At 40.3% G+C, this 60,948-nt stretch overlaps 1 protein-coding gene across 1 annotated transcript; it reads left to right on the forward strand.

Moving 5' to 3' along the window:
• Positions 1-24,050: 24,050 nt before the first annotated feature.
• Positions 24,051-60,322, forward strand: ZNF507 (zinc finger protein 507; the record flags this gene model as incomplete). The annotated part of the gene is made up of 5 exons (XM_079724383.1): positions 24,051-26,185; positions 27,619-27,736; positions 31,346-31,460; positions 59,685-59,819; positions 59,956-60,322. Exons 1-5 carry the CDS (start codon positions 24,053-24,055, stop codon positions 60,320-60,322), a joined length of 2,868 nt encoding a protein of 955 aa, XP_079580509.1. The 5' UTR covers positions 24,051-24,052.
• Between the last annotated feature and the right edge of the window lie 626 nt (positions 60,323-60,948).

Here is a 60,948-nt window from a genome sequence, read left to right on the forward strand (position 1 = left end):
GACATTTCATATAAGTTTTATTGACTTAATGCCCTGATAATAAAATTATAACAATCAGTGTTATTCTGATTTATTGCAATTTTTACTTTCACTTTGTAATGGACTTGGTGCCTCACAGAATTGAATGTAATGTTGCTGCCACCTCAAGGTCACTCACTGAAAATGAGACGGCTCACTTCGGTCTAATGCACTAAAGCACGTAAGGAACTGAGGGCTTTATGGATGAAACTATCACATTGTGGTCACATCACAGTAAATCTAAACTTTTATTTGCAATGAAACAATGGGTTTTATATGCAATTTGCAATGAAAACATACTCCAGTAATGCTAGGACGGCATAGTGAGTACCAGGTCTGTGAGAAGAAAGGCTCTTATATCACAGTCCAGGGGAAGAAATGTCAATCCATCAAACTAAAAAGCCATCTGTGCATAACTGGCATATTGACAGGACATAATCCAGATACAGTGGTTTCTTTAGAAAAAGAAATAGTCCCTGAGTTTATTTTTTCTTTCATAAAGCTCACTTGGCTCTTTTCCTCTCCTTCTTAAATCTTTCCCAGTTGGTGACCTCTCTGAACCTGACTCTCTTCCAAATGGATTTATCGAAACTACCCTTAACACGAACGAACAGTTTACAGAGAAGGAAATGCCAAGGAGCCGACGCACTCAAAGAGTTACATGTTTTGCCTAACAGATTGTCAAAGATCAACTTTTGATCTCACTGGTTTGGCAAGGTGGTACTGTAAATTAGAAAAGAGGGAAATGTGGTGATATTTTTCAAATTTTAAAATGCATATACCCTCTGACCAGCAATCTCATATCTAAAGATTTGTTTTTCAGATATATACATACAAGTGCACCAAATGTCTGTACAAGGAAATTTATTACAGCCAAAGATTGGAAACAAACTAAATGTCCATCAACAGAAGACTTGTAAATTACAGTAAGTGTATAAAATGGAATACTGGGCAGCCTTTGAAATCAACAAGGCAGCTTTCTACGAACCAATATGGCACAATCTCCAAGATCATGTGGGGAAGTAGGGGGAAAAAAAGCAATGTGCAAAACAGTGTATATAGTATGCTTTGTATGTATGTATTTGCATAGAATCTCTTTGCAAAAAATACAATAAACCGTTAACAATGGTTCCTTTGTAGAAGAACTGGGGGACTAGCAATCTAGGTGGGGGAGACAGTATTCCCTGTATACCCACTTTTGTCTTGAATTTTATACTGTATGTATGTGTTAACTACTTGAAATGTGTAAATAAAAATAAAACATTAGACTGTAATTCAAGGGGAAAGCCAAAATTATGAAGAAGAGATAAAGAAGTTCCTGAGGGGGGGAAGGGAGGAGGGACAGAGGAGGAAGGGTAGTCAAGGGAAGGTGCTAGAGGCACACTTTCCCCTGGATGCTTCCTCTGCTCTGATCCAGCCTGAACTGGTATTTCTTTTTTTTTTTTTTTTTACATCTTTATTGGAGTATAATTGCTTTACAATGGTGTGTAAGTTTCTGCTTTATAACAAAGTGAATCAGTTATACATAGACATGTTCCCATATCTCTTCCCTCTTGTGTCTCCCTCCCTCCCACCCTCCCTATCCCACCCCTCTAGGTGGTCACAAACCACCGAGCTGATCTCCCTGTGCTATGCGGCTGCTTTCCACTATCTATCTACCTTACGTTTGGTACTGTATATATGTCCATGCCACTCTCTCACTTTGTCACAGCTTACCCTTCCCCCTCCCCATATCCTCAAGTCCATTCTCTAGTAAGTCTGTATCTTTATTCCTGTCTTAACCCTAGGTTCTTCATGACATTTTTTTTTCTTAAATTCCATATATATGTGTTAGCATACGGTATTTGTCTTTCTCTTTCTGACTTACTTCACTCTGTATGACAGACTCTAGGTCCATCCACCTCACTACAAGTATCTCAATTTTGTTCCTTTTTATGGCTGAGTAATATTCCATTGTATATATGTGTCACATCTTCTTTATCCATTCATCCGATGATGGACACTTAGGTTGTTTCCATCTCCTGGCTATTGTAAATAGAGCTGCAATGAACATTTTGGTACATGACTCTTTCTGAATTGTGGTTTTCTCTGGGTATATGCCCAGTAGTGGGATTGGTGGGTCATATGGTAGTTCTATTTGTAGTTTTTTAAGGAACCTCCATACTGTTCTCCATAGTGGTTGTACCAATTCACATTCCCACCAGCAGTGCAAGAGTGTTCCCTTTTCTCCACACTCTCTCCCGAATTTATTGTTTCTAGATTTTTTTTTTTTTTGCGGTACGTGGCCTCTCACTGTTGTGGCCTCTCCCGTTGCGGAGCACAGGCTCCGAATGCACAGGCTCAGTGGCCATGGCTCACGGGCCCAGCCGCTCCACGGCATGTGATATCTTCCCAGACCGGGGCACGAACCCGTGTCCCCTGCATCGGCAGGCGGACTCTCAACAACTGCACCACCAGGGAAGCCCTGTTTCTAGATTTTTTAATGATGGCCATTCTGACTGGTGTGAGATGACATCTCATTGTAGTTTTGATTTGCATTTCTCTAATGATTAATGATGTTGAGCATTCTTTCATGTGTTTGTTGGCACTCTGTATATCTTCTTTGGAGAAATGTCTATTTAGGTCTTCTGCCCATTTTTGGATTGGGTTGTTTGTTTTTTTGATATTGAGCTGCATGAGCTGCTTGTAAATTTTGGAGATTAATCCTTTGTCAGTTGCTTCATTTGCAAATATTTTCTCCCATTCTGAGGGTTGTCTTTGGGTCTCGTTTATGGTTTCCTTTGCTGTGCAAAAGCTTTGAAGTTTCATTAGGTCCCATGTGTTTATTTTTGTTTTTATTTCCATTTCTCTAGGAGGTGGGTCAAAAAGGATCTTGCTGTGATTTATGTCATAGTGTTCTGCCTATGTTTTCCTCTGAGAGTTTGATAGTGTCTGCCCTTACATTTAGGTCTTTAATCCATTGTGAGCTTCCTTTTGTGTGTGGTGTGTTTCTTTTCTGTCTCCACGTTCCTTTCATTCTCCTCTGACTCTTTCCCTTGCTGTCAATTCTCATTTCAATTCCTTCTGCAACTCCTTGTGCTCCCTCTCTCTCTCTAGGGATCCTCACTCCCCATAGTCCCCAATGTGAGGAGGACGAGAGCCAGCCCTCCTCTTCCTGGCACCAGCATGTGGCCAGGCTAGCCAGGGACACGCCGAATGCACTCTGGACATACACAGCATGGCAGTGGACAGTCCCATCGGCCGTCGGCCATCTGCTCTCGACTGGAACTCAAAGTTCAGCAGAGATGGTGTGCATTTCACTTCTTCTCTAAGCCTAGATACCACAAGGATGAACACTAGATCTGCCCACGGAACAGCACTAGCCAGGATGCGGGAAAATGCATTTGGAACAGAATCTAGAAACCTGGAGCTATTCGCAGTTTGGGAGAAGGCGATGGGTGAGGAGTCCTCCCACCATTTCTCAGAAATGGACCAGGGACACCGGGCACTCATTGGATGTCTGTGTGGAATACCTCAGTAGGGGTGGTGAGGGGCACCCAGCAGAGAGAAAAGGGAGGTGAAGAAAGGAAATGGATGCTTCCAGCTGCTCATCTTCATTGGTTTACTGGATTCCATTTGACTTTCCGTTTTCCTTTTTATTAAAACAAATATCTTGCTATTTTTATAGCTCCTTTCAATGACACATCATTAACAGCGAAGCCAAAATTCTGTTTGACATTGCTTAATAATTCAAATTCCATCAAACATCCACCAAAATACTAAGCCACGAATAGGCAGCATTTTAAAAGCACATGCATTTTGAAACTTTTGAAAACTGTAAAGCACTATAGAATTTAAAGAATCTTTCATTCAATAAAAAAATTTTAATAAAAAAATTAAAAATGGGAAATAAAAGCACATGCATTTCCCACTGAACCCACACTTGGGCTGGTTAGTTTCCTCTTGGTTATAAATTTGAAATGTTACAGTTGAAAAGATTGAGTGTCCTTGCACTGACCCAGGGAATTTTACAAACTTTGTCTATTTGGAAAACAGACACCATCATTTTTATTATATTTGGAGGTCACTGAAAAAGTCAGAGGCAAAACCATAAACTGGGACTATGTAGTCTTAGAGGGATACCTTTGTAGATTTCTGACATATGTAAACTCCTCTCCCTTTTTCTCATAGAAAGGCACCAAGGGAAGGTAACGTGCTAAGCCCTGCCTCACCGTGTGAGGGGGACCCCCCAGAAAGGAGGGTGGTGCAGAAATGGGGCACACGGCAGGACTGCTGAGTCCCTGCCTCTGCTCTCCGGGCCCCTTGGTCGCACAACCTCACTGATCTTCCCATTCCCTAAGATCCTTCCAGCCTTAAAATCCTCTGACACTCATTCTGAGATAAACAGTGAAGGAAGAGAAAGAAGGTAAAAATGGGGAGCAATGAAAATGGAATTTGGAAAACTTAAATCAAGCCTTGCACCTAGCCAGAGTCAGGAAAGAAGCTTCCATTGTCTTTCCTCCCCCCACCCAGGGTTTTACACAGATATAAATTAAGATAGACTATTTTACCGAGTACTTCTGCCCCCAGGTCCCTTCTTCTACCTTCTGCGTAATTACCTGCAATCATCTCAAACCTATAAATAGACACATTTAAAAATACCTCCACCTCGTTAGGTGTTCCCACCTTGGTTTTGATATGGCACCCTAGAAATCCAAGATCTCCTGCCTGCCATGAGTTGAGGAGGAAAAGGGCCAGATCGGGTCTCTGAAGTAGTGGCTGGAGCCTCAGAAATCCAAGCCCTTAACCAAACAAGCCAACACGGTGGCTGCAGAATAATGGCCCACAGGAGAAAGGAAAGGTCCCTAAAGACAGAACTTGGGGCTGGGGGAAGGAATTCTCTAGAAGAGAGGCACTGAAGACAAGGACTCCATAGTGAGGTTCTGACCTCGTCAGCAGGGATGCTGAGGTGAGGCTCGCCGTGAATAATACCCATGATCACAGATCTGATGGGTGGTCTCCCGCTAACTACATCCCAGCATTGTACAAAAGTGGGTTGGGCAGGATTAATTACGACAACTGTTGACGTTATAGAGTTTCAAAGATTTTTATTTCACATTTAAAAGATTTACAGGAAATCTCCAAGCAGTTAAGGCAAGGGGGTGAGCTTGTCTCTCAGCTGGCTTGAAGCCAATCATTCAGAGGGTAAGTTTAATTCCTTGGATAGGAGTCATACAGTCAGGAAGCAGCCCTGACCCCTGTAAGGTCAGTGTCATGGCCAACTACCCCGGGCTCAATTTAGAGACATAACTATGGCAACAACTGTGCCCAATCGGTTATTAGAGGAGATTTATTGACGGATATGCTTGAATAGCAGAGCCATTAATTGCAATTACCAGACAAGACACTTTGTTCATCTCAGGGAACTAGATGCCAAAATGCCCTAACAACTTTAAAATCCCATTTGCTCTTGAGCTCCCGGCTGGCGTCACTGCACCTGCCTCAGCTTCCCAGTACTGGGAGGGAGAGGAGAAGGGGTTTAGCTTGACCTGGCACCAGCCGCAGAAAATGGCAAGTGCTGGGCTATGGGGCACAAGCTATAGGAACCTCACAGAGTCCCAACACCCTTCACAACAGTGAGGGAGGAATAAGCAGCACTTCTTCTGCTGGTGCCCCTTCTCTGGGTCCCACCAACAGAATAGAGAAATGCCTTCCTCCTTCACTCCCCTGGTCCATGCCCATCATTTTCTTCAAGACTCTCTGGGTCGCCTCTTGGCCTTCCCACGCCTGGTGTAGCCCAGCCCAGGCTCTGTCCACCTTGTGGTCCCCCAAGCCTGAAACAATCAATTCCCAGATTTCATCCTTCTGGTCTACCTCCAGGCAGCCTCTCCTGAGCACTCCATTTCTCTACAACAGTGACTGACTCTCACCTCCTCCTGTACTTTCTAACCTCTCATTTGCTCTTGTTTCTTCATAGATTGCAGTCATGCTGTTTATTGGTCTGCGTGCTTTCCTGTTTATTTCTATCCCTCACTAGATTCTAAGGTCCACAAGGGCAGAGATTTGGTGTGTTCTTTCCACCGCAGTATTCCTCGTGCCTAGAATAACACCTGGCATACAGTAGGTGCTCAAGAAATATTTGTTGACTGAATAAATGGATTCAGTACATTCTGCAATTGTGCTTAAAGGGCCCTTCTCTCTCCAACTAGGTCATAACTTTCCTGAAAGCAGGGATGCTCCCTATAGCATCTTATTTAGCACTGCACATACCTTAGGTGCTTTAAAACAAAGCAAGTGGATGAGAGAGGTTGCAAACCACAAATTCTATCCGTGCATTGGAATAGGCAAAAGCACATCTCCCTCCACTTCTCACGGAAGAATAATAGCTAAGGCTGAAATATGCTTTCTACAGGGGCATGCTCGAAGCACTCTCTAGAGTATTCAGTCATAAAACCCACATGATACGACTGACTGTGAGATCTGGCATGTTATTCTCTGCATGTTAAAGGCAAGGAATTAGGATACAATGAAGCAAAGTGATGCGCCCAAGATTATACAGCTAGTGAGTGATGGAGCCAGGAAATAAACCCAGGCATGACCCAGAATCTGTGCCCTTAACCTCTATGCTTGGCATTTTTCTTGACTTAGAAATCTAGGATAAATACAAAAACAATTAGAAAATGCCCCCAAGAAAAGCCTTTGGGCGCTAACACTACGTCCCCTTGAGTTTACTCCTATTTTTTTCAAAGTAGATTATAAGCAACAAATCTCTGCTCCAAATTAAGACATAGCCTGATCATCTTTCCCTTATAAATAAAACATCAAGACTATATCTACCTGAGGTTAGTGAGGCAAATGATTTTTAGAAAATTCTTTCCAAGAGAGAGTGGAATGTATTATAGTTCTTCCGTAGAGCTGTGAGAATGCAACTCCCATTCTTGGACTCTGCCTGGGTTTGGATCACAAGAATTCTCAGCTAACATAGATGAACTTCATCAATGCAAAACTGGCCATTCCAGGTGCCTCTTTATTCTACAGCATCTCAGTGTTAGTAAGCAGGAGGACCTTTGATCAATGAGGCTACTCAAGTAATTGGAATTTTCTATACTCAACACTGAGACCCCATGATGTGAAGTATTCATTTAAATCAAATTTTCCTCAGTGGGTCTTAGAAGTCACATAAATTTAACCCATATTGTCTATCATCTAGTTCTCTATTTTGCACAACCAAATGGAGTGCTATAGACTGAATATTATGTTCCCCCAACATTCATATGTTGAAACCTATCCCCAGTGTGATGGTATTTGGAGGTGGGATTCTTAGGAGGTACTTAGATTATGTGGGTGGAACCCTCGTGAATGGAATTAGTGCTCTTATAAAAGAGACCCCAGAGAGCTCCCTTGACCCTTCTGCAGTGTGAAGACACAGCAAGGAGATGGCTGTCTATGAACCAGGAAGTGGGTGCTCACCAGATACCGAATCTGCTGACACCTTGATCTTTGACCTCCCAGCGTCTAGAAGTGTGAGAAATCAATTTCTATTGTTTATAAGTCCCCAGTCTATGGTTTTCTGTGATAATAGCCCGGATGGACTAAATCAGAGAGATTTGATATTGGACTGATGAATCTGAAGCACTACAAGAATCTCAGTCCCTCAAGACAAACTCCACCATATTTATCATTCATTCATTCCTTAATTCAATGTTTGTTTCTTCATCAGCATCTACTAGTGCCAGGCACTAGACTAACACAACATGTTGGTTGACATCACAAAATCCGCCATTTATGAAGGGCAGTTGACATGGATGCAATAACCATACAGATAAACTACAGCGATGACAAGAGCTGTGACCAAAGGGAACAAGGCTCTAAGAAAGGGTAAAGGGATTTAACCTGGTCGTGAAAGTCAGGGAAGGCCTCCCTGAGAAGACAGCACTTTGCTGAGACCTAAGGAAGAGTAAGAGATAATCACGTGAAGAGGAGTGGGAGGAGGGAGGAGGACACCAGGCTCGGTGCAGCTGGGCAACAAAAAAAACACGCCTGAGGATGGGCGGTTGTGATGGGGCCGATGCTGGGGCAGTGGCCAGGGACATCAGGCCAGACATCGAAGGCTGGGTAAAGGTCTGGATCTTTATTAGAAGCGTTGGAGATTTTTAAGCACCACCAGAAAGGGAAAGATTTGAGGATTATTTGGAAGGTGAAACTGACAGCCTGGTGATGCATCAGTTCCATACACTCAGCTTGCTATGGCAGAAAACTGGACAAAGAGAGAAAAGGAAAGGTCAACAGCAAGGATTGGAACAAAAGGATTTCCCGGCCCATCTTAAGATAATCAAAAAGTTAAACGATCAGGGTGTGCATTTCCAGAGTGGTACACTTGGGCCAGGTCTCCCAACACTCAGCTCATTCTGTACAGTTCTGCAAACCAGAAACGAGCCTCACAGCTTGATAACGCTGAGGGTCAACTCATACTCACCAACGGAGATGAGTCCTATTTTGCATTGCTCTCACCAGAACATTAAAAAAAAAATTCTATAATTCTTGTGCTGCTACCAACATCTTTATGCATCAGTATAGTAGAGTACTAATTTTAATCTGCACAAAAATCAGAGAATTTTCATGCTGTGAGGAATCTTAAACATTATCTGAATATTTGTGAATTTTTCCAGTATGTTCATAGATGTTTTCATGTATAATTTATTTCCTATTAACATGTATGTTTGGTGTCCTCTAAATAAACTATGTTTTTCATGGACTTAACCCAGGTGTGTTGCCTTTGGGGCCCATATCAATCCCACCTGAACCCCATGGGACACACACACATATACACACACACACACACACACACACACACAAATGCGCACATGCACATGGATAAGACTGTACCCAGAAGATGCTCAGTCACCACTGTTAGTTGACTATCTGACAACAGACCAAAATCTCCCTCTGAGTCTGACAGTCAAAGCCGCAAAGTCAAGAGAATGGTCCATTTAAAAGAATCTGGTAAAATCATAGGGTAGAGAAGAGGTGAACAGTCAGACTCCCTCCACTGGCTCATCAAAGAATGGAAAAACCTGGAAGGAGCTAGAACCTGTGGTCCCAGCCCTTCTCCAGGCAGGGAAGACAGTTCTGTCACCCATAGGAAGAGTGGTCGAGGCTCAAACAGGAGAGCTGAGAAGGATGCCATATCGCTGGTTAAAAAGTCAGGGGGGAAATGAGTATATTCAGAAAACTGAGAAGTGCTGCAATTTTAGAAGGAAAGTCGCTTTCTTAGATGACAGCAGAAGTTACTTCCAGCTTTTTCCTTACTTTGATCCATCAGTGCTGCCTTGGCCACCAACCAAGTTCACATGGTCCAGACATTTTAAGTGGAATCAATGTGTTAGCACCCCTATTTTTCAAAATGTAGAGGACATGTATCTAAGATTAAACCTGTACAAACCAACCCCTAGATGTCATTGTTGCTGCTAAAATATCAAATCTTGAGTCTTTGAAATTCTAAATCTGAAGAGATAGCAGTGTTAATCTGAATAAGCCACTTAAATAATGCAAATTCAATTCACTTTCAATTTTTCAAAGCCAAGTCCAAAGTCTTCTGGACTTCTTAACCAAAATGTAACTAAATCTTAGGGTGTTAGCACGCATTCTGATGCCAAAAAAATCCACGTTTAGGAAAAACAGGCTGGAAACGCACATAGTCGTATGTAACGTGACTAACTGGGCTCACATCAAATTCCACGACTGATGAGCTGATTGTAGCATAGCTGGGTGATCCTGGCCTCTTCTTTTCCGTGTGTCCTCTGACTTCTGTGCTTGCATCTGCCATTGGTGTTGGAGCCCAGAGCTGTCTGTCCTTCCCACCCAGGACGCACTGAAAGAGCACAGGTGCTCATTGGCCCTCCACTGCACACCCTGGTTCCAATTAGTCTCAAATGCTACTTGTTCTCTGATCACAGTCTCACCTCCATCTCTTCCTTTCATTTCATATCATTCCAGTCTGAACCTTTGCAATAATAATACTTGTTGTTTATCGATCTGGCATATCATTGCTTCCTATACATTATGTCCTTTACATTTTTCAGTAGCCCTGCAAGATAGGTATCACTATCCCCATTTTACAGATGAAGTAGCAGAGGCACAGAGAGGTTAAGTACCTTGCCCCAGATCACATAGCCAGTGAGTGCTAATAGGTTTTGAAGCTAAGGGTGAGACCCAGTCCACAGCCTGGATTCTTAGAGCCTCTCTGGAGTCAACTCCCAGGTCCCTAACCGGACACTGTGTTTATTCTCTCTCCCAAGCCCCCAGCTCTCAATCAAATTGCTGTGATTCCCCAAAATGGCTTTCAAGTAGCTCCTCAAATAAAGCCCAGATCTGAGAGCACGTCTGCTGAATGAAATCACTTCTTCATTCAATCAACGAGTGTTTACTGAGTGTAACTGCATTCGGGGTCCTATTCTAGGCCAGGGGGAATATTGATGCACAAAACTGCCAAGCTCCCTGGACTCTTGGAGCTCATTCTCTGCCAGGGTAGACAGTTGCTGAGGCAGGGATTACACACATAATTAATGACTGCAGAGCCAAGTCCACAAAGATGTGTGAAACAAGATAAGCAGAGCCCCTAACACAGGGCCCTACACCACGAGGGCCCCCAGTCGATGCTTGCTGCCTGTCTCTGCTCGGCCAGCCTCAGCCTCAGTGTGCCTTTCAGGGCAAAGCTCTCCCTACTCCCCAGTCCAAACCCTCCATGCCAGGCAGAAGCATCTTCACAATCCAGACAAATGCCTTGTGTTCACTCTTACCGCACACTTCCATTCATGTTGGTCCATATTCTTCCACATACCAAGCTGATTTATTCAAGACCTTAGCTCAGGCTTCTCCCCTCCCATCAGCTGGGCACAGGGTTCTCCCTCCATGGGGCCCAGAGGTGTGAGCTGAGGGAGAGGTGCTAGTGCAAGAGGGGTAGATGACATGGGAGCCTGGCCGCCTGCTCATGAAGCTCACATGTGCCCTGTAGCAGCCCCACACATGCCTGATTCCGGATATACCACTTCCATCTCACAATATACCTCAGCTGGCTCCTCCCAATCTTATGTCTTGCTGGAGCCAGTGAAGACTCATTTCGGCCTCATGGCCAGAAAAGGCATGACAATTACAGTACGGACAAACTCTGGATGCCATATGCATTTTCCCTTCCCTTTCTCACTCATGTCTCTTTCTCAATGAAAGAAACACCCCCAGAAGATCAAACAATGTTCCTCATGCCTGGTCTTCCATAGCATATGAAGAGCTCAGACTGGAGGACCTTAGAAAGTAGTCTGCTTACTGTCTGTGGTTATCCATTTACTGATGTCTTAAGGAAGAGAGAGGTGGAACTCCCAGCCGGCTGATGATGATGCTAGCAGCTTCTCCTAGTCTATCACCTCAAGTGGAGCTGTCAAAATAACAAACGACACATTTGGAGGTCACAGGATTACCCTTTAGCCAGGCCCTCTTGGTTTGATTAGCAGTTACTTTTCCTCTTAGTGTTTTTCTTCATCTTCTCCTTCTTCTTTTCATTTTCTTCCTCTGCCCCTCTCATCAATAAAGGTCACTGCGTTAAGGAAACCGTTTCTGTGAGAAGAATTTAACGGCACCCTATTAGAATCACACTGTCTTGTTCAGAAGCAGGTGGTATTACCTGTCAACAGGATTTTGGACACAGCAAATAGCTGCCACCCAACTCAGCTGAGGCTCCTGGGCAGATAAAGTGGCCCAAGGAGACAGCCCTCTGGCGGCCTCAAAATCTCATTTTCATTCCCCTGGTAGAAAAGAGACTGACTTTATTGACAAAGACGACTGAAAATTGCTTGAGCGCTCCAATAACCAGTCTGCGTTGAAGCAGAGAGACAGTCTGGCGGAGACCAGCTCCCTGCTCCCCCATGCAGCTCTGCCCAGCCCTGAGTCTGTGGCACATGCAGACCAGACTGAAGGGAGCCTGCTGACACCCTCACGAGCAGCCCCACTCCACCTCCACACCCAGCCTTCTGGTGCCTTTCCTGGACCCCAACCATAAATCAACATGAATTCAGGACAGCTCTGCCAGAAAGCAAACTCTTAGACTGATTCAGGGACCCCGGGGTCAGGCCTGGGTTAGCTGGAGAAGGCAAATGTCCTGCTTCCCACTGGAGTGTTCTGTGGCTTGACTGCACATCCCAGGTAGGCCACTAGATGTCACCACCATTGATTCTTGTCCTTACTCCCAGGTGCTGGTATAAGACAGAGTCCAGGGACCAAGGGAACTCTACAGAATTCCATCACCGCCAGGACTGCAGGGCTGCTTTAGGTCCTCTGACAGTCTGAGCTCCTCGTGGGCCTCTCCTAAACCAGCTAGTGGCTCAGACCCAAAACAGCTGAGCTGAAAGTTAAGCAAACCGCAACTCTGAGAATAGACCCCCCCCGCTCTTTCTCCAATTCTTCCTGGTCACTATCAGTTGTGTATCCTTCTAGTTTATTCTGGCCTCAATAAGAAACAAATTAATATGTGTGCCTCGTAGTATCAGAGATGTTAGATGTCAGTGTGCTGCTGAAATGATGTAGGTCTGTGGCTTTTAGCAGAGAATGAATGACAGATGGATAATTTATGATGATTCTTGAGACCTGAACTATAATTATGAAGTATTTCTAGGTGTACATTCAGATGCAAAGTGTAAGGAACCTAGCACTAATATTAATTTATTACTGACAGCAGTATATATAATAATATATCATGTCTTTTAATCTTACATTCCTTCTAACTTACATCAAGCAATCTTTTCATTCATTAATAAAATCAAACCTTTCCATTATTCTTAATGATGAAGTCCCATTTTGAACCCAGAGGACTCCTATAATTAAACTCTGTACTTCCATGTACCAGACATTTGAAGCTAAAAAAAGAGGAAAAATTGAACTTCTTGTCTTACAGGCAGGATGAAAACATCAGAAAGATGCAGACTACCTGCCCACAGTCCCACAGGAGCTAAATAGAAAGTCAGGAAAAATTTTTGTGTTTATCTTCTCCACTCACACCACCACATCCCTTTCTTTTCCCCTTTTAGTCCCCTGCCTTCTCTGACCCTTCCACAATCTTTCCTTTCTTGTGTTTTTTTTTTTAATTGAAGTATAGTTGATTTACAACGTCATGTTAGTCTCAGGTGTACAGCAGAGTGACTCAGTTATACATATATACATACATATATTCTTTTTCAGATTTTTTTCCCTTATAAGTTATTACAAAATATTGGGTATAGTTTGCTGCGTATACAGTAGGTCCTTGATGGTTATCTACTTTATATATATTAGTAAGTATATGTTAATCCCATCCTCCTGATTTATCTCTCCCCTCCCCCACCTTCTTCTTTGGGAATTATAAGTTTGTTTTCTATGTCTGTGGGTGTATTAATCTTTCCTTCTTTGAGGCAGTATATCCAAAGAATATTTTTTAAAGGTCACGATAAAAATTACAACTAAAAGAAATGCAGGCTAACATGTCTCCTCCAATTCTCTGTGCTGTGCCAAAAACGTACATGATTAATCTCTTCAAAAGAAATCTAACTTAATCCTATTACACCAAAGACGAGGTGTCCTTCATGAGTATCATGTCCGGGAACAAGTTGGTCTTCTCCACAAGTTTCAACTGGTTAATGTCTCATTCAGTTTATAACCAGTCACTGCCTTGGCAACTTATTCACTGCACTGTACTGAATGTTCCCCAAATTTAAACAGTGCTCTGGTTTAAGTTGTCAAGCGCACACCATGTATTATCAGGCAACCTGGTCACTTTAGAAGATACAGACCCGTGACACTTGTAGAAGTGAAACCTTTAAGCTCATCAGCTAATTAGTGATCCCAAAGTAGAATAATGAGATGTGTGGAGATAAGGATTCAGTTATCTGGGTCACCTCTCATCTGGAGACAAAATCTGATTCCGATGAGTAGGTACTAGATAGCTGAGTAAGCAAGTTTCCTATCTATAACACTAAATCTTAATATGATTGGTTAATTAAATCATGACAAATGATATTCTGTGGCAAGTGGAAGGTGCTTAAAAGAGATTCAGTGAGATATCCACAAGTTCAGTGGAACTATACCTGAATGTCTTTGTATTCCCCTGACCTAAAAACGTTTACCGCAATTTTCTGGAGACCTTCTGTGTAGGAAAGAGAAATACTGAAGCTTTGCTCCACTGGCTTTTTGAAGTTGCCTAGGTTTTTCTATTGGATTCTGGGTCTTATATCTTCTCTGTCTTCAGGTTTTTGTATTGGATTCTGTGTCTTATACCTTCTCTGTCTTCAGGAATGAAGGTCTTAATTCTTTTATTAACATTCCTATCTGCCTGTAATGGTTTCTTCTTATTGATTCTGTCTCTTCCAGTTACTTCAGTGTAGGGAAGAGGAGTGTCAGTCAGCAGTGGTTATGTCGTGGTGCGGTAACAAACAGCTCCAAAACCTCAGTGAGGTTTATATATATTCATTGTGGGTCAGCTAGGGGCTCAGCTCATCACCACCACTCTAAAATGTGGGTTGACAGGGTGGCCACCATTTCAAACATTGCTGGTTATCAAGCCAGCAGGGAAAGGGCACTCTGGAGGGAGCTGCCCTGGCAAATAACCGTTCCAGGATGGAAGCGGCACCCCTCACTTCTGCACACAATTCATTAGCCAACACCAGTCAGAGGCCACACCTCTAGGCCAGGAAGAGGGCCAGGAAGTTTTGTCTAACCTTGTGCTGGAAGAGGTACATTGCAAAATAGCTGGTGAATATTAGAAAAGACAACCACAGGAAGTTCAGAAAGGGATATACTTAACCTCTCACTTGTTTTGGAATTCCCTTATTTTCCCTAGATTATAGTTTCTCCACTTTGTTTTTGCACTCTGCTCTGGTGAAATAATTCTCTGATTCCTGTTCTGTCAACTTTCATATTCATGGACATTACAGTTAAGACAGTACTAAAGAAAAGCCTCTCTTCAGACAGTTATAAACAAGGATTGTTTGTGTCAGTAGCTCAAGAAGCAAAAAGAAATTTGCACATTAATGGTTTGTTCTCACATTCTTCCTTTTATGTATTTCTGGTTTTCCTCAGTTTTTTTTCCTTCCACCCTTCCATGCTAGTCTCCTGCTCAGTCTCTTTTATTGAAAAAAATTACTCAACCCTTTATTTTTCCTTCTTCTTAGCTATTTGGTCCAAATGGCAAAGAATTCTGTGGAATAGCAGAATTCTAAATTTGCTGGTTTCCCAACCCCCCAAATTCAGGTGAATTTGTATCCTGAGATATTTACTGTATCTCAGGAATTACTGACCTCTCTGAACAATGACAAGGTTTTGTTGGATCTTTCTCCCACTTGATAATTGAGAGTCCAGCCTGCTGCAAAGGTCTCTAAGTACATCTGGAAGTCCCCAAGAGATACAGGCATAACTCATTTTATTGTGCTTCATTTTTTTCTTTTTAATGAGCTTTGCAGATATTGCAATTTCTGCAAATTGAAGGTTTGTGACAACCCTGCTTCAAGCCAGTCTATCAGTGCCATTTTTTTCAACAGCATTTGCTCATTTCATGTCTCTGCATCCCATTTTGGTAGTTCTCAAAATATTTCAAACCTTTTCATTATTATTATGTTTGTTATAGTGACCTATGACCTTTGATGTTATTATTGCAAAAAGATTATGAATGTGAAGGCTCAGATGATGGTTAGCATGTTTTAGCAATGAAGTATTTTTTAATTAAGGCATGTATGTTGTTTTTTAGACATAATGCTATTACACACTTAAGAGATTACAGTAGGGTGTAAACAAAACTTTTATATGCACTGGGCAACCAATTGATGTCAAATTCATGCGACTCGCTTTATGGCAGTGGCCGAGAACCAAATCCACAATCTCTCCCAGGTATGCCTGTATCTCAGTGAACAAGCCCATTACTATGACTGGAATCTTCAGTTTTACTCCCTTCCTACTGTTCACGGCCCACCTGCTCAGTCTGGATCCAAGCACCCTGCTGTGTAGTTCCCAATACACCAAACCTGTCCAGCATTCCTGAAGTTGGGTGGAACGTTTAACTAACATTGCATTTTACTCTGTCAGCAGAGGAATGGAAACAGGGCTGCTTATAAAGCTGGCATGTATGTCATAAAACAGATCCAAATGACCAACACCATGGTGCCCTCAGAGGACTGAGGTTGTGCTACCAGGTGAAGCAAGCTACCAAGTCCGGTCCTCCAACTCTCAGGATGAGTTCTTGCCCTCAAAATCCTCAATCTCTCCAGCAAATAGATTTCCCAGGGCCAGCTCTGCCCCTCACCAGGCACACTTGAAGTCCAGCCATGAACCTAGGTAGCACCTCTACATTTTAGCCAAGAATACCACAAAAAAGTATAGCCCAACCAAAAGCTGTAACAAATTCAGAAGCATAGGGCTGTAAAGAATGTCAACGCCCACTGCTGAGAGCCAATGAGGGAAAGGAAACCTAGCCCACAGCAGGTTTGGGCGACGTGGGGAGACTCCAAAGTGAGCACTCACTGACTTCTAGACCCAACGACCACTCAGAAGGCCACGCTTGGGCCGTGGGAGCCCGACAGCCCGCGCCTTAACCCCACCCAGGAGCCGGGGATTGCAGTGAGAGGACAGGGTATCCTCTTTGCGCCCGCCCAGCCCGGCGCCCCGGGATGCCCATGGGCGGGGCCTGAGCATCGCCCCCGCCCCCTCCGCCCGCCACTCGGGTCACCTGACCTACCCGCGGCTCACGTGATCCGTCCCCAACGCCGCCATTTTGGAGCTCCGGATGAGGAGGGGAAAAGCGAGGGGGAAAGAGGGAAAAGAGCAGGGAGAGAGGTGGGCGAGGACGAGGGCGAGGGCACGGCCGGGCTCCTGGCCGGCCAAAGGAGGCTCGCGGAAGCAGCAGCCGCCGCCCGACCGCAGGTACCGCGCCCCGGGGCCGCCCCTCCGCCCGCTGTTAGCGCCGCCGCCGGCCATGTGCGTCCTCCCCTCAGGCCTCTACCGGCGCCGGCTTCCTCCTCAGCCGGCAGACACCCGCCCGATGCTGGCCACATGCCCCAAGTTCCGTGTCCCTTTTCAGTCCTCTGTGCCGCCCACAGCAAGGCCTGTGGAGACTCCGGGCTTGCCCTGCACCTGGGGGTGGGGGGGAACCTGCCGCTGCCCGCGTACTCTCACCAGCCTGGCCCGCAGGCAGGCCCGCCGGGTATCGCTTCCCTCCCCTTTGCACGTGTGAAACCGCTTAGGCCTGTTGGGATGGAGCGAACAACGGTGTCCTCACCGCGTCTGTTGATTATTTTTCTCAACCCGCATCTCCCAAGCCACTGCTTGGTATAGGAAAAGCTAGTACATAGACGCCGTTCTGGTGTTCTGCATCTATTTCGAACCTTCTCCATGAAGTGGTCTCCCCAGAGATCACTGAGATCATGGGGAAAGCTCCCACCGTGTAAGACCTGGGGGCATCCGTAGTGAATGGCTTGTGTGTGGAAGGCCTGGATGATTAATTAGGCAGAGGCCACCATCCCACCCCGTAGGCGCTCTTTTTAGTACTGCAGTGGGCTGTAATTTGCTGTCAGTCTGCATCTCTCCTATCCGGCAATTACTGGATTTATCAGTAATTGAATTTGTTCTTTGAGTTTGTACTTTCTTCAGTACTCTGCTCTGATTCAGTGTATGGGTTGCATTACTGATTAAAAGAGAAAAGCTGGCCCGTCATTTCTTTACTTCACTAACGTTTAAAATTAATTTCAGGGGAAAGCCAAATACGTGCTTTCTGCCCTGGCAGTAAACTATTTACTTAACCATAATCGATAAAGTTGCATTCTAGGTGAAATGAATACCATTCTTTGATCTTTTAGATTCATTCTAGGTAGTATAAGAAACAGCAAAGAAATGCAGGACCAGGGCAGGAAAGTGCCTTAGAAGGTACATAGGTCAGTCCACTGTGTTTTATCTTTCATGATGCCGTTCAGTTGTAGAACTGCTGGAAGTTTGCAGTCACCCTTTAGATTGTAGTTTTGGTTAAGATTAAAATGGCAATATACAATTTATTGTTTCTTATTTATTAGAAAGTGTTATCAGTAAAACCAATAGTATTTTGAGTTAATTAGATAAATTCTGAGCTAAAACATAAAATACACAATTATTGGAGAAGTTTCCAGAGCTGTTTTTTCTAACTGGTGCAAAATCCTGAAATCTGCTTGTTAGGTAAATTATGTAAATTTGCGTCACGTAATGGGTTGCGTGGACGTTCCTCTGAATTTCTTTTTGACATGCAATATTGGGCAATTTTTCACTGCCAAAAAAAAAAATCATTACTTTGTTTCACCAAGAAAGAGAAATGTTTGATACTATATACTTTGTCGTTCTTGGCCACAGCTGGATTTTGAAGATCGATCCAGGGGACTGTATTAATTTCAGGAATTGATTTGAAAGACACAGGCTCTGCCACTTAACAGCCATGTAACCTTGGGTAAGTCACTTAAACTGCACTGAGTGTTTCCTTATTTGTAGAATTGTGTAACACCCACCTAGCCTGTCGCAAAGACTTAATGAAGCTCAAACATACATGTTTGATACTGCCTAGCTGTAAGGGGCTGTTGCTCTTTTCATTATTTATACTTTATACATTTTTTTGTTCACACTGAGAATTAAGAGGAAAATTGGTGTATTGAGAAAGGATGGATTTAGAATCAGATAGGCCTGGATTCCAGTTCTTAAACTAGCTATTACTTTGCATCTGTGAACCTCAGATTCCTTATCTGCAAATAAAGAGGCCAGTATTACCAGGAATTTCATGAGTAATACACAGAATCTACACTGGCACTACTCTCTGGTCTGTGAGCACCTCAAGGGCAAGGTTTCCCTCTTACTTATTTTGGTAGTCTCCCGCACATTGCTTGGCACATTATAGGTGCTCAGCAAATGTTAAATCTGAATATTGGTTAACATTAGTTAGACCTTATGTCTTAATTGCAGCTGCGAAATTCAAATATTCTCTCAGGCTAGATGCCAGCTAAGAAATTTTATACTATGAAATTCATATACTTTGATATTTGCACTTGGTTTTTTCTTGGTGGGCAATTAATAATTAAGGTAAGTAAATTATAGCTAACGTTAGTAAGGTAAATCTATAACGTGTAAGCAGTTTCAAGGTAACTTTTTATAGACAGTTTATAGGACAGGAACATGAAAGTTCATCCAGCACCACTCTTGTTTTACATCTGTAGGATGTAAAACGCTCAAAAACAGTGACTTGCCTAAGGTCACACAGCTGAGGTTCCTCTAGGAGAGGGACCCATAAGCTATGTCCCCTGCCTTCTTTTGGCTGGAGCAAAATGAATATTTTATATTTTACAATTACGATAATATGGAAGAACGAGGAATTGGCCATTACTTCTATAACACAATGTTTTTCTAATCGGAAAGAACAAATTCTTCGTCTGGAAGAAAAGGTTCTTTGTATCACATACTGAACTGTCTTTGTACGTTCACAGAAAATTACGGCCTTTCTCTAGTTCTACCCAAGCCCCCATGAATTATTCAGCTTGATTTTACGTATGATAACCATACTGCTATAACTGAAAGGAACTGATGAGATGTACAAATAAACCAAATAGCAAACTGTAAGGAAATAAAGACAACTGAAATAATTTGGCTCTATTTTGGGGAAAGACACTAATTATAAGCTTTTGCCTATGGGATTCCGTTGTTTAGGGAAGACTTGAGACTCAGTGGAGAAGGCTGTAGAACTTTTCTGGCTTGGGATACAACTTTTATTTATTTATTTATAACAATTTGATCTATTTGGTCGAATGTTATGTCTAAAGATTCCAAACGAGAAAACCCGTGTTTTGCTAATGCCTATAGTCTTTCCTCATCCTAGTAAACCTTATTGTTCAGCGATACTGATCTTTTCACTATTCCCTAGATAGCGTGCTTACTCTCGCTTCTGAAAATCTAATGTTATGGCCGCTTTCTTGTCAGCAAATTCCAAGAAAACAAAATGGCACACTCAGATTAGGATAATTCAGGGAGGATGTATTTACAAAGATACTTATAAAGGTGTAGGATTTGTGTAGGCAAACCACAGGAATAATTCTGTCATCTGGAGCTGGCAGCATCAGGAGAAGGGAGAGTCCTGTAGAATAGCCTGCCTGGAGAGAATGGCCTTTTGTTGAGGAACACAGCCACTTCAAGGTGACCTAGAGGGAGGAAACCAGGGAAATGAATGTCTTGATCTCTCTTTGTTGCCTTCTTATCTCCTGTCATGGCTCCCCATTGGCATAACTCAACCAGAGGGCATGGGAGCCTAATGATGTAATCCCTCCTGGGACAGAGAGCAGAGTGGAAAAGAGGAGACAGCCCAGAGGGGCAAATGGCTGACGTCCAGCATGCTCTTCTTTTGGAATACAGTGTGCATCTTACCTCTTCAAGAAGCCTTTTCTTCCCTCCCTAGACCAAAATGAGCTCTTCAGTCTCTGTTAGGATTTGGTCATTGGATGTTGCCTTCTGATTATTTCACCTTGTGTACTGCTGGGTTATTTTAAAGCTGTTAATTCTTTTTAACTTCTAAATATATTAGTCTTATCCACTTAACTCAGTTTTAAACTGTGTGAGTACTGTAAATTTTAAATTTTTTCCATTCTTCTTGGTACTTGGCTTGGTGCCTTGTACATAATGTTGTTTTTTTAAATAAATTTATTTGTTTGTTTATTTTTGGCTGCGTTGGTTCTTTACTGATGCACGGGGGCATTCTCTAGTTGCAGCGAGCGGGGGCCACTTTTCATTGCGGTGCACAGACTTCTCATTGCGGTGGCTTCTCTTGTTGTGGAGCGTGGGCTCTAGGCGCGCGGGCTTCAGTAGTTGTGGCATGCAGACTCAGCAGTTGTGGCTCGCGGGCTCTAGAGCACGGGCTCAGTAGCTGTGGTGCACGGGCTTAGTTGCTGAGCAGCGTGTGGGATCTTCCCGGACCAGGGTTCAAACCCATGTCCCCTGCATTGGCAGGCAGATTCTTAACCACTGTGCCACAAAGGAAGTCCTTTAACTTTTTATTTTTTAAAATTTTAAACATTTACACAAGTAGAAAGAATAATATAATGAACTCCTAGATACTCAATGATTCCAGCTAGAAAATTTGCCATTCTTACTTTATATCCTCAACCTCTCCACTCGCCCCCACTCCCCCTTGGTAATTTTTTTTTTTTTTTAAGTTTCATTCACCTTAATTTCTTCTTGGAGGTTATGGATAGTATGCGGATTATCATAATCTAGGTTGTCGGCAATCTTGAGCCACTAGGATTGAATCTGTACTCCTTGTTTTTATCTCTTTTATTATTCAAATTTTACTTCACAACATGTAATCCCATATGTATTCAACACACACACACATATACGCACATTGGTGGCCTAAGTGAAATTTTGGTGAAAATTTTGAGTTGGCCAATATTTAACTTAACTTCCTCTCTGTGTATACTTCATTATGAGCTGTTTATCTAACGTTTTTTTAACAAAGCCTTTTGTTTTAATGAGACTTGTGCATCGACTTTGCCCTGTGGACCCAAAATGGTTTTTCAGGTGTTTTTTGATGTATTTTATGTTGTCATATCTGTTTTATATGTGCCATTTCTGTACTTATTCCCAAATGTGTGCAGCCTCTAAAATGAGATACTTACATAAATGTTCAGGGAAAATTGGAGCATCTGCAAATTTCCATTAGCTCTTAATGCCTGAGCAGACACAGCTTTAAAATCTGAATGTTTTGTCAGATTCTTTTGTATTAGTCTTTTTTCTTGAGATAAGATGAACTCCTCCTCTTCTTCATTTTGCTTTCTTTTTAAGGTACACACTGAAATATCCACAGGGAGGAAGTTGGCACTGCTCCGTCTCCCTCCTATTATGTCATTAAATAGAAGAAGGATAATGAGCCACCTTTGTAACCCTGTGGGTGTGCAAAGTCTGTTGAGCAAATATTCACTGGTTAACCTCCAGGTTATCAGTCAGCCTACGTGGATGATGTCACATTTCATGGGAAGGAGACCTTCCATCTATAGTAGTGCACCAAATCTTATGTAAGAAATTAAATGTTCAAGGATTCCTATTCCTATTATTTAAGAAATTTGCATTTAACAATTGAATTGAAAGAAATAAAGCCTTAAGTGAATGACCCTAGAGGGAAGTCAGTAATCACAAGAAGAGCCAAAGCTTCCCTTGGCCTAAAAATGTGGAATTCTCGGGCAATAAGGTGACTTATGAAGTCACAAAGGGTTTTTCTAAAGAAACAAATTGTTTCCCCCACTGGTCCCTTCTTTAGTGACTTAAGGTTGAGTGTAGAGATTTAAAAACATTTCTGTTCTTCCTATTTGAGAAAGATATAAAGGAGCTAGTCTTTTGAGAGGTAATGTCCTCAGGTTGTTTAGGGGAGACAGTGGCTAAAGGGCCACTGGCCTTGGGGAGCTGGCATAGCTGTCATTGTTGTAATGGCTGTGGAATGCATTCCCTGCTGGGAGTGCAGCTACAAGTGGAAGAGAAAAAAGCTGATCACACAGAGCAGAGTATCAGGACAGAGGGAAGAAGTAGTACTAAAGAAGCTGTGAGTAAAATGTTTACCTTTTTGCATGACATGGATCTGGGTATAGAAAAGTTAATGTGCCACAAAGAGTAGAAAATAAGAGGAAAAACCTTAACTGCTGTCAGTTGATGTGGGAGAACTGGGCCTGCAGCTGGTCAGAGCACTGGTGAGGTCTTGCAGGAGTTTAGATATGATTTTGGCAGTGGCTAAAGGGCCCCTATATGTTGATTAAGCCATTTGAGGGAAGAGGAGCCATGATTCGCCTCCTGAAGAGAATTCAGAGCCTGTGACTGAGGTTTAAGAATAGTATGATCTTTGGTCTATAGCTAGTGCCACTAGAAATTTTGCTGGCATTTATTGAATGTTGTGAGTAAGATTCCAGACTGCACCTAAAATGTGGAAAAACAAAACTTGTTGCTGGAAAAAAGCCTAAACTTAAAAACGTGATCCAAGTCAACAAATTAATCTCACTTTAAGCCAAAGGAAATGTTTGAAATGAAAGTACTGCCAGGAAGTAGAGTATTCAAGATTTAGGCTGAAAGATAAGCCTGTTATGTTAATGACTTCCTCGGCCATAGCACATTACTAGAACCTACAGATAACCTGTAGGAAATGACTTTTTTAAGGCCTCTGTGCTTTTTTTATACATAAACACGACTAGGATATCAATATTTTCCTTCTCCGATGCCTCTTTCCCTTTCAGAAAAAAAAATGTATGTGTATGAGTAATAGTTGACCACTAATATGACCTCCAGAAAAAACCACAGCATAGTTTGTGGTTTATCTTCAGGAAAATAAATGAAAGGAAGTAAAAAAAAAGGAACTGGATCATTGCTTTTATTTAGTTTCATTTGCATAATACTTCTCAAAATACACTGTGCCCTTTACAATAGGTTACATGCCCATATTTTCACAATTCCAAAGATCTAGGGAGAAAAAACAAAAACAAAAACATGCTTTTAGTAATAAAACCACAATTATATTTGGTGTAAGAAGTTGTCTCCCAAGAATTGTATCAATCATGTGTTGGCTTTACAGAATAGTATTTCATAATAACTTGAGGTGGTTCCACACGCCCTGGGAGTGGCTGTATTCCTTTGATAATGGAATAGCAGTCTTTTTTTTTTTTTCTGGCACTGTGCAAAAGAGAAGGAGTACTGATTAGGTCCAGCTAGATGTCTAGGGGAAAGAAAGTGAAGAAAAAAGGAGATGTAGATTGTTAAAGGCATTTCCAAAGAAAGAAATGAAGGATGGAAACATCTCAATCATCAGTCTTGATAGGGGACAGCATTCCAAAGAAAAATTGTAAGCAATTTAAGTCTCTGTTGAGGATAGCCAGGTATATTGATATGGAACTCCCAGGTTAGAAAATACTTAGATTAGCTTAAATCAAAGAGTAGTTTAGATTTCCTGAATTATATGCCTGTAATGATCCTGTAACCTGGTGATTCTTTCTGTCATATATTCTCCTTTTTAGATATGGAAGAAAGCAGCAGTGTCGCCATGTTGGTGCCAGGTATCGGGAAACAGGAAGCTACGTTGACTGCCAAAACTGTCATCAGTTCATCACTGGAAGTTGATGAAAAAAGAAAAGCTAAAACAGATCCATTAATCCATGTTATTCAGAAGTTAAGCAAGATAGTGGAACATGAAAAGTCACAAAAATGTCTTTTAATTGGCAAAAAACGGTCACGTTCAAGTGCTGCAACACACTCTCTTGAAAGTCAAGAATCTTGTGAGGTTCCAGCTAAAGTAACCCAGTCACCTGCTGCTGATAATAGAAGGGCTGAGATGTCACAAATACAATTTACCCCTGACTCTCTTGCCCAGAACGATGGGAAGGCTATGTCTTACCAGTGTAGCCTTTGTAAGTTTCTGTCATCATCTTTTTCTGTGTTAAAAGATCATATCAAGCAGCACGGTCAGCAGAATGAAGTGATACTAATGTGCGCAGAGTGCCATATTACATCTAAAAGCCAAGAGGAGCTTGAAGCTCACGTGGTGAATGACCACGAAAATGATGCCAACAGTCACACTCAATCCAAAGCCCAGCAATGCGTAAGCCCCACCAGCTCTTTGTGTCAGAGGACCTCAGGAAGAATTAATGAAACCATTCCTGACATCCCAGTAAGTGTGGACGGCCCACAGACTCATACCATCCAAACGGCATCTGTGGCAGAAATGGGTAGGAGGAAGTGGTATGCCTATGAACAGTATGGCATGTATCGATGCTTGTTTTGTAGTTACACTTGTGGCCAGCAGAGAATGTTGAAAACACATGCTTGGAAACATGCTGGGGAGGTTGATTGCTCCTATCCAATCTTTGAAAATGAAAATGAGCCCCTGGGTTTGCTGGATTCTTCAGTGGCCGCTGCACCTGGTGGGGTCCACGCAGTAGTCATTGCAATTGGAGACAATGAACTGAGTATCCACAACGGGCCATCAGTACAAGTGCAGATTTGCAGCTCAGAACCATTATCATCTTCGTCTCCTTTAGAACAGAGTGTGGAAGGGGCTGTTCATCTAAGTCAGTCAGTTACCCTTGACCCTAATGAGGAAGAAATGCTGGAGGTGATTTCGGATGCAGAGGAGAACCTGGTTGCTGATAGCCTACTTTCATCAGCACAGAAAATCATTAGCAGTAGCCCAAATAAAAAAGGTCATGTTAATGTGATAGTGGAGCGTCTTCCAAGTGCTGAAGAGACTCTTTCGCAGAAACATTTCCTCATGAATGCTGAAATTGAAGAGGGGAAAAACCTGAGCCAGACAGAAGCCAAGATTGGATGTGAAGGAAGAGATGAAGTCTATCATGCTGATAAATGCACTGTCGATATTGGGGGGCTGATCATAGGCTGGAGCAATGCAGAGAAGAAAGACAGTGAGTTAATAAGTAAAGGACTGGCTACTGATGAGAATGCCCCACCAGGCCGAAGAAGGACAAATTCTGAGTCTCTCAGACTACACTCATTAGCTGCAGAAGCCCTGGTCACCATGCCTATAAGAGCTGCAGAGCTAACACGAGCCAACCTTGGGCACTATGGGAATATAAAGCTTTTAGATCCAGACACTGGACAAAGGCAAGTAGATGGTACATTGGCAGCATATTCTAAAATGATGTCACCACTTAAAAACTCTTCAGAGGGATTGACTGGTTTCAACCAAAGCAGCTCTACCTTAGTAGCACTCCCAGAGGGTAGGCAGGAGTTGTCAGGTGGGCAAGTTAAGACAGGCATCAGCATGTCCTTACTCACCGTGATTGAAAAATTAAGGGAAAGGACAGACCAAAATGCTTCCGATGATGACATTTTGAAAGAATTGCAGGATAATGCCCAGTGCCAACCCAGCAGTGATACAAGTTTGTCAGGAAGCAATGTCGTGGAGTACATCCCAAATGCTGACCGGCCCTACCGCTGCCGCCTGTGTCACTACACCAGCGGTAACAAGGGCTACATCAAGCAGCACTTGCGAGTCCATCGACAGAGACAGCCCTATCAGTGTCCTATCTGTGAGCACATAGCTGACAACAGCAAAGACCTGGAGAGCCACATGATCAACCACTGTAAAACAAGGATATACCAGTGCAAGCAGTGTGAAGAATCCTTCCATTATAAGGTAAGCATTGGTTCATGAAATCATTCAGAGAACCTTAGAATTTTAGAGCATGGAGGGAGCTTTGTAGATACAGTCCACCCACCTCATTTTATAGGTAAGGAAACTGAGCCCCAGAAAATTTGGTAATCTGCCCATGGGATCCCAACTAATTAGTATTAAAGTTGGGACTGAAGTCTGGGTCGTCTGGTGTAGGACTTTTTCCCCCTGCCTGCCACCTCCTTAACAGGCCCTGTGTTTATTGGTTTAATGTTTCCATGTGTATATCTTTAAATTTTAAAGTGTGTTGATTTTAAAGTGCAAGGGAATTACAGTGGAGGAACATTGTACACACATTTGACTTAACACAGGTTTAACCCTATGTGATTGATGCAAAAAAATACCTATTTTTCATCTTACGTGGCCCCAAAGTGCAAGTCATTCACTTCATCTGCTACACAACCAACCGACAGTGATTTATATCCTACCACAAGCAAAAATGGACTGTATGGGACTTAATGAAAGACAGCACAGTGGAAATAGAGCCATGTATGTTATATTTTATGGGAAGTTTACAGTACTTTCAAGGATTACTTTGACCGTGATTTTCATTTTAAGTGCTACCTAAAACCAACGACCAGTATGAAAATACTGTTTTGTAAAGGCAACTTGTGTTCATTGAATCATTGGTTTAGAACTTTTCTTCAATATGCCAGTTGACTGTTTGGGGGGGGGAAAAGTGTATTGTAAAGGGCTAACTGGGATGTCGACTTTTTTCTCAGATTAGCCAGAGTTGGGGTCCAGCTGGTAGTAAACAGTTAAGCAGGAATTAAAAAGCCTTTGAGTGTGAGATTCACCACCTCTTGGATTGCTCTCATGAAATTCTGGAATGGCCTCTGGCCACTGGACAAGTAGCCGTTCACATGGGCTGCAAAGGCAGGTTCCAGGAGCTGCTTTTGCTGCTGCACTCTTGATTCATGGGGGTGGGTGTAAGGAGGGAGATGTCCTTGGAGTCGCAGTTCCAACTAAGTCTCTTTTACAAATTTAGTTGATATTTAATGGCAGAAATCAGCTGAAGTGCAGAAGTTAACTGAATGGATTTATTTTTGTGAAAGTACTGAGTTATTCTGAACACTCTGCTCTTTCCCCTGGGCTCACCAGTGTTTCAGGAGGCATACACATGCCGTGCATAAGCACTCCCTAAGACAGTGGTGGCTTCCTTTCAGAGAATGTGAAAAGAGGAACTGCCTTTTTGATAAGATTGTGTTTTCCTCAGTGTATTTCTTTCCATAAGCTGTCAAATGTTTCAAGTAATCTTAACATGTTTGATTTTTAAATATTGGTAGTGTGTTCTAGGTACTAGGCCACGAAAGCAGTTTAACTCCTTCTACAGCCTCCTAGTAACTGTGTAAGTATGTTTATTGAAAATTACATATTAATTTCTCTCAATTTTTTAGAGTCAACTAAGGAACCATGAGAGAGAGCAACACAGTCTTCCAGATACCTTGTCAATAGCGACTTCTAATGAGTCAAGAATTTCCAGTGATAAAACTGATGGAAAATGTGTTCAGGAAGGTATCTGCATTTTTTTGTATAGACGATATTGATTATCATATGAAGTAAAAAATGCCCTTCATTGTCATGTGGGCTATTTTCAGGACTAAAGCTCCATCTATTCGCCTCTGTTTTTAAACTGTGTGAGTGAATCTTATCTCTGAGTACTAAATGAAGTACTATATTAGTAAGTACTCAGCCTCAACTGTATAGGTAGATACACTCTGCAATGTATGCTGTCCTATAAGAGCCAAGTACAGCAGAAACGCTGAGATGACATGCCAGCAAGCCAGGGAAGCTGCAGCACGGAAAGAAAGCCTCCTTTCCTCTCTCAATACCAGTTGACCCACTGAGAATGTAGCTTTTGCAGATGGTAGGCCCCCACCTCATTCTTTAACTGAGGCTTCCTGCTGTGATCTTATTCTTATCCAAGTGCAACTGCCAGATTTCATCTGCACTGTTTAAAAAAACAACACAGGCTGTTTTTATATACTGGTTAGGTACCAGTCGGCCGAGTTTCTGCTAATAGGAATATTAGAATCAAAAGATTTAATTAGAGTTCCATGAAAAGGTGGATGCCACATCCAGAGAATTAAAGCGTAATAAGCTGTGCTTCCTTGCATCAGCTCACTTAAATTGATATACTTTAAATGTCTCAAGTGTAGTACATAGTGTTTATGGGAAGTAAAATATACTGGACTGACTTTCCTTTTTAGATTTCCTAAGAATTAAAGTTAGGAACAACTGCAGAGTAAAGTGTTTTACCATAATGTTTCAATAAATTATACCCCAGAAAGCAAAACTGATTCTAGAATGTTTCTGAAAGAACTGATTTTGATACCACTGCAGCACCAAAGTTCCCTTGTCAAACAGATGTCATCCCTGTAGAACTATCCAAAACAAAAGGAGTTTATGACATAGCATCTGTTCCTGCCATAGATGGCTGAGTTAAACTGTTTTGTTTCCCTTTTACAAAATAGCCCTAAATGCCTCCTTTTATTTTAATTCATTATGTTTCCATATCCCCTTTAAAGGAGACATTAAAACATTTGATATCTTTGGGCCATAAATCCCTAATGAAGGAATAAAGTAAGTACTACTCACTCAGTGGCACCACCTGTGGTTACTGCCAGCGGTAGAATATGTCTTTTCTAGCACCATCTCTAAAAACAATAATTTAAAACTGGCCAAATGGGTTAACAAATTAAAACGCACACTTTGAATTAAAAATATTGAAATGTCAGCTCAAAATTAAAATAACCAATTTGAGCTTCATGGCATTAGCATCTATCCACCACATTCCATTTTGCAGCCTCTCTTTGTGGCGCATGCTCTGTTTCTTAAGGCTACACGTATGGATTTTAAATTGCTTGCCATGCCTCTCCTCCCCACCCCCACATCCCCACTTGGCTCTATTTGCTGTTCTCTGTCGTGGTAGTGTAACAATTCAGACGGCTGATAACCTCCTGCGTACTTACATCTATACTGATACTTTATTGATTCGGTATTAGATCTCTCAAAATCTAGTTTTCAGGCCAAAGAACAAGTTTTTAGCTCACAAAGAAGAAAAAAATAATTCATGTTTATCAAAACTTTTTTAACCCTTTAATAGACTAATTAAGCAAGAGGGGAGATGCATGCTTCTGTGGCTCCCAGTCTTCATCCATCACAATAGCACAGATAACTTGTGGCACGTTTTTGACTCAGAGATCCAATGTACCTCAGACATTTGTTCTGCCAGAAGGCGTGGAGTGCCCATCTTGAGCTGGATACTGTGCTAGGTGCTTGGAGTGCGGTGGAGGTGTCACTGCCTTCGAGGTACCCAGCCCAGTGAGGAACACAAAACTGTACTGACAGGTATGTCAGCAAACACCACAGGTGCTCTGAGAGCTCTGGGCAAAGCACTTTCATATGATGTTTCTTCATGAAATTTAATTAAATTGTTCTTTATTGTAAATCTATAATTTGCCAAGTCCTGGGGATTCTGTGTAAGCAAAACAGGCAGATCCCTACCCTCAGGGAGTCTCCAGCTAGTGATGGGTCAGACTTGACACAGACATGCAGGTAACATACAGACTGAGGTGAAGGAGGAGTACAGCATGCTCCTGGGCTTACCACACCATGCTGGGAGGTTCCAGTATTTCCATTTTGTAGATGAATAAACTGAGTCCTCAGGAGGTGGAATAATTTGCCCATGATCACATTGGTACTAAGTGGCAGAGCAGAGACTAAACCCAAGTTTTTGAAATTTAAATCCAATATTCTTTCTATTGGAAACAGTTGCTTGAAGTAGCACAGGCTCTCATTCTGTGCTATATTAAGTTTTTCCATCTGTCATTTTTATTAGTTGTCATTGATCTGTAATATTTCTCACACAAAACCATTACCCAATATTTCACACTTCATTTTTTCATAGTTTTTTTTTTAACTGTATCTGGAGCAGTGCCACTTATCAAGTCCAGGTTTTTAACCTACCAATTAAGAGCAATACTTAGATTATAATTATGATTAGTGTGTGTATTAATGTTACAGATTTATACCAGGAAATCAGGACATTTTGTTCTGCCTGGCAAAAGTAGTTATTAGCAAAAGAAATTTTCAATTTTAGAAAGCTTAAATTTAACCTAAGGATTTTCTTTGTTAAAATTTCCATGTGGGTTTTCTTTTGTATCACCAATTTTACTTTTATGCAGTGTGTGCTAGTGTTCTACCTAAGCTTTCTTCCTGTCGTGCCTTGTTCTTCAGCTTCTATGCTTGCTTTGTTTCTGAATATAAAGCAGTCAGGCTATGAATAGGCTGTGGACTTTGTGCTGACAGAAGCGTAAATAAATCACTGAATATCTTCAGGAACAGTTTCCTATGATCAACTCATTCTGCTTGTACTGCCTCAAGCTTACCCTGATTTGAATTCCCCAGCCCTGTTGTTTTAGAGTGAGTTTAGTGACAAGGCCTGTTCCCATGGATCCATGTTTCCTGGATTTCGGAGAGCTGCGTATTCATGTTAGTCCTTGTAAGCTGTCAGTTTACTAGGTATAATTATACTACATTAAATAGCACTTAATACTTTGCCATTGCTTTCCCTTCTGTTGTTGCTTTGATAGCTGACAGTTATAAACAAAGGAAACCTACAGAGTGAAAAAGCTTTGGGCTTTTTATATTGAGTTTGTTAGATATGCTTTGTAGCCATACTTTATAATGTTGTATTGTAGTATTAAATTACAGCTTGTTGGCAAATCAATGTTTCCTTAAGACAATTTATCCAATATTGATTAGACTAACACCTTTCAAATTAACAGTGTATCTCTGGTTAAGTCACCTGCTACACAATCAGCAGGGCAGCTGGCATCAGGTTCATTATATTTTAGAATTTTGTACAAGGTTATGTAGAAGCTAACCCAATGTATCTATGTTTACAGATCAGATGATATTCACTTTATATCCACTGATAGTGCAGATGTAGGAGAACCTGTAAAGCTACATTCAAACTTGTTAACTTTATTAAACAGTGAGAAAGCCTTCATTGAAATGTTAGTACTGTGTGGTATAAATACTCGTTTACAATGGAATGTAAATGCTGTCATTTTAATCTAATCAAAGCACATCACTAAAACTATGAAATACTTTGTCCAGGGAATAAGTCTTCGGTCCAGAAACAGTATAGATGTGATGTATGTGATTATACAAGTACAACGTACGTTGGTGTCAGAAACCACAGACGAATCCATAACTCTGATAAGCCTTATAGGTAAGTGTGATGATCCTAGAGTTTTAATACTTGTGTTACAATACTCTGTAGTAAAGAAAAAAGTAGAAGTAATTCAAAATTCATAGCAGTTGTTTAAACATAGGTTAAGCACAAAGAAACCTTCACTTCCTGGTTTCATGAGTATTGCTTACTTTGTTAAAGAATGTGAATTTTAAGCTTGAGTCTTAGAATGATAGGCTTATTTTTTTTTTTTTTTTTTTTTTTTTTTGCGGTACACGGGCCTCTCACTGTTGTGGCCTCTCCCGTTGCGGAGCGCAGGCTCAGCGGCCATGGCTCACTGGCCCAGTTGCTCCGCGGCATGTGGGATCTTCCCGGACCGGGGCACGAACCCATATCCCCTGCATCGGCAGGCGGACTCTCAACCACTGCGCCACCAGGGAAGCCCCCTAGGTTTATTTTTGACTAGATTTTGTCTAGTTGCAATATAAGAAGATGTCTATATCCGTCAGTTTCATGTGGGTATAAACTATCATAGCAGTTTTCAGTGCTTAGAGCACATTTCAATAATTTGGCAGTTAAGTACTCAATATTCCAGCAAAAGATTCTTAAAACTTAAAAGCAATAAAATTCCCTATGAAAGATTCTGTTTTTGAAAATAAATCTATCGTGTAGAGTAAGGTGATTTAATTTAATTTTGTCACTTGATTTTTTTACAAAAGCCAATTCTAATATGTATTCAGAAAATATAGGCATTCTCAGTTGATCAAGATAGGCTGATAAATAGAAATAATTACTTCTTAAATAAACTTTGCCCCTTGAGAATAAACTGCTTGTTGTTTAAGTATAGTAAAGATGCAGATATTTTTGCATAGTTTGCCCAGCTGTCACAGAGCAATTTGTTCTACTTGCAGCTGTAAGGGAACATCAAGCTTCCACTCAGAGTTAAACCAGTCACCATAACCAATAGTGAGTGCTAGGCAGTGGCATGAGCTCTTTTAACCCCTTAACAAAATTTGATTCGTGTTTTAACACTCTCCCCAGGTTTTACAGGTATGACACAGGTCCCTGTGGGAAAGTTACTGTATTAATATCTAAATGAAAACCTGACAGACTATGCCTTAAAATGCCATTGTCTGATCCCATAGTGTGGCTCTCTCTCTCTCTCTCTATATATATATATGTATATGGTTTTAAATATTTAATACACACTTAATTCGCTAACCAGCAAACTTATATATAATCACTTTGCAGGCAGTGTATCTCTTTGCAAAAAGTTTTATAGCTCCATGGAAGCTGTTTGATGTTGTGTCATTGTCTCTATTTTTATTTCAAATATGTTTAAAACTGGGATTGCTAAGAAAGATTTTTTCCCCTGAATATAATTAAGGCCATTAACCATTATTAACAATAGCTCAATGCCATACATTGTAGATGAAGCGTGCTAGGTAGTATTTAACATGTATCATTTATCATTTACACTAGGAAATATTTAGGAGAGCGTGATGGAAATGGAGGACACTAGTTCATCTGATATGAGGAGAAAGCCTTATCTTTATATTTCAGGTGTCTGTTCTTAAATTTAATGACATACCATGTAATCCAGGCAAGAATATGATAACATTCTCTGGGTCTAGAACTAGACTGTTCGTTGAAATTCACTGAGAAATATTTATTGAGCAAATATTATGTTCCAGGGGCTGTGTTAGACTCTTAGACTGTGGTCACAATAAAAAGGTATCATCCCATCCTGATGGTGGCCCAGATTTCACAGAGGACAAAAAGAAAAAAGAAAAAAGGTATCATCCCTGCCATCTTGAAGCTTTAGACAATGAACAAGTAAACTCTCAAATATACAATTATGATAAATTTTTGAAAGAGGTTAATGATTGATTCTGGTTCTGTAGAAGAGGGTTTCACATCCACCTGAATAGATTAGTCTTAAGCTAAAAGACTCATTTTGATAGCTTCTGCTATTTTAGGGATTATGTTTTCTCATGTCCTTAAAATATTCACACTCATAGGATTGGTTGCAAGTTGTCCTAGGGACTTCCTTCCAGTGGGCAACATCCTGTGAGAATCTTCTTCCTGTTACATCAGAGAAGTCTCAGTATGTTATTTTCCAAATTTATTCACACTGTCTCACTGGGTTTGGCCTGAGTGCCTTAGAAAAAATGTTGTCATACCAACCCCTCCATGTAATTATTACCTTTCACGTAAGACTTATTTTCCAACTTTCGAATCTTGTGACTCTTCTTTTAACCTTCTTTAAGTACCTTAAGTACTTATCCTTCTTTGTCTTCGTGGGATTTGCCGTCTACAGAGCATTATGGATTAACATGTTCTATTCCAGTATGTTTCTGGGACTTTCTCTTCATTGTCACATACTGTTTGCCTTAAGCTTAGTTAGCTAGGAAGCACAGCCTTCTTGATATCTAATTTAATCACAGTCGTTTTTCTGGCTTATTTCATTTGTGCTTCACTCAGTTCTGCTGCTTAGTACACTTATGGTCAGAGTTGAGACTTGTTTTCTCAGGGTGCCTACCCTGCATTTCTGATTCCCTACTTTTTGTAAAGAAACATGCTCACAAGTAGCAGTGATAAATTTCTTATAGAGTGAGAGTGCTTCGCTACACCACATGTAGTCTTTGCATGAGGGCAGAACAGGTTGATTGTGTGTGTTTAATGTGCCTGTTATGTGCCTGTTTCTGCAGTATTGATAACTATTCTTTTCTCTTGCCTTTGCTTTTATGTTGCCATACTGGTCCTTCACTGAGACCATTCGTGTGATCTGGGCAGTATAGCTTCATGTATCAGAGCCCTGGCTCTGGGAGCACATAGTCCTGGGACTGAATCTGAGCTCTCTGACTTATGGCATTTGTGCCCTTGGGCAAACTGTCTCACTTCTCTATGCTTGGCCTTGTCATTTCTAAAATGCGGATAATTAAGACACCTGCTTTACAGGACTGTTGTAAGGACTAAATTAAATACCATATGTAAGATCCTGGCACATAATAAGCACCCCATAAATGGTAGCTGTCTAATAGTTATTGGGCCCAGTTTTTATCCTTATCCCTTCTCACTGATTCATTGTCTAACCATACACACAAAAAGACGTTGACCTCTCATCATTTGGGAAACAGAGTAATTCTGTTCGTGGACAGGAAGCTTATTAGTTTTTTTTGTTTTTTTTTAACAAGAGAGATGCTGTACCCAGGCAGAAATACTGTCACAGCTGAGGTCCCCGTTCTGTGTTGACTGCCTTGGAGGCGACTCAGCGTCTTGGGGAGCACTCGTGCTCTAGTCTCAGGCCTGGACCATACACCACCTCTGCCCAACCGGGTGACCCTGGGGATGTTATCCTAAGCTAACCCTCCTTTCCCATATGAACCTGGTGAGAATACTGCCCAGCTCATAAATTTTGGGGAGGGTTGAATGAGATTATATGTATTAAGCACCGAGCATGTTACTTGGAGCATTGAAGGGCCTGGTTCCTTTCTTCTGCTCATGAAGTCATGAGGTCATCTCAGAAACCCTGTCCTCATTGCAGAAGGAAGAGAGCTGTTTTTCATTCCCATGCTAGGACAGGGAAAGATGAAAAAAGCATCATCCCATCCCAGTCCTACCAAATGCAGCAGACTTTGTTTTTCAGTGCTTTATTAAGGAACATTCTGAGTAAACCACATACCAGTTATTGTTATACTTGATATTTATAACACTGACCCCAAAAGTTGCTAAAGGGTCCATTCAGAATTTTCAGGTATTGGATTGTCTTCGGTTTAGTTTAATATTGCAGTACTAGAGTTCCCCCGGCTTTCCTTCCCCCAATACCACCTTTGTGAATGACTGGCTAGAGATGGAAGATGGGACAACAAAACCTTTTCCTCAGGTTCCCAAGTTTCCTCCTGACTATGTGGCATTGAACCCATTTTCCCTTAGAAACATAATTGTATTGGTACTTAGGTACCAAAACTACATGGCAAAGCGGAGGGTAGGAGGGACAACATGACAGAGGGAAGTACATGGTCTTTGGACTGAAGTACTCAGCAGACTACCTGGCACATAGTAGTTACTCAGTAAATGACTGGTAATTATCTGTATACCTCAGTTTTTTTAATCTATAAAATGGCTCTGGTTCTATAAGTTTATTATATTTTGAAAATAAATATGTAGTAATATTCTTCCTTAAGTAGAAGAGCTACCCAGATATGTATGTTGATTTTTTAATACAAATCCTATTTTAATAGCCAGTCCAGAAATACCCAATATTTCCTTAAATGTTTCAAAAGTATCCTTTTAGAGTTATTTTGTTTATATTAGGAGGTCTAAACATTGCATTTGATTGATAAGTCTCTGTCTCTCTTTAAAATTTTGAAATAGACTTTATAACTTACGGCAGTATATGTCATGAAAATTGCGTAAGTTAAAAGCATACAGCTTGATGAATGGTCACAAAGTAAACCCATCCTTGTAACTCCTCAGACCAAGAAATAAACCATTGCCAGTTCCTCAGCAGCACCCTCTTCTTGGCCCTTCCACTCACTAACTTCCCCCTATTCCCCACCAGGTAATCACCATCTTGACTTCTAACATCATAAATTAGTTTTGCCTGTTTGTGAACTTAATATAAATGAAACCATACAGTACATATTCTTTTATGTCTACCTTCTTTATTTTATGAATTTATTTTATTTTTGGCTACATTGGGTCTTCGTTGGTGCGTGCAGGCTCTCTCTGGTTGTGATGAGCAGGGGCTACTCATTGCGGTGGCTTCTCTCGTGGCAGAGCACGGGCTCTAGGCAAGTGGGCTTCAGTAGTTGCAGCTCACGGGCTTCAGTAGTTGCGGCATGTGGGCTCAGTAGTTGTAGCGCATGGGCTTAGTTGCTCCGTGACATGTGGGATCTTCCCGGACCAGGGATTGAACCCGTGTCCCCTGCATTGGCAGGTGGATTCTTAACCACTGCTCTACCAGGCAAGTCCCTATTTCTAGCTTCTTTCACTCAACATCATCGTGTGTAATTCAGTGTAGAACTAATGCATTCCTTTTTATTACTGTATAGTATTCCATTGTGAGCTTATACCACAATTTATTTTTTTATTGTACTACTGATGGATATTTGGATTATTGCCAGATGTTCCCCCATTGTAAATAACACCATTTGGAATATTCTTTTACATATGTTTTGGTGCATATATGAAATGGTTCCTTTTCCATTGGTTTATACCTAGGAGTGTAATATGTGGGTAATAGGGTGTGCTATGTTCAGGTTTGGTGGATATTGTCAACAGTTATCCAAAATGGTTATACCAGTTTACAGTGGTTGTACCAGTTCATACCCTCATCAACACTTTGTATTATCAGTCTTGAATTTTGATCATTCTGGTAGGTGTGTATGTTGTTGTGGTTCTCATTTGCATTTCCTGATGATTTAAGAGGTTGAGCATCTTTTCATTTGTTAACTGCACATTTCTTTATTGGGTGGTCTGCCTTTTACTGACTGATTTGCAGCAGTTCTTTATGTGTTCTGAATACAAGTATTTTTGTCTATTATGTATATTGCACATATCTTCTAAACTGTGGCTTGCCTTTCTATTCTCAGTGGTGTCTTTTGAAGAACAGAGATTTCTAGTTTTAATGTAATCAAATTTATTAATCTTTTTCTTTGTAGTTAGGGCTTCTATGTCTTTATACTCTGAAGTTGATGCTGATTTTTCTAAATAGCCTTGTGAGTAAGGTAGATGATGAAGGGAGGGGTAAAAATGTGTGCTTATAAAATAATGACCCTGATTTTCAGGGATTCACATCAACTGGGTCAAAAAGCCTGGGTGCTTATGTGTTAATGATCCTGATTTTCTAATATGACACAAAAAGTAAAAGAAAAATCTTAAAAAAAAAAAATCCAGGGACTTCCCTGGTGGCCCAGTGGTTAAGACTTTGCCTTCCAGTGCAGGGGCTGTGGGTTCGAACCCTGGTCGGGGAACTAAGATCCCACATGCCTCGCAGCCAAAGAAACCAAAACATAAAACAGAAGTAATATTGTAACAGATTCAATAAAGACTTTAAAAAATGGTCCACATCAAAAGAAAAAAAAATCCAGAAAGGTTTTAAGCAATGGAAATGACATTTGGAATGACAGTGTTGCCTCCTGTGTGTGATCAGTCATTGTAAAAAGTCTGGTCTTTATATAAATATAAATATATTACAAACAGTAATAATAATAGCTAACATTTTTTTAGAACATTTTTCATGGACCAGGCAATGTGCTAAGTACTCAATATGTCAGCTCACTTAATCCTCATGACAGCCCAGTACTTAGGAATATTACTACCCCAGTGTTGTAGATATGGAAACAGAGGCTGGAAGGACTGAACAATTTTCCATGGTCTCAGAAGTGGCAGAGCCAGGGCTTGAACCCTTGCTCCTGTCAGCTATGCCGTTCTGCCTGTATCTGCTTGGCCAGAGAAAACTCTTCGTGAGCCGTACTGCTGCTGCATGCCAAACCACCTCCAACTTAGTGGTGTGAAACTCTTTTATTTTGCTCAGGGATTCTGTGGGTCAGGAATTCAGAAAGGGCACTATAGGGGTGGCTTGTGTCTGCTCCGTGAGGTCTGGGGCTCGGGAGGGAAGGCTTGAAGGCTGGAGCTGAGACGGCTGGGGTTGCAGGCATCTGAAGGCTCCCTCACCAGTCTGGGGGTTGATGCTGGCTGTCGGCTGGGGCCTCAGCTGGAACACGTACATGATTTCTCCACGTGGACTTTCCAGGTGTGCTAGTTCCAAAAGTGAATGCTTAGGTAAGAAGTAGGCAAAAGCTGTATTACCTTTTATGACCTACCCTTGGAAGTCACATACCATCACTTCCACCATACTTGCAGACTTCTTAAATCTCTTTTAATCTGAAGGCATGTTGAATCGTTAGTCAATTGTGTTGGCTTGGGGAAAATCTCAAGTCTTTGAAAAACTTCAGTTTGTTTTAAGGAAAACAGTTTAGCTCATAGTTTAATTTGGAGGGAAAATATATGTTTTGTTTGGAAGGAATGAACTAAAGGAGTTTGTTTTTCTCAGTGGCATAAAGAGTTCTTGGGTTCATCACAAAATTTGAAGTGGCTACTTCTCTGGGCCTTAGTTATTTATTCCTTTAAAAGCATAGAAAACTAATTGAATGTGGTAAGACAAACCCTATTGCAAAATTTCTACTGCAGTCTTTTCACGTATGTTCAAGTCACACCTCGAATATTGCAGGACATCCACGTTCTGCTTTCCTCTGCCTAACCTCTCAAGACAGTTGTTCCTAATTGAATCAGACCTGGAGTAATGTGCAAGTAAGGCCCCAGGCCAAGGAAATAGGGCAGTTTAACCACATCCTTATCTCTGTGGGGTTCTGGGACTAAAGTAACTGACCCTTTGTCGATGGGAGAAAGCCTGTAGAAAAATTCAGTCCGTTTTTTAGCCAGATTGAGAAACCTTGGGTTTTCCGATGTCAGATGTTTTCCACACCACCAAGCAACTCAATTCTCAGCAGATATTAGCTGAGTGTTCTGCAAATTTAATTCAATGCTGACACTTTTCTACCTGGAGATAGTATCAGATCCCACCAGTTAAGGGCTCAGTCCCACAAGACTGCCTTTACTTCAGATGCCAATCACAAGTCTAGGTTGTTACCTGTGCTTCTGACTGGCTGACTGTAAATCAGGTTTTAAATCAACTGTAAGTGAGGTTCTCGTGACTCCCTCCTCAGGTTTGCTTAATTTGCTAGAGAGGATATTATAAAGGATACAGGTGTACAGCCGGATGAAGATGTACAGAGGGCAAACTCTGGAGAGGTGGAACTTCCATGCCCTCTCTGGACATGCCACTCTGCCAGCCCTTCCATGTGTTCACCAACCCGGAAGCTCTCTGAACCATCCTTTAGGTTTTTATGGAGAGTTCATTACATAAGCACCATTGATTAAATCATTGGCCTTGATGGTTGAACTCAATCTCCAGTCTCTCCTCTGGACTGAAAGTTCCTACCCTCTAATCACATGGTTGGTTCCTCTGGCAGTCAGCCCCAGTCCTTAGTTTACCTAGGAGGTTTCCAAAAGTCACCTCATTGACATAACAAAAGACTTTACTGCTCTCATCACTTAGGCCATTCCATGGGTTATAGGAGCCCTGTGCCAAGAACTGGGACTAAGACCAAATACATATTATTATAAATCACAATATCACAGGTTTCTGCATTGACTTTCTGTTCTTTTTCTGACTCAACAAAACATGTGATCATGGAATTTACACCTTCATGAACGAATACAGATAATAAAAAAGTAAACTATAATTTCAGAAAATAAGTGCAGCAAATAAATAAATTGAATATTTGAATAAACAAGATAGTAGTATAATAGTAGTTTGTTCTAATTTTTTTTAACTAAGAGTATTTGGTTTGCTCCATGGAATTGTATAGGAAAAGTGGAGAAGGAATGAAAATGAGAAAATAATATTTTAGCTAACGGAAATATATTCTTAAAAAGGGAGTAAAAATATATTTTAAGCCACCTTTACATAACTTCGAAGTTGAGGTTCTCTTATAGTATCCCTTCTCTAATCAGTTAAAAATCATTTTAGTAAATGCTTATCCTTATCAGATTGTTCCTACTTTTTCTTTCATACTTAGATCTTTTAATGAATATTCACCATTATAAGTGTCCCTTCAGAATAACCTCTGTACCAGGCTAAGGTAGGTACTCATAGAATTAGGACTTGGTTGTTCAGCACACTGCTCTTGCTTTATCTCTCCTTTCCTCTCCTTAAAAAAAAATTTTAAGGACTTCATATTAAGGGATATTGATTAACAGCAAATTTTACAGAAATAAGTCTTTGTCCAGTAGAATGAGAGAGAGAAACTTGGAAAGTAAAAAGCTTCATCTATATGCATTGTTTACTTAGGAAAGCTAATGAAAGTGGTAGATTCTAGGTTAGCTCATAGATTACATTGAATTGTTAGAAAAGAGCATTTCTGACCATGCATAATATTTCACTGTAAATTTTAGCTTTTCTCAAACTCTAAGGTGTACTTGTCCTCCACACACTATTCTGAAAATAATTTGAGTGTTTACTTCTGGAATATGTGATTCACTACTTCTATAAATATCCATTATTTATTTTTTTATTTTTATTTTTGGCCATGCCACACAGCTTGCGGGATCTTAGTTCCCCAACCAGGATTGAACCCGTGCCCCCTGCAGTGGAAAGCGCGGAGTCCTAACCACTAGACCACCAGGGAATTCCCTCCATTATTAATTTAAATGTGCTTATTTCATCATACCTGGTGTCTCCCTAATGTAGTAAACGCTGACAGGTCAAAAGCCTTAAAAATGGCAATGACCCACAGTTCAGGAACATTCTTACCTCTCAGAAAGTAAGAGGGGCAATCAATGTGGGGCACACAGGGAGTTTCAGAGGTATACTGGTAATATTCTATATCTTAACTATGAATGTTCATTTTTTCTTTATTATTCTTAAAGATTATGGGGGTGGGGGGGATGGACTTTATCCTACAGAATAATCAGCAATACATATAAATATAGAAATATTTGTTACAAGATTGTTTATAATATTTAAAAGATCAAAAACATTCTCTGTACTAATAGTAGAATGATTAAGTGATGACACTTTTATAGGGTGGAACATTAAACCCCATTGAAAATGTATAACTTTTAACTTGAGAAAGTACTATGGAACATTGTCAAAAATAGGATTAAAAATCTGTAGTATGCTTCCACTTTTGCTTCAGATCTATGTATGTACCTTAAAAAGACTGGGAAATTATGCAAGTGATTCTTTAGAATCTGTACTTAACTTGCCTGTATATTGCATTTTTGTATAAGGGATATAGATTATATAATCAGGGAAATGTTTAAATAAAGACCCCATTTGCTGACCAGTTGAGTTAGGACAGAAATTGGCTTAGCAATTTTAACTAAACATCCAAAAGCAGGGGCTCCCATTTTAGACAATATACCAAACTAGATAAAGTGAACAACTCTCCCAATGACAATAACTAAAATGCTAGGTAAATATTTAAAACAACGTTTATATATATAGTTCATCTATCAGGGAAACTGAGAAACTACAGAGGTAAAAATCAAAGTAAAGCAGGTAGCCTGTGAGGTAAATGAGCTATACCTATTAACATGAATGAATCTCAGAAACATTGAGCTAAGACAAAGAAACAAGTCACACAAGAATACATAAAGTGTGATTCTATTTATATGCTCAAAAATATGTGAATAAACAATATGTTAGGGATACATATAGGTAAAACTAAGAAAAAGTAAACAAATCATATAATACAAAATTCAGAGAAGTGATGCCTCTTTTGAGGAGGAACAGGTATGAGATCTTGGAGGAACCCACAAAGAGCTCTTAAGATAGAGGTAATGTTCTCCCTTAAGCAAGTATTATGAACCCAGTGTTTATCATTTTTTTAAATTGCATATACACCTTATACCACTCTTCTACATGTTTCACCAAAAATCATTTTTTCAATCATATATGTAAAGTATTACAAATTCTGTGGGAGAAATGCTGATAAGGAAATGAAGTTAAGTATGTGGATTTTGTGGGTAGTTCAGTTTCTTGTTTGAGGTTTTGATTGGGTAATACATATGTGCACAGATGAACTCTAGAATCAGCTTGTCATAGTTTCCTCTTAAAATCTGTTGCTGTTTGTATTGGGATCATGTTAAGCTTCTAGATTAATTTAGAAAGAATTAACAACTTTATACAAACAAGGTATGGGCCTTTCCATTTTTTCAGGTCATCTATTCTGTCCCTTTAAAGTTTTTTTCATGTATATTATTGTGTACATTTCTTGTTTTACCTGTGTGTATATCCACACACACATATATGTATGTATTAAGTACACAGATAGTCCTCGGTGTGTGCAATAGCATGGGACTTTAAAAATGACTGTGCAAGCTAGAACCATGCAAAGCCATCTTAATTAATGGTGAAAAATACAATTGTTCGATTACCTTTAAACATGTTTCTTAAAACATTAAAAACTCTTTTCTGTCAGTTATATAGGGAAATGAAAAATACTAAAAGTAATATTAACCTAGTACACTGTAACTTAAAACTTAGAAATATTGAGAATTAAAGTGTTTTATTTCTTGTAAGAAACTTCTCAAGAGTAGTTTGCGCGGTGCTTGCCTTCTCATTGTAGGCCTTACAGCACGGGGTGAGCAGCCTTTCCGTGCGTTGGCCAGTTGTCATACTCCTTTCTAAGTATGGATCAACTTTCAAAGACATTTTATCCTTTGCTCTTTAAATATCATGAAACATCTCCGAGAGTTTCTGTAATATGAAATTTTTCACTGGCATAACCTCCCTGGGGAACAACTTAACTTATTTATGTCGTTACATCTTCATGGAGATCCTCTGGCTGCATATCCCGGGTTTCTTCAGTGGTGGCAGTGTCAGCATTCCTGTGCTCAGCTATTTGTTCTCTAACTCCATTTACATTTGAGTCTAATTTTACTTCCAGTGTTACCACTTTTCTGTTTCTTGCTCTATGTACTTCCATTTTGTTGGCCAGTTCTCTCTTTTGGATTATCCATTTTTGTAAAATGTTACATGGGTTTATCACTGGGATACAAGGAGGCAACGTAACTACATACTTTGCTGTCTGTGAGTGAATTAATAGAAGTGAGTGACTAATCACTGACAGACTTTGAAAGAAACGACATAATTAGTCACTGATCATAAAGCACCTTTGTTTTCATAGTGGACCAAAGAGTTCCCGGTGAACTTTGTACTCTACAGTTACTCACAGTTATTGTACTATGAAATTTGAACAGTGTTGTTAGGAGACTCATTTAACTAAGCCATAGTAACCAAAATCCATGCATATCAGAACCATACACAGCAAGGACTGCCCACATACACACAAGCACACACATACACACATACTTATTGCTAGGCTTATTCCTATGTATTTTTTTTTCCATTGCTCTTATAACTTGGATCTTTTTCTTCCTTTCCTAGCTTTCAGTATTGTTACGTGGGAAAGCTGTTGATCTATATAGGATGTTCGCTTTACACGCTTATTGAATTATCTTATTACTTGTAAAAGTTTTTAATTCCTGTTGGATTGCCAGGTATATAATTGTATTATCTGCAAATAATTTTCTCAACCTTTCCTTTATGATATTTGTACCTCTTCTTTTATTACCTAATTGTACTGACTAGTAGCTCCACAACACTAAGTAATAGTGGGGATAGTGACCATCCTTATTCTTGGGCTTAATGGGAATGATTCTGGTGTTTCCTCAGTAAACTTTATACCAGTTTTGGGGTTGAAAGAGAGAGATTTTTGAAGATAGATAGACAGATAGATAGATAGATAGATAGATATTTGTAGAATTATTCACCTACTGTATTTTGGTGAGAAATTTTATTGAGTGTTAACTGGGTTTAAGTGTTGTCGGCCTGATCCAAGTGCCTCCTAAAATGTGGCAGGGAACACAGCTGTACCCAGGAAGTATATTTGCAAAAAAAAATGGAAGTGAAAAAAACTAACCCTGAATCTAATGAAACCTCTACATCAGTAGTTCTCACCAGGTGAGACATTTGGCAGTGTCTGGAGACATCATTGGTTGTCGCAACAGGGAGAGAAGGTGCTAGTAGCCAGTGATGCTGCTAAAAACATCCTACAATGCCCAGAGCAGCCCCCACAATAAAGAATTATCTAGCCCAATGTCAAGTGCTAAGGTTTAGAACCCTTTTCTAGATCTCACTACCAGTTTACAAAAAAATGTGGGGAATACAGGAACATAATAACACTAACAGAAAATAATCAGTGCAGTTCATAATATGAGAAATTCTAGAAGGCAGATGATCTGGTTTCTTCAACATACGAATGGCATGAGGGGGATGGGGGAAAGGAAGAAGAATTATTACAGATTAGAAGAGACTTAAGATATATGCCAACCAAATGCAATATAGTACTACACCATTTTATATGAGGGACTTGAGCATCTCAGATTTTGGTATCTGTGGGAGGTCTTGGAACCAGTTCCCTGCAGATACCCAGGGACAGCTGTATAGATCTTGTTTGGATCCTCATTCAAATAACACATTTCTGCAAAAATCAGGGAAATTTAAGTTGGGGGAATACGTGAAACAAGACTGGCAGAATGTCGATAATTATTGGAGCAGGGTGGTGGAGATTCATTATTCTTTCCTACTTTAGTTTTTTGCTTAAAGATTTCCATAATAAAACGTTTTGTTAAGATGGATACTGAATTTCTTTAGATTAACTTTCAGTGACAACAGTGAAAATATGACTTTTCTGATCCTTTCAAATAGTGAATTATAATAATACTTTTCCTAATATTAAATTCTCTGTGTTCCTAAAATAACTGTCCCTTCTTCATGGTATTATTATTGTTTTAATGTACTGGAAGATTCTGTTTGCCAGCATTTTATATCTGCATTGATAGTCATAGTGAGATTGGTGTGTAGTTTTCTTTTTTCTGTTGCCCTTGCCAAATTTTAGTATCAGTGTTATTCTGACTTCATAAAAAGACTTTGAAAGCCTCTTTTAACTCTCTGGAACTTTTAAAGGTTCAAGCTAATTTAAATACAAAGAAGCTGGCTACTCTATTGACTTCAGCCACTGGAATGGTAGGCCTTCAGAAAAAAAAATTGGTTATCTCATTTCTTTTTCTTCTTTCTCTGTTTCCTAAAAGAATGAACATATACTGGTGCAAACATCACAGCTTATGGGCTGTGTTCTCAATGACTTTTTTTTTTTTGGCCACACCACGCAGCATGCAGGATCTTAGTTCCCTGACCAGGGATCAAACCCTGCAGTGGAAGCGCAGAGTCTTAACTACTGGACTGCCAGGGAAGTCCCAACTGTCAGTTCTTTTTAATAGGCTATTTTTTAGAGGCAATTTAGGTTCATTGCAGTATTGAGCAGAAGTACAAAGATTTCCTATATACTCTCTGCCCCACACATCCATAGCCTCCCCCATTATCAACATTCCCCACCAGAGTAGGCCATTTGTTAGAATTGATGAGCCAATATTGACACATCATTATCATCCTAAGTCTGTAGTTTATATTAGGGTTCACTCTTGGTGCTGTACACTATATGCATTTGAACAAATTTATAATGACATGTATCCACCATTACAGTATTATAGTATCATACAGAGTAGTTTCACTGCCCTAAAAATCCCCTGAATCCCACCTATTCATTCCCCCTCAGTGGCCCAAACCCTGGTGACCACTGATCTTTTACTGATTCCATGGATGTGTAGAGTCACACCTTCAACTTTGTCCTTCTCCTTCAATATTGTGTTGGCTATTCTGAATCTTTTGCCTATCCGTATAAACTTTAGAATCAGTTTGTCAGTATTCACAAAATAACTTGCTGGGATTTTTATTGGAATCATATTGAATCTATAGATCAAGTTGGGAAGAACTGACATCTTGACAATATTAAGTCTTACTATCCATGAATATAGAATCTCTCCACATTTATAGTTCTTCTTTGATTTATCAGGGTTTTGTAGTTTTCCTCATATAGACGTTGTACATATTTTATTAGTTTTATACCCAAGTACTTCGTTTTCAGGACTGCTAATGTAAATGGTATTATGTTTTAATTTCAAATACCACTTGTTCACGGCTGGAATATAGGAAAGCAGTTGACTTCTGTATATTAACCTTGTGTCCTGCAACCTTGCTATAATCGCTTATTAGTTCCAGGAGTGTTTTGGTGTATTCTTTCAGATTTTCTGCATAGACAATCATATCATCTGTGAACAAAAAAAGTATATATATATATTTAGCTGAGACTTCAGTTATGATGTTGAAAAGGAATGGTGTGGGAGGACATCTGTGCTTCGTTCCTAAACTTACCAGGAAAGCTTCTAGTTTCTTATCAAGTATGATGTTACCTATAGGTTTACTGTAGATATTCTTTGTCCATTTGAGGAAATTCCCCTCTGTTCCTAGTTTGCTGAGAGTTTCTGTCATGAACGAGTGTTGGATTTTCTCAAATGCTTTTTCTGCTTCTGTTGATGTGTTTAGTATGTTTTTTCTTTACTTGTTAATGTGATGATTATGTTGATAGATTTTCAAATGTTGAACCAGCATACCTCGGATAAATTACACTTGGTTATGGTATATAATTCTTTTTATGAATTGTTGGATTCAATTTACTGATATTTCGTTAAGGATTTTGCATCTATGCTCATGAAAGCTATTGGGCTATAGGTTTTTCTTTTTTTTCTTGTAATGTCTTTGTGTAGTTTTGGTATTAGAGTAATGCTAGAGTAATGGCCTCATAGAATGAGTTAGGAAGCATTCCCTCTGCTCCTATATTCTGAAAGAAATTGTAGAGAATTGGTATAATCTCTTCCTAAATGTCTGGTAGAATTCACCAGTGAACCCATCTGGACCTGGAACTTCCTGTTTTGGACCTGATTCAATTTCTTTAATAGATACAGCCCTCTTCAGATTGTTTTTTCTTGTGTGGGTTTTGGCAGATTGTGTCTTTCAAGGAATTGGTCCATTTCATGTAGGTTATCAAATTTGTGGGCGCAGACTTGTTCATATTATTCCTTGATTATCCTTTTAGTGTCTATTGGGTTTATAGTGATGTCCCCGCTTTCATTTCTGGTACCAGTAATTTTTTCCCTCTTTTTTTTCTGCGGTACACGGGCCCCTCACTGTTGTGGCCTCTCCTGTTGCGGAGCACAGGCTCCGGATGCACAGGCTCAGCAGCCATGGCTCACGGGCCCAGCCACTCCGTGGCATGTGAGATCTTCCCGGACTGGGGCATGAACCCGAGTCTCCTGCATCGGCAGGAGGACTCTCAACCACTACGCAACCAGGGAAGCCCTGTCCCTCTTTTTTCTTAAGTATCCTGTTTACTTGCTGGCTTATTGATTTTATTGTTTTTTTCAAAGAACCAGATTTTGATTTTGTTGATATTCTCTATTGATTTCCTGATTTCAATTTCATTGATTTCTGCTCTAATTTTTATTATTTCTTTTCTTCTACTGACTTTGGATTTAATTTGCTCTTTTTTTCTAGTTTACTAAGGTGGAGACTTAGATGATTGATTTTAGATCTTCCTTCTTTTCTAATACATGCATTTAATGCTATAAATTTCTCTCCAAGCACTGCTTTTGCTACATACCACACATTTTGATAAGTTGTATTTTCATTAGTTTAAAATATTGTAGGGCTTCCCTGGTGGCACAGTGGTTGGGAGTCCGCCTGCCGATGCAGTGGACGTGGGTTCGTGCCCTGGTCCGGGAGGATCCCACATGCCATGGAGTGGCTGGGCCCGTGAGCCATGGCTGCTGAGCCTGCACATCCGGAGCCTCTCCGGAGCTCCGCAACGGGAGAGGCCGCAACAGTGAGAGGCCCACGTACCACACACACAAAAAAAAAAAAATTGTAAATTTTTTTGTGTGATTTCTTCCTTGACCCATGTGTTATGTATAAGTGTGTTGTTTAATCTCCAAGTATTTTGAGATTTTCCAATTATCCTTCTGTTACGGATTTCTAGTTTCATTTTGGTCTGAGAGCAGACACTGCATGATTTCTATTCTTTTAAATCTGTTAAGGTGTGTTTTTTGGCCCAGAATGTTGTCTATCTTGGTGAATATTTCATGTGTGTTTGAGAAGAATGTGTATTCTGCTGTTGTTGAATGAAGTAGTCTGTAGATGTCTATTATATCCAGTTGATTGATGGGGGTGAGTTCAGCTATGTCCTTACTGATTTTTCTGCCTGCTGGATCTGTCCATTCCTGATAGAGGGGTGTTTAATACTCCAAATACAATAGTAGTTCATTTATTTCTCCTTGCAGTTTTGTCAGTTTTTTGCCTTACATATTTTTACACTCGGTTGTTAGACACATTCATGCTAAGGATCATTATGCCTTCTTGGAGAAATGACCCCTTTGTCATTATGTAATGCACCTTTTTTCCCCTAATAACTTCCCTTACTCTCAAGCCTGCTCTGTCTGAAATGAATATAGCTATTCCTGCTTTCTTTTGAAGAATGTTAATGTGGTATATCTATGTCAATCCATTTACTTTTCATTGATATGTGTCTTTATAAAGTGGGTTTCTTATAGACAACATATAGTTGGGTCTTGTTCTTTATTGACTCTGACATTCTCCATCTTTTAATTGGTGTATTTAGACCATTGACGTTTAAAATGATGATTGATATAGTTGAATTTATAGCTACCATATTTATTACTGTTTTCTATTTGTTTTCTATTGTTCTTTTTTTTTTTTTTTTTTTTTTACTCTTCTGCCTTTTGTGGTTTTCACTGAGCACGTTATATGATTCCATCTTCTCTCCTTTCTTAGCATATCAGGTATACTTCATTTTTTACTTTTTATTAATGGTTTCCCTAGCATTTGGCATATACATTTAAAGCTAATCAAAATCCACCTCAAATAACAATATACTGGCTTCATGGGTAGTCCAGGTACATTATAATAAAATAACCTAATTCTTCTCTTCCATCCCTTGCATCACTTCTTTCATTCATTTCACTTATACATAAGCGTGTGTGTGTGCGTACGCACATACATAATCATACGTAAGCATACATAATCGGATACATTGTTGCCATTATTATTTTGAACAAACTGTTATCTCTCAGATCAATTAAAAATAGGGACTTCCCTGGTGGTCCAGTGGTTAAGACTTCACCTTCCAGTGCAGGGGGTGCGGGTTCAATCCCTGGTCGGGGAGCTAAGATCCCACATGCCTCCTGGCCAACAAACCAAAACATAAAACAGAAGCAATATTGTAACAAGTTCAATAAAGACTTTAAAAATGGTCCACATTAAAAAAAAAAAAATCTGAAAGAAATGGGAGAGAGGATCTTCAAGATGATGCAAGAGTAAGATGGGAGATCACCTTCCTCCCCACAAATACATCAGAAATATATCTACATGTGGAACAACCCTTACAGAACACCTACTGAACACTGGCAGAAGACCTCAGACCTCCCAAAAGGTAAGAAACTCCCCACATACCTGGGTGGGGTAAAAGAAAAAGGAAAAAACAGAGACAAGAATAGGGATGGGACCTGCACCAGTGGGAGGGAGCTGTGAAGGAGGAAAGGTTTCCACACACTAGGAATCCCCTTCGCAGGCAGAGACTGCAGGTGGCGGACAGGGGGAGCTTTGGAGCCACGGAGGAGAGCACAGCAACAGGTGTGGAGGGCAAAGCGGAAAGACTGCGGCACAGAGGATCAGTGCCGGCTAGCTCTCACCAGCCTGAGAGGCTTGTCTGCTCACCCGCTGGGAAGGGTGGGGGCTGGGAGCTGAGGCTCAGGCTTCCTTCGGATACCAGGGAGAGGACTGGGGTTGGCTGCATGAACACAGCCTGAAGGGGGCTACTGCGCCACAGCTAGCCAGGAGGGAGTCCGGGAAAAGGTCTGCAGCTGCCGAAGAGGCAAGAGACTTTTTCTTGCCTCTTTGTTTCCTGGTGCGTGAGGAGAGGAGATTAAGAGCGCCGCTTAAACGAGCTCCAGAGACAGGCGTGAGCCCTGGCTATCAGCGCGCACCCCAGAGACGGGCATGAGACAATAAAGCTGCCGCTGCAGCCACCAAGAAGCCTGTGTGCAAGCACAGGTCACTATCCATACTTCCCCTCCTGGGAGCCTGTGCAGCCTGCCGCTGCCAGGGTCCCATGATCCAGGGACAACTTCCCCAGGAGAACACATGGTGCCTCAGGCTGTTGCAACATCAGGCTGGCCTCTGCCACCACAGGCTCGCCCCATATTCCATACCCCTCCCTCTCCCCGGCCTGAGTGAGCCAGAGCCCCCAAATCAGCTGCTCCTTTAACCCCGTCCTCTCTGAGCGGGAACAGATGCCCTCAGGTGACCTACACACAGAGACGGGGCCATATCCAAAGCTGAACCCCAGGAGCTGTGCAAACAAAGAAGAGAAAGGGAAATCTCTCCCAGCAGCTTCAGGAGCAGTGGATTAAATCTCCACAATCAACTTGATATACCCGGCATCTGTGGAATACCTGAATAGACAACGAATCATCCCAAATTGAGGCAGTGGACTTTGGGAGCAATTACATATTTTTTTTCCCTTTTTCTCTTTTTGTCAGTGTGTATGTGTGTGCTTCTGTGTGTGATTTTGTCTATATAGCTTTGCTTTTACCATTTGTCCTAGGGTTCTGTCTGTCCAGTTTTTTTGTTTGTTTTATAGTTTTTAGTGCTTGTTATCATTGGTGAATTTGTTTTTTGGTTTGGTTGCTCTCCTCTTTCTTTCACTTTTTTTTTAATTTTTAATAATTTTATTTTTTATTTTAATAATTTTATTTTATTTCTTTCTTTCTTTCTTTTTTTTCCTCCCTTTTATTCTGAGCCATGTGGATGACAGGGTCTTGGTGCTCCGGCCAGGTGTCAGGGCTGTGCCTCTGAGGCAGGAGAGCCAAGTTCAGGACACTGGTCCACCAGAGACCTCCCAGCTCCACATGATATCAACCGACGAAAATCTCCCAGAGATCTCCATCTCAACGCCAAGACCCAGCTCCACTCGGCAACCAGCAAGCTACAGTGCTGGACACCCTGTGCCAAACAACTAGCAAGACAGGAACACAACCTCACTCATTAGCAGAGAGGCTGCCTAAAATCATAATAAGGTTACAGACACCCCAAAACACACCACCAGATGCAGACCTGCCCGCCAGAAGGACAAGTTTCAGCCTCATCCACCAGAACACAGGCACTAGTCTCTTCCACCAGGAATCCTACACAACCCACTAAACCAACCTTAGGCACTGGGGGCAGACTCCAAAAACAACAGGAACTATGAACCTGCAGCCTCAGAAAAGGAGACCCCAAACGCAGTATGTTAAGCAAAATGAGAAGACGGAGAAACACACAGCAGATGAAGGAGCAAGGTAAAAACCCACCAGACCTAACAAATGAAGAGGAAATAGTATACCTGAAAAAGAATTCAGAATGATAGTAAAGATGATCCAAAATCTTGGAATTAGAATGGAGAAAATACAATAAACGTTTAACAAGAACCTAGAAGAACTAAAGAGCAAACAAACAATGATGAACAGCACAATAAATTAATTTTCTAGAAGGCATCAGTAGCAGAATAACTGAGGCAGAAGGACAGATAAGTGACCTGGAAGATAAAATAGTGGAAATAACTACGGCAGAGCAGAATAAAGAAAAAAGAATGAAAAGAATTAAGGACAGTCTCAGAGACCTCTGGGACAACATTAAATGCACCAACATTCGAATTATAGGGGTCCCAGAAAAAGAAGAGAAGAAAGGGACTGAGAAAATATTTGAAGAGATTATAGTTGAAAACTTACCTAATATGGGAAAGGAAATAGTTAATCAAGTCCAGGAAGCACAGAGTCCCATACAGGATATATCCAAGGAAAAACATGCCAAGACACATATTAGTCAAACTATCAAAAATTAAACACAAAAAAATATTAAAAGCATCAAGGGAAAGACAACAAATAACATACAAGAGAATCCCCATAAGGTTAACAGCGGATCTTTCAGCAGAAACTCTGCAAGCCAGAAGGGAGTGGCAGGACATATTTAAAGTGATGAAAGGGAAAAAAACCTACAACAAAGATTACTCTACCCAGCAAGAATCTCATTCAGATTTGACGGAGAAATGAAAACCTTTACAGACAACCAAAGCTAAGAGAATTCAGCACCACCAAACCAGCTTTACAGCAAATACTAAAGTAACTTCTCTAGGCAGGAAACACAAGAGAAGGAAAAGACCTACAATAACAAACCCAAAACAATTAAGAAAATGGTAATAGGAACATACATATTGATAATTACCTTAAATGTAAATGGATTAAATGCTCCAACCAAAACACATAGACTGGCTGAAAGGATACAAAAACAAGACCCATATATATGCTGTCTACAAGAGACCCACTTCAGACCTAGGGACACATGCAGACTGAAAGTGAGGGGATGGAAAAAGATATTCCATGCAAATGGAAATCAAAACAAAGCTGGAGGGGCTTCCCTGGTGGTGCAGTGGTTGTGAGTCCGCCTGTCGATGCAGGTGACACAGGTTTGTGCCCCGCTCCGGGAAGATCCTACATGCCGCAGATCGGCTAGGCCCGTGAGCCATGGCCGCTGAGCCTGCGCGTACCGAGCCTGTGCTCTGCAACGGGAGAGGCCACAACAGTGAGAGGCCCACATACCGCAAAAAAAAAAAAAAAAAAAAAAAAAGCTGGAGGAGCACTTCTCATATCAGATAAAATAAACTTTAAAACAAAGACTACTACAAGAGACAAGTACACTACATAATGATCAAGGGATCAATCCAAGAAGAAGGTACAACAATTGTAAACATTTATGCACCCAACATAGGAGCACCGCAATACATAAGGCAAGTGCTAACAGCCATAAAAGGGGAAATCGACAGTAAAACAATCATAGTAGGGGACCCTAACAGCCCACTTTCACCAATGGACGGATCATCCAAAATGAAAATAAATAAGGAAACACAAGCTTTAAATGATACATTAAACAAGATGGACTTAACTGATATTTATAGGACATTCCATACAAAAACAACAGAATACACTTTCTTCTCAAGTGCTCATGGAACATTCTCCAAGATAGATCATATCTTGGGTCACAAATCAAGCCTTGGTAAATTTAAGAAAATTGAAATCCTATCAAGTATCTTTTCCGGCCACAATGCTATGAGACTAGATATCAATTACAGGAAAAAAATCTGTATACAATACAAACAATACAAATACATGGAGGCTAAGCAATATGTAATAGCCAAGAGATCACTGAAGAGATCAAAGAGGAAATCAAAAAATACCTAGAAACGAATGACAATGAAAACACGACACAAAACCTATGTGATGCAGCAAAAGCAGTCCTAAGAGGGAAGTTTATAGCAATACAATCCTACCTTAAGAAACAAGAAACATCTCAAATAAACAACCTAAGCTTACACCTAAAGCAATTAGAGAAAGAAGAACAAAAAAACCCCAAAGTTAGCAGAAGGAAGGAAATCATAAAGATCAGATCAGAAATAAACGAAAAAGAAATGAAGGAAACAATAGCAAAGATCAATAAAACTAAAAGCTGGTTCTTTGAGAAGATAAACAAAATTGATAAACCATTAGCCAGACTCAGCAAGAAAAAAAGGGAGAAGACTCAGATCAATAGAATTAGAAATGAAAAAGGAGAAGTAAAAACTGACACTGCAGAAATACAAAGGATCATGAGAGATTACTACAAGCAACTATACGCCAATAAAGTGGACAACCTAGAAGAAATGGACAAATTCTTAGAAAAGCACAACCTTCCAAGACTGAACCAGGAAGAAATAGAACATATAAAAAGACCAATCACAAGCACTGAAATTGAAACTGTGATTAAAAATCTTCCAACAAACCAAAGCCCGGGACCAGATGGCTTCACAGGCGAATTCTATCAAACATTTAGAGAAGAGTTGACACCTATCCTTCTCAAGCTCTTCCAAAATATAGCAGGGGGAGGAACACTTCCAAACTCATTCTACGAGGCCACCATCACCCTGATACCAAACCAGACAAAGATGTCACAAAGAAAACTACAGGCCAATATCACTGATGAACATAGATGCAAAAATCTTCAACAAAATACTAGCAAAGAGAATCCAACAGCACATTAAAAGGATCATACACCATGATCAAGTGGGGTTTATCCCAGGAATGCAAGAATTCTTCAATATGTGCAAATCAATCAATGTGATACACCATATTAAATTGAATAATAAAAACCATATGATCATCTCAATAGATGCAGAAAAAGCTTTCGACAAAATTCAACACCCATTTATGATAAAAACCCTCCAGAAAGTAGGCATAGAGGGAACTTACCTCAGCATAACAAATGCCATATATAACCCACAGCCAACATGGTCCTCAATGGTGAAAAACTAAAACCATTTCCACTAAGATAAGGAACAAGACAAGGTTGCCCACTCTCACCACTGTTATTCAACATTATTTTGGAAGTTTTAGCCACAGCAATCAGAGAAGAAAAGGAAAAAGAATATAAATCGGAAAAGAAGTAAAGCAGTCACTGTTTGCAGGTGACATGATACTATACATAGAGAATCCTAAAGATGCTACCAGAAAACTACTAGAGCGAATCAGTGAATTTGGTAAAGTAGCAGGATACAAGATTCACAGAAATCTCTTGCATTCCTATACACTAACGATGAAAAATCTGAAAGTGAAATTAAGGAAACACTGCTATTTACCATTGCAACAAAAATGATGAAATACCTAGGAATAAACCTACCTAAGGAGACAAAAGACCTGTATGCAGAAAACTATAAGACACTGATGAAAGAAATTAAAGATGATACAAATAGGTGGAGAGGTATACCCTGATTTTGGATAGGAAGAATCAACATTGTGAAAATGACTATACTAGCCAAATTAATCTACAGATTCAATGCAGTCCCTATCAAACTACCACTGGCATTATTCACAGAACTAGAACAAAAAAATTCACAATTTGTTTGGAAACACAAAAGACCCTGAATAGCCAAAGCAATCTTGAGAAAGAAATACGGAGCTGGAGGAATCAGGCTCCCTGACTTCAGACTATATTACAAAGGTGCAGGAATCAAGACAGTATGGTACTGGCACCAAAACAGAAATAGATCAATGGAAGAGGATAGAAAGCCCAGAGATAAACCCATGCACATATGGTCACCTTATCTTTGATAAAGGAGGCAAGAATATACAGTGGAGAAAAGACAGCCTCTTCAATAAGTGGTGCTGGGAAAACTGGACAGCTACATGTAAAAGAATAAAATTAGAACACTCCCGAACACCAAACACAAAAATAAACTCAAAATGGATTAGAGACCTAAATGTAAGGCCAGACACTATCAAACTCTTAGAGGAAAACATAGGCAGAACACTCTATGACATAAATCACAGCAAGATCATTTTTGACCCACCTCCTAGAGAAATGGAAGTAAAAACAAAAACAAATGGGACCTAATGAAACTTCAAAGCTTTTGCACAGCAAGGGAAACCATAAACAAGACCAAAAGACAACCCTCAGAATGGGAGAAAATATTTGCAAATGAAGCAACTAACAAGGGATTAATCTCCAAAATTTACAAGCAGCTCATGCAGCTCAACATGACAAAAACAAACAACCCAATCCAAAAATGGGCAGAAGACCAAAATAGACATTTCTCCAAAGAAGATATACAGATTGCCAACAAACACATGAAAGGATGCTCAACATCACTAATCATCAGAGAAATGCAAATCAAAACTACAGTGAGATATCACCTCACACCAGTCAGAATGGCCATCACCAAAAAATCTACAAATAGTAAATGCTGGAGAGAGTGTAGAGAAAAAGGAACCCTCTTGCACTGTTGGTGGGAATGTAAGTTGATACACCCACTATGGAGAACAGTATGGACGTTCCTTAGAAAACTAAAAATAGAACTACCATACAACCCAGCAATCCCATTACTGGACATATACCCTGAGAAAACCATAATTCAACAAGAGTCGTGTACCACAATGTTCATTGCAGCTCTATTTACAATAGCCAGGACATGGAAGCAACCTAAGTGTCCATCAACAAATGAATGGATAAAGAAGATGTGGCACGTATATACAATGGAATATTACTCAGCCAGAAAAAGAAACGGAATTGCGTTATTTGTAGTGAGGTGGATGGACCTAGAGTCTGTCATACAAAGTGAAGTAAGTCAGAAAGAGAGAAACAAATACCATATGCTAACACATATATATGGAATCTTAAAAAAAATAAATAAATAATGGTCATGAAGAACCTAGGGGCAGGATGGCAGTAAAGATGCAGACCTACTAGAGAATGGACTTGAGGACACGGGGAGGGGGAAGGGTAAGCTGGGACAAAGTGAGAGTGGCATGGACATACATACACTACCAAATGTAAAATAGATAGCTAGTTGGAAGCAGCCACATAGCACAGGGAGATCAGCTCGGTGCTTTGTGACCACCTAGAGGGGTGGGATCGGGAGGGTGGGAGGGAGGGAGATGGAAGAAGGAAGAGATACAGGGATATATGTATATGTATAGCTGATTCATTTTGTTATAAAGCAGAAACTAACACACCATTGTAAAGCAATTATACTCCAATAAAGATGTTTAAAAAAACTTTATAAATAAATAAATATAAATAAAAGCCTTTATTTTATCCTTCTTATACCTTAGCTGATGTTTTTCCTTTCTTTGTGTGGATCCAAGTTTCCTTTTTTTAATTAGTTTATTTATTTATTTTTGGCTGCGTTGGGTCTTCATTGCTGCGTGCGGACCTTCTCTAGTTGTGCGAGCAGGGGCCGCTCTTCATTGCAGTATGTGGGCTTCTTATTGCAGTGGCTTCTCTGTTGCCGAGCATTGGCTGGAGGTATTCGGGCTTCAGCAGTTGTGGCTCACGGGCTTAGCTGCTCTGTGGCATGTGGGATATTCCTGGACCAGAGATCAAACCCATGTACCCTGCATTGGCAGGCGGATTCTTAACCACTGCGCCACCAAGGAAGTCCCCAAGTTTCTTGATCTATATCACTTGCCTTCTCTCTAAAGAACTTCTTTAACATTTCTTACAAGACAGGTCTACTAGCAACAAATTTCTTCAATTTTTGTTTGTCTGAGAAGGTCTTTATTCTCACTTTTTTAAAAATTTTTATTTATTTATGTATTTATTTATTTGGTTGTGCCGGGTGTTAGTTGCAGCACGTGGGCTCCTTGTTGCAGCATGTGGACTCTTAATTGTGTCCTGCATGTGGAATCTAGTCATTGTTGTTTAAAGTATTTCTTCTGTTCCTTTCTCTCTTCTTGTATTCCCATTACACATAGATTATACCTTTTGTAATTTTCCCTTTTATGATTGTATATTCTGTTTTGTTTTTTCCAGTCCTTTTTTTGTTTGCTTTCTAGTTTTGGAGGTTTCTATCTATTGAGATATCCTCAAGCTTAGAGATTCTTTCCTCAGATGTATCCAGTCCACTGATAGGCCCCATCATAGGCACTCTTCATTTCTGTTATGTATTTTTTATCTCTTTTTGGTTCTGATCTCTTTGATTTCTTTTTGGTTCTTTCTTAGAATTTTCATCTCTCTGCTTTCATTGCTCATCTGTTTTCCCAGGCTGTATATTTTATTCATTGGAGCTCTTAGGATATTAATCATAATTGTTTTAAACCACCAGTCTGATAATTCCATCATCCTGCTATATCTGACTCTTGTTTCTTTGCTTGCTCTGTCTCTTCAGCTTTGGTTTTTGCCTTTTAGTATGTCTTGTAATTTTTTCTTGATAGTCAGGTATGATGTACTGGGTAAAAGGCACTGCTGTAGATAGGCCTTTAGAAATATGGTTGTTAAAAGTAGGGGGAGAGGAAATGTTCTGTAGTCCATAACTAGATCTCAGTTTTTTAGTAAGCCTGTGTCTCTGGGCTGTGAACTGTACTTTGCAATCCCCTCCCTCCGCAATCCTTGGTGGATAAGATAGCTGGAGTGGGCTGGAGTTGGGTATTTCCTTCCCTCCGGTCAGATACGCTCTGATAAAACTCCAGTAGGTTAGGCTCTGGTTAAATAATTTCTCCTGAGAATAGACCTTGCTAAGAACAGAATGTTCTGGGACTTTTGTGACGTCCAGCAGTTAAGACTCCATGCTTCCACTGCAGGGGGCACAGGTTCAATCCCTGGTGGGGGAACTAAGATCCCACATGCTGCGTGGTGTGCCCCCCGCCCCCACCAAAACAAACAAACAAAAGAACAGAATGCTCTGGCATATTCCAAAGTGGTTCTTTTACTCCTCTGCTGATTGTCTTGTTGTGAAGAAGAGTTCAGGTAAGTTACCTGATTTTTGTTAAGTTTGTAATTATTTAATAAAAATGCCTTTTTAAAAGTATGTTTTCAGTTTCCTAAAAAGATAAACATAATTCTGCTCTTAGGTATTTACCCAAATGATGACAACTTATATTCACACGAAAACCACACATAAATGTTTAATAAAAGCTTTATTCATAATTGCCAAAACTTAGAAGCAACTAGATGTCCTTCAGTAGAGAAATGGATAAACAAACTGGTACATTCATACAATGGAATATTTAGCGATAGGAGGGGGGGAAAGAGCTCTCAAGCCATGAAAAGACATGGAAGAACTTTAAATGCAAATGGAAAGGGGAAAGAAACCAGTCTGAAAAGGCTATATACTGTATGATTCCAACTATTTTGTGACATTCTAGAAAAGGCAAAACTATGGAGACAGTAAAAGAATCAGTGGTTCCCAGGGATTGGGGGAAGGGAGGGATGAATCGGTGGAGCACAGAGGATATTTAGGGTTGGGAAATTATTCAGCATGATATTATAATGATAGATTCATGGCATAATGCATTTATTAAAATACATAGAACTGTACAACACAGCGAGCCCTAATGTAAACTGTAGACTCTAGTTAATAATAATGTATCAATATTTCATTAAATGTAACAAATATTCCACACTGATGCAAGATGTTAGTAACAGGAGGAACTGTATGCAGGGGAGAGAGTGGGTAAACCTTAAACATGCTCTAAAAAAATAGTCCGTTAATTTTTTTTAACTACTTCATTCAGTTCAGATTTTACAAAGTGTACCCAATTATGTGAAACAATTATTATTTTGAGTAGAAACTTTAAGATTACTAATTATCTGTTTTACTTACGAAATCTAAATTGTTGAAGCATTTCAGGACTACTTACATTTTCTATGAATCTGTAAGTAAGCACAGAGTTCATGTTGAAAAGTATTTAATTCTTTTCTGCTTTCTTAAGAAATAGAGTGGTATAGAGTATTGATTTTGTGTATTTGTGTATGTGGGTGTTGTTAAATAATATAGAGCAAGGATTTTTCATATTACTATATTAGAAATCTTTCCAAATACTGTAATAGCTAAAGTAATTTGGGATGTTTGTCGTGATTCTTATAAATTCTTTATAATGTAAAATACTCCTATTTCATTGATTCTGAGATATCCACCCTAGGACACTTTAGCCTCTGAAATCCATATGTCTCTTATAATCAGTGGCATCTTAGATTCAATGAAATGTGATGTCTAATAAGTCTTCAGGAGAATAAATTTAATAATTGTTACAGAATCATTGTAATTACTAAAAATGATATGGGATCATCTGATTTACTTCATATTTATCTTTCAGATGCTCTTTGTGTGGGTATGTGTGCAGCCATCCTCCTTCTTTGAAGTCTCATATGTGGAAGCATGCCAGTGACCAAAATTATAACTATGAACAAGTAAACAAGGCTATTAATGATGCAATTTCACAAAGTGGCAGGTATTTGATCTTACTGTTATATATAAATAGGTTATTGTTTATAATTATATACGCATTATATATAAAGTTAGGATTAAATCTACTAGTCTGCATTATAACCAACTCAAGGTTTGATGTGTTTTCTTTTGTTTTTAAGAGTTCAGGGGAAATCCTCCGGAAAGACTGTATTAAACAGCAGTGAAGAAAGAGCCGATTCTCTCACTGGAAGTTCAGAAAATTTGGTGTCATCCTCAGAGCTTATTTCCCAGGCTCCCAGTGAAGTCGTAGGTACCAGCGAGAATGAGAAACTAAACCCTACAAGTGATACCTCACATAGTTTAGAAAAAAACTCCAGTCTGGCCCCTCCTGGTGTGGAGTATTGCGTTTTACTCTTCTGTTGTTGTATTTGTGGTTTCGAGTCTACCAGCAAAGAAAATCTTTTGGATCATATGAAGGAGCATGAGGGTGAAATTGTAAACATCATCCTAAATAAGGACCACAACACAAATCTAAACACAAATTAGGTGGAGTAGTTATCTGAAGAGGAAAACAGCAGAAGAGGAATCCTTTAAACCACAGTTTGCCCTTTGTGCTGTCCAATAACTTAGGCACAGAAGAAATAGTTGGTGTGATTTTTGAAGAAATCACAGATGTGACTTTGGAACGAAATTTGTAGTGTAGTAAAAGGAATTCCAAATGGATAAGGGGTAATAATATTTAAGCATTTTGAGTGAGGAGAAGTGGGTTGAGGAGGCAGCAAAGATGTACTCTTATCATAACCCTCTGTTACCTCTTAGTTTAAGTGTATTTATTATTAAAAGCTTGTTATAGTGTAGAAATGCAAGCAAAAGAGTTAAGAAAGGGCTTTTCAGGAACTATTCTAAAACTTACTGTTATGAAAGTGTCACAATCTTAAGCAGAGCTTAATTTTCTTCATTCTCAATTTTTTTTTTTTTTTTTTTTTTTTTTTTTTTTGCTGTACGTGGGCCTCTCACTGTTGTGGCCTCTCCCGTTGTGGAGCACAGGCTCCGGAGGTGCAGGCTCAGCAGCCATGGCTCATGGGCCCAGCCGCTCTGCGGCATGTGGGATCTTCCCGGACCGGGGCACGAACCTGTGTCCTCTGCATCGGCAGGCGGACCCCCAACCACTG

This window comes from Hyperoodon ampullatus (assembly GCF_949752795.1).
Source record: "Hyperoodon ampullatus genome assembly, chromosome: 18".
NCBI classification, from domain to species: domain Eukaryota; kingdom Metazoa; phylum Chordata; class Mammalia; order Artiodactyla; family Ziphiidae; genus Hyperoodon; species Hyperoodon ampullatus.